At 43.3% G+C, this 70,427-nt stretch overlaps 3 protein-coding genes and 1 non-coding gene across 6 annotated transcripts; 3 read left to right on the forward strand and 1 right to left on the reverse strand.

The window, feature by feature from the left end:
* Window positions 1-374: 374 nt before the first annotated feature.
* Window positions 375-11,527, reverse strand: Parp2 (poly(ADP-ribose) polymerase 2). Its single transcript, XM_032918032.1, has 16 exons — window positions 11,417-11,527; window positions 9,210-9,347; window positions 8,852-8,922; window positions 7,737-7,787; window positions 5,840-5,936; window positions 5,388-5,463; window positions 4,715-4,817; window positions 3,853-4,003; window positions 3,507-3,645; window positions 2,672-2,735; window positions 2,457-2,591; window positions 2,104-2,231; window positions 1,857-1,956; window positions 1,221-1,319; window positions 872-996; window positions 375-642 (listed from the first exon to the last, which is right to left on the reverse strand). Exons 1-16 carry the CDS (start codon window positions 11,454-11,456, stop codon window positions 483-485), a joined length of 1,677 nt encoding a protein of 558 aa, XP_032773923.1. The 5' UTR covers window positions 11,457-11,527; the 3' UTR covers window positions 375-482.
* Window positions 11,528-17,324: 5,797 nt separating this feature from the next.
* Window positions 17,325-30,250, forward strand: Ccnb1ip1 (cyclin B1 interacting protein 1). The gene is made up of 6 exons (XM_032917850.1): window positions 17,325-17,498; window positions 19,984-20,056; window positions 21,118-21,257; window positions 26,012-26,328; window positions 27,880-28,213; window positions 29,480-30,250. Exons 3-6 carry the CDS (start codon window positions 21,239-21,241, stop codon window positions 29,677-29,679), a joined length of 870 nt encoding a protein of 289 aa, XP_032773741.1. The 5' UTR covers window positions 17,325-17,498; window positions 19,984-20,056; window positions 21,118-21,238; the 3' UTR covers window positions 29,680-30,250.
* On the forward strand, window positions 20,198-20,274 carry LOC116914157. The gene has a single exon (XR_004389707.1). It is a non-coding gene; the product is annotated as a small nucleolar RNA SNORD126 (small nucleolar RNA).
* A 4,080-nt stretch (window positions 30,251-34,330) lies between the features above and the next one.
* Ttc5 (tetratricopeptide repeat domain 5) lies at window positions 34,331-52,354 on the forward strand. Of its 3 annotated transcripts, XM_032917841.1 has the most exons (10): window positions 34,331-34,407; window positions 38,117-38,249; window positions 42,198-42,409; window positions 42,705-42,855; window positions 44,817-44,908; window positions 46,538-46,594; window positions 47,200-47,346; window positions 47,674-47,888; window positions 50,250-50,394; window positions 51,646-52,354. In XM_032917841.1, exons 1-10 carry the CDS (start codon window positions 34,357-34,359, stop codon window positions 51,763-51,765), a joined length of 1,323 nt encoding a protein of 440 aa, XP_032773732.1. In that variant the 5' UTR covers window positions 34,331-34,356; the 3' UTR covers window positions 51,766-52,354. The 3 variants fall into 3 exon arrangements, with proteins under 3 accessions (XP_032773732.1, XP_032773734.1, XP_032773733.1); XM_032917842.1 differs by lacking the exon at window positions 44,817-44,908 and having other exon boundaries at window positions 34,355-34,407; XM_032917843.1 differs by lacking the exons at window positions 46,538-46,594; window positions 47,200-47,346; window positions 47,674-47,888; window positions 50,250-50,394; window positions 51,646-52,354 and having other exon boundaries at window positions 44,749-44,829.
* The last annotated feature ends 18,073 nt before the right edge of the window (window positions 52,355-70,427 follow it).

A 70,427-nucleotide genomic window follows, 5' to 3' on the forward strand; every position in this document is an offset into this window, starting at 1 on the left:
CTAAGACAGCCGGGTATCTACAGTGAGATCCTGTCTTAAAAGACAAAATGAGGGGCCAGTGTAGTGACTTAGTTAATAAATGCACTGGCTGCACACAGATACTTCAGACACACACACACATTCTTAAAAATAAATCTTAAAAAAAGCAGAGTGTGGCTGCACTGCCTGTAATCCAGCATTGGAGGGCAAAGGACTGAAGGGCTGGGACTTGCTAAGCATCAGCCTTTCTCCAGATTCAGAGCCCTGTATCAAGGAGAGTGTGCAGAGTGTTAGTGCACACACCCAACACCTTCCGCTGGCCTCCATGTGTGCACACAGGCGTGCACAACACAAAGAATGAGTGCTTGGAGAAGTAAAACCCAAAGAAGCCATAGTTAAGATTTATACGATTTTATTACACAAAATATCAAAAAGTTTAAGAACAAAGTATTGCTTGGTTTTTGTTTGAAGATTAGATTCTCTCTGGCTTGTTTGATCAACATTCACCACAGCTGCAGAAAATTAAATTGAATCTTTAGAAGGTATCGCATATGGACCTGGTTGGGGCTATACACAATAAACTCATTGTAGTTGAGGGTGTACCCCTCTGGATTGAGAATTCCTGTGTCACTTGCTGGTCCTAAGGGCACTGTACTCCCATTCCTGCCAAGTAGAAGAAAATATGTCAAATCAGCATTTTGTCCAGAGTTGAAATAGACAGTAGATTGATTCTTAACAATTAGAAGTAGTCTTCGGGGCTGGGGATTTAGCTCAGCGGTGGCGCTTACCTAGGAAGCGCCAAGGCCCTGGGTTCGGTCCCCAGCTCCGAAAAAAAAAAAAAAAGAGCGGGGGAAGAAGTAGTCTTCCAGTAGCCTCAGGTCAGAGTACTTACAGGGTGATGAAGTGGGCGGGGCTGGGAGCCATCTTTCCCATCCCCTTGGTGCTATGCTTGCCCTGAAGCAATCCTTCTGCCTTAGGATTGGCCTCCAGCAGTTCATTACACTGACCCAGAGCCACCTGCAGAGCAAGAGATCCCAGAATGCCTGCTGTACCCGGTCAAGAACAGGTGCTTCTGAAGCCACCCAGAGCATTCTGATTTGTAGTTTACTCCTTTACTTTAGCAGAAGAGTCTAATGCAATGGGAACCCCATTCCATGTGAATTTCTTGAACCCAAAGTCAAATTTTCTCAGTGAAAAATCTGACAGTAAATTAGAGATCGTAGCTGTGCCCTTTGCCTTACCTCTGACAGAAGAAGCAATCCTGTATTGTTCAGGCGAGAAGCAAAGCAGTAATTGGCACTCTTGGAAGACATGTCGGCAAAGTAGATTCCTTTCCCAAACTGAAATATATCAACAGAACTGGAGATCAGCTGTCTAATCCACTCTGTGAGAAGGTCCTGGCATGGGGGACACTTTTAAGCCCTGTACTCAGAAGGCAGAAGCAGGCAGATCTCTGAGTCTGAGTGCAGCCTGGTCTACACAGCACGTTGCGGACTACACAGCGAAACCCTGTCTCAAACCAAAACCAAAAAACCAACCAACCAACCAACCAACCAACCAACCAAAATTCTATGAGGAGGAAGACAGCATTGAATATGAGGCTCTGTTCTCATAAACACAACATACTCCCTCCCCCACTGTCCTTTCCCTATCAGTTCAAGAGACAACAAAAACAGCTAGACTTTTGCCTTTGGGGAGAAAAGACATATCTTTTTTAGAATTTAAAGAAAGAGGGACACAGCAAAACTACTATGTGGTTTTTAGTGAGAGGTTTTAACTCTTTCCAAGAAGTACCACCTAATCCTGGGTAGGAGACCAAAGTTATTATTGTCCATTTTCGTCTCCCTTTGGGCTCCTAGCCTTCAATCTCTACTTACCATATAACCTGTGATGGGAGCCTCAGGTGGGGCGACTCTAAGTCCGTGGCTCAGGATCCCCACCCAGTTACTCAGCCTGGAACCATGCCAGAGCAGCATCCTAAGAAAGAGCCATTAGTTTTCTCTTCTGCAAACATCAATCTCAAATACAAGACAAACCAACACAGAGCTGCCTCTGCCACCCTCCAAACTGCTTCACTGCCTTTCAGCCAAGGAAATGCCTACTCAGCCCAGAGCTGACTCAGACCTGTTAGGAAGGTCCTTTCTGAAGGCCTCTTTCTCCCCTTCCTTCTCTACTTCGAAAACTTCCAGCAAGGTCATAGTATAGTCCTTATGTGTAGGAGCATGGGTAGACTGTAGGTACTGGGAAATCACCTATGGAAAAGAATTACGAATAGCAAATGTGCACTCCGTAAGAGACTGGACTGAGCTGAAGGACGCAGGGCTTCTGAAGCTGGCAGAACTTTCTGTCCCCAACCAAACAAGCCTCACAATGAGTTAGAAAGGGCTCTACATTCCCAAGTTGCTGGTAAATACAGGGATGGGAAGGACAGGTTTGACTGGAGTAAGACTGTGAAGATAAATGACTGTTTTTATTACTTTGAACTCATGACTTTCATGGTCCAGAGGACGCAAAGCACATCGTAGGTTTCTATAGTGTTGGTCCAGTGGGTGTTCTAGGCCTTGGCGCTCTGACTTCACCAGCTTAAGGGCAATTTCAATGTCTCCCAATGCCTAAGAAAATGAAATAAAGAATCAGTGTGAAGGAACTCAGGAGAAGAGACTGGGAACTTCCAAATGCATTCACAGCTCACCTCCAGCAGTTTTACTTTGTCTGACAGTTCTTTCTCTGTCCGGATTACAGGAGGGATGGAGAGTCTAAGGACAGATACCATCACAATGAGCAGTCTGATTTGTGGATACAAGATGCATGACTGAAAAACAGGTCCTTGGAAAGCTGATATTTGTCTTCTTACTAAAGAGAAAAGAGCTGGTCCTGGTGGTGTACACCTTTAATCCCAGACTCAGGAGGAGGGGTAGGAAGATGTGAGTTGAGTTCCAGGACAGCCAGGACTACATAGAGACACTTTTGTCTCAAAACAAACAAGTAAACAAATAAAGAAACAAAGGGTTTCCTATTTGAAAGAGAGAGACCTGTGAAGACTTCAAAGCCCAAGTATATAAACCAGTCATTTGGATTCAGAAAGGTGTTATTTGTGAGATTACAGCCTTCTTAAAGAACAGAAGGGGTAGGATTTGCAAGGTGTTTTCTCAGTGGTTAGATATAGACTTTCCATGTTTTTGCATTTTAAGCGTTTCATTTTTTATTTTGTGTGGTCGGGGTCCATTCTCTCTTGAGTTGGTAGCATTCACTTGGTCAGGAATACAGTTCTAATAAGTTGGGAAATTATGCCCCATATTTCTTTTGTTTTGTCCTTGAGATAAGAGTCAAGGCTGGCCTTAAACTCACTAGGTAGCTTTTCCCTGCCTCCTGAGTGCTGGCGTCCCTTATTCTAAGCTAGCTACAAATCATACTGGATCCAGTTCTATTTAGGACAAATAAAAAATTAAGAGAACCATAGCCTCTGTGGCCGCTTACGGCACAAAAGGTGAGTAGAAGAGCAAAGTAAAGAGACAGCACGACCTTACCCAAAGTCATGAGGGATCCGGGTGTAGAATTCATTGCATGCCTCAACAAGCGCTCGCCCATGCTGGCCAGCGCGGAGACAATCCTCAATCTTCTTGAGAGACTGGTAGCCTGCCTTGATCTGCGCCACTGTCAGTTTTCCTGGAGGCCCAGTCAGAGATCAGACTCCAGAGTAGGGTCCCATCCTCGTATAGTGTATATCCCTGCCCAATAACAAGTCAATTCCTCGCAACCCCCTTCTCGATCCCGTTTCCCTCACTCAGGACTTTCAGTAAACTGCAACTAGCGATGAGATTGCTCACTGCAGAGACAGGACAATGAGGGGCTGGGGCAGAGTCTGAGTCCTACCGAGTGGGGCCCTCTTGGTGTCATACTTCATCTCAATCATCATCTCTTCCATGGTCTGCACGTTACAGATCAACGTTAGCAGCTCCTGGACTCGGAGATCCAGCTGTGACTCTGGCTTCGAAGTTTCCTCTTGTTTTGTTTTATTTTCATCCTGTAGCAAAATAAACACCACTTCTAACAACTGTAGGGAGCAGTTCCACTGTTATCCTCTGTGCTCGAATGCTGCTATGTTTCTATTAGGAATCTAGTTAGAGTAGCCAATGTGATTTCCACCCTGATTTGTTAGTGCTCCCTCACAGTGAAGCACTCAAAGGGAGAACAAAAGGCCCTTTCAACAATGTCTTTAAGTTATGTAAACACAGCTCTTACACCCCAGATCTTCTGATCATATTAATACAAGTTTCTTAATTTTCAGATCTATGAGTTTTTAGGAAACTTCTCAGCATCCTGGAAACCCATTTGTGAAAATTATTTTTCTTTCTTTTTGTGATTCTTAGTTTTGAACCCAGGGCCTTGTGCATGCTGGGCAAACATTCTACTTCAGATCCTGCACTTCAAGTCCTTCACAGTGATAAAGCTAGTTTAAATAGCTTCTCAGTTTGGTCATTTATTGATCTTCTCTGGGTCTATAACACTGAACTTCTAGAAGCAGGCATTGGATTTCAAAAGAATTCTAGTACATAACAGAGAAGACCAGAAAGGCATATTCTAGTCCTTTGTGATCAAAGATGAGAGAGAGTTATCTCAGAGGTGGGAAGCAGCAGTGACTCCTACTATCCCAGCCTCTTTTGGTCTTGGCCTGATCTCCAGTGCCTGGCTAGAACTCCCCGACTCAGAGACTCCTTCTGCAGAGCCAGCGTACCTGCGTGCTGGCAGCATAGTCCATCTGCAACATGTCGTATTTTCCAGGTACTTTCTCAAAGTTCTCACGATCCTCCCAATTGTTTTTAGTTTTGTCAAGGAATCTGTGGAGCCCAAGGTAGTGGGAAAATCATATGAATCAAGGTTCATTGTCAGAGGGAGGCATACAGAAATTCCCCAACGTAGTTTCTCAATAATTTGTGTCTCCTCACAGCTCAGGCCCACCTCAGTGTTTGGTAGTGTGAACTGTAAATCAGGACACTGAATGGACAGAAATACCAGAACAAAGGAGTCATGCAGAACTGGGAGAAAAGAAAAGTTTCCCAGGCTTCCCAAAAGCCCGGAGACAGAATGTATAGAAGAACAGGTAGATAAGCAATACTTCTAGACAGGAGACATGCTTCTAGATTCGAGAAAGTCTGTTCTCAAAATCAACCCCACAAGTTTAATGCTGGTGTCTCTAATTTCTTAGATTTGCTTGCTATGTTTAAAAAATATTCTTCTGGTCAACTTCCAGGTTGATTTAATCACTGGCTGAAGGTACAACTTCATGCTTTAATCACAGGGAGTCAGAATAGCGATGAATGAGCATCTATGCCAAATCATCCTTGCAGGAAACATTGCAACAGGAGAGAGCCAAGAAGGGCATGTTTTTAAACTCAGTTAGCACTTACTTTTTCTGAAATATTTCTTTTGCTTTGTTGAGGTCACCAGAACAAGCCACCAAGCTGTGCTGCCCTGTTTTCCCAACTGCAAAGTAAATGCCATACATAGGATGGTTCCTTGCCCTAGACCCCGAGTGTAGCTCTCCAGTAGTAACAAGTCATCTCTCTACGGTCTCTGCTTATTGTCTGACTAATAGGCAGGGAGAGAGGAGGGAAAGGTGAAGGGGCTTAGGCAAGCCATCACACTGATACAAGTTACCGCTAAGTGTCACAGCCTATAAGCAGCTGTCAGTCCAGTACAGGGGTCTTCTCAATCTCACCAAGCTTCCCAATGTAGATGCCTGCCACTCCCCAACCTCAAAAGCCCATCTGGATTCCTGAGCCATTCGGAGACCTAAACCTGCTCACTGCATTGCCTCTGGGGTTCTGAATGACAACTCAATCCATCATGGAGCTTTTACCTCGGCCCCACCTCATCCACACACTGAAGTTCTTCTGGGCATCATCTTCTAACAGCTGGATAAGGTAGTACTTGTTGTTGTTGAACTGGAGATTGGTCTGTGACAAGTGGGAGAACAGTAACATAAAAGGAGTTAGTTCTACAACTGGAGGTCACAGTACCCGCAGTATTTCTTTTGTTATAGCTGTCCAGTAATTGCCACAGTGAAAAGCACAGCATGAAGAAACAAACAGATCTTGAGAGAATAAGGATAGAAACAGGAACTTAACATTTCACTCTTGGAAATTAAAGTGGATCTTGGAAGCTTCCTGAAACCCACTACCCAACCTCCTACATTAATGGAATCCCCTCGATGGCTCCCTCCATAGACATTTTTTGCTCTACATTGTTAAGACAGGGTCTCTCATGAACCTGGAGCTCACAGGCAAGCCCATGTGTCCTCTTGTCTCTGTCTCCTTGTTGCTAGGACTCAAATATAAGCCACTGTATTCAGCTTGTTACTTAGGTGCTGGGGATCCAAACTCAGGTCCTCAGGTATATACTGCAAGAGTTAGTGACTCAGGCAGCTCTGGCCTGGCTTATGATAGTTTAGGTATAAGTAACACAAAGGAATACTAGTGAGCTGTAAAATGACATATATTAGATTGAAGCAAGTGGCTGGGAGAAAACCCAGTCAGGAAAGTACATGCTAAACAATCATTAGACCTTGAGTTCAATCCCCAAAACCCACGTGAAAACTTGAGCATGGCAATGCACATTTGGAATCCCAGCTCTGAGTTGGCAGACACGGGTAAGCATACATTTGTACTCACAAGCACAAAAGTAGATACATTCAAATATGAGTCATATCCAGGAAATAAATTAACAAAGAAAATATCTATTCAAAACAATGAGCGTGTGCGAGAGAAAGATGAAGACACACACAGACAGAGAGACAGAGACGACTAGGGGCTGGAGAGATGGTTCAGTGGTTTAAAATACTGGCTGTTCTTCCAGAGGACCTGGGTCTAATTCCCCGCACCCACATGTCAGCTCACAAATGTCTGTAACTCCAGTTCTAGGGAATCTGACACCCTCACACAGACACACTTGTAGGCAAAACACCAACACATAAAATAAAAATGAATCACTGATAAAAGATTGGTTAGGGATCTAGCTCTGTGTAGAGCCTTGTTTGACAAGTACAAGGCACTGGGTTTGGTCTCTCGAACTGGGAGAAAAAAAAGAAACAGAAAATTGTGGTGCACACACTTATAACTCTAACTCTTAGGAGGCTGAGGCCAGCCTGGTCTACAGTGACTGCCAGGCTGGTAAGGGCAGCACGGCAACACACACATGCAAAGATCAGGGTTGGTGGGCTCCACACATGTGCTGGGGTGTGTGTGCCTCCTCCCACCAGGCATACACAACAATAATAGCTTTTAAATAAAAAAAAACAAAACAAAACAGTAACTATACATGTTTAAAATGCCAGTATGAACTGGGTTAGATAGCTGTGTCCCTACAGGATCCTAGTCCTATAGATATGGAAGCGGGAGGACTGCAAGTTCAAGGCCTGTCTGGGCTACACAGACAGAACCCCACAAAACAAAACAACATAAAATTTTTACCATGGGCAAAAAGTAAATCATAATATAATTGAAAGTCAATGTCAATTTTGGGAAAATGGGAGCCATTTATATTATGAGGAACCTCTAATAACCTGGGCAAGCCAAGGGCTCAGTGGGTAAAGGCACTCCCTGCCAAGTCCACCAATACTGGGAATAAGGGCGTGTACCACTATACCCGGCTGAGAACTAACTCAAATTGTCCTTTGTTCTCCACACAAATAAACTAAATAAATGTGATTTTTAAAATGAAAAAGAAATTCCCACAATTCGAATGACCCGTCCTCTTACTTGATTTAACATGACGTCATAGACATCATCTCCTTCACAATACACATGAGCCTGGGAAGAGAGAAGACAGGTAGCATCAATGCACTCAGTCTTAGGGAAACAGTGAGAGCCCCCCCAATGCTTTAAGGTTTATTTTCCAGCACATCCGATGTGTTTTCCATGAAGGAAAATGGAAATGGATGTTCTATACAGACTATCATTGTTATAATTAAAACATAGTAACTTCTAATTACAGAGACCTAAAAGAGTCTACCTCAGAGTAAACCTGCTTTCTAAGTAGGCTTGTTTCTAGATCCTTCTAACCGTTTCCCCTCCATCAGTAACTCATGCCATTCCATGGTAGTTTATCATCAAAATCACACTCTCAACTGGACGATGGTGGCTCACACTTTCAGTTCTAGCTGTTGGGGATCTGCAGAGGCAGGTGGATCTCTGAGTTTGAGACCAGCCTGATCTACAGGGTGAGTTCCAGGACAGGTAGGGTTACACAGAGAAACCCTGTCTCAAAACCAAACCAAACCAAACCAAACCAAACCCAAACAAAAGGACCACACTGTCATCTCTTAACAATGATAACATTTCCTGGGTGAAAAAGGAAACACACAGTGGAAAGCTGATGGCAGACCCGGTAGCGATTAAGTTACTTTTCTGTGAATTTCTTCACATTTTTAAAAACTAAATCTATCCATTCTTTATTTTACGTGTGAGTGTTTTGCTTGAGTGTGTCTATGTATGCATGTATGTATATCATGCATGCATGTATGTATGTATGTATGTATACCATGTATGTATGTATGTAAGCACTTGCATGACTTGTCAGAAGAGTGCATCATATCTCCTAGAAATGGAGTCACAAATGGTTGTAAGTTGCCATGTGGGTGCTGAGAATCAAACCCAGGTCCTTTTGAAGAACAATAAATGCTCTTAACTACTGGGCCATTTCTCCAGGCTCAATATTCTGCTAAATTGAAACTCATCACCCCTACTTCTCAACTCTGGAGGAAAGTAATCACTGGCAATATTTTAGGAAGCATTTTTAGATGAGTGCCAATGATAGTCATAGGGGAATCGGAATAAAACAAAAGAACTCTGCTTTCCGTTCCCGATGCTTTTACCTTTCCGACCTTGGATGTGCACTCTGGGTCTACAGGAGCTCGGCCCTTTACGAGCAGGGTCTTCACAGAGTCTGTGGGAACACAAATATGCACTGCCATTACCGATGTGGGGATCAAGAGAGCGGTTCCAGCTAGAAAGTGGTCATAATTAACTTCGCCCTTCTCCAGCAGCTTCTTCTGCCTGCCTATCCTAATCCATTCAAACCTAAGAAAATAAAGATTCAGCAAAGTAGATTGGTGCTGCAGAATGCCCAAGGGATAGAGAAATTAATTATGTCCTCAAAGAGGGAAGGAACAAACATCATCCCAATTCTTCCGGAGACTCGAGAGTTGTCCCACGTCCTCCCTGGTCCATTACCTTGCTTGCCTTTTGTCCTGTCTGTGTCCTTCCCTCCAGCCGCAGGCCCCTTTTTCTGGCACGTGCGCACTTTCTTGCCAGGAGGAGAGTCATCTGTTGCTCTGTTGCCATTATCAACTTTCTTGGCTTCATTTAGCACTGATGGCAGGAATAGTATAAAAGAATTACTACACTATGAATATGATGTAACTTGGACAACACTGAAGCAAAATAAAAGCACAGGAAAACTAGAGGGATGTGAAAAGGAAAGGCAGTCCCTCCTATCCCAGAGTCTGGTTGAAGCCTCTCTGCAGTGGAGAAGCAAGAATTCCAGCCCAACTAACGTGCTAGGAAGGCTGCTAACACAGATCTTCCGATATTTTCATGTTAAAATGACAATAAATTGGCTGACAGCCTGAAGGACTATTACAATGGGCTTGGGTTCATTTCTCTTCCATTTTATGGGAGTCTTATACAGAGCACAAACATAGTTTATAGTGCTGATAACCTAACTTCCTGCATCCCTTATCATGTGGACTTGGACGCTGGAATTCTGTCAGATCCACCTCAGGAACTATGATCTCATTTAAATTATTTAACAACTCTTTGAAGAGCCAAAGATCGCAAAATTGTACATACATGTCTATTATAAAGACAGTGAAGGGTGATGCTTCTCTGAGAAGCCCACCTTCATGTTCTGTGGCATCTCTCTTCCCAGGCATTTTTCTTTTAACCCTTGTGCTTAAAACGTATGTCGATATCTCCTTTAATAAACAAACTCCCAACTCTGGTCCATCTTGCGTACTCCTGAAAGTTCTTTCTACTTTAAAGCCAAGAATACTAGGTTTGCCTGAGTAGAGGTCTCTGGAAAACTTAGGTTTCTGTCAAGAGGCAGCAGAGTTGTCTCCTCCCTTGACTTCTAACAAACTTAAAAACCAAAACAAGCGCAAAAAACTCAAAAGGTTATTATTTCATTTTATGTGTATGGGTGTTTTGTCTGTATATATGTATGTGCACCATGTGCATGCTTGGTATATCTGGAGGTCTGGTAGGGTGGTTATGACCTGCCATGTAGATTTTTGGACTCAAACCTAGGCCCTCTACAAGGGCAACAAGTGGCTTTTAGCACTGAGCTAACTCTCCAGCACCCCCCTCCCCGCAAGAAAAAATGTCAGGGCCTCTCTATACAGCCCTGGCTGTCCTGGAACTCACACAGCTCCTCCTGCCTCTGCCTCACCTGTGCTAGCATTAAAGGTGTTAGGCCAACATGTCCATCAGGCTCATAAATTCCTTTAAAGAAAGAATTTAAAGTGGCTAGAGAGGTGGGTCAGTGATGAAGAAGCTCCCCCACTCTTCCAGAGGATCTGGATTTGAGTTCCATCTCTCACATGATAGATCACAACTGTCAGTAACTTTAGTTCCAGGGTGGGTGGTGGGTGGGGTGGGGGGTGTCCAACACTTCCAGGCACATACTTGGTGCACATATATACATGCAGATAAAACACACATACAGATGAAATAATTTTTAAAGAAATAATTTAAGATGTTGGTTTGAACACATACAAATAACTTGCACACAACTCACTGAGCAATACTGCCTAAATTGTTATCCTGACAGGTTTATTAATAATAGGATAAAATAAGTTCATTACATGGGTCTCATAGTCTTTAATACTTTCCTTCAAACTAGACCACTTCATCATGATTATCAGCAAAGTTTTCGAAGGTCTGGACCGACCAGCTTACAACCTGGGTTGCTTCTTGGAGCTTCAGAACCTGGAAGTTCATTGTACTTCAGTTGACCGAGATATAGAATCGAGACCACAGACATCGTATACAGTCCATAGACAACAATTCTAAGATTCGAATTTTACTTTCTGAGATCGGATCTATCTTAAAAGGTTGACGTAAGTAGTAAGCTCTTTACTTACGTAAGAGTTTATCCGTTCGCAATGCTAGGGTCAATAACGAAGACTTTTGAAAAACTGAATGACATAAGGCTATTTACAATACTTGGCATAAATTTACAGTTACGGGTCCTCTACCTAGAGAGGTGGGTCAGTGATGAAGAAGCTCCCCCAGTCTTCCAGGGGATCTGGATTTAAGTTCCATCTCTCACATGATAGATCACAACTGTGATCTATCTTTGTACTGAACTGTAATAAGAAAAAGCGAGGGGCTCCCTGTGACTGTAGGCCGAGCACTCTGCCTGCGAACTGAGGTCTCACCTTGTCTTCCACAGCCAGATCTCCGCCGCCGCGGCGCCATAGCGCTTGAAGGACGACGTCATCATCCTTTGCCGGGATGCGCGGGCTTCTCGTTCGGAGCTGGAGCCTGGGCTAGAGCGCATGCAAATTACACGCTGTGCTTTGTGGGAAGTCACCGCAAGTGTTAAATTCACTCTCTTTTGGAGTCTTATTATGGCGGCAGGTCTCCACCTTCCAAGTGGGCGGGGGAAGCTCATCAGCGGGGCCACGCGCTGAGTGCTCGTCACTCCATCGGCCCCTGGGAAGGTCTGAGACTGGGGCCTCCCGCGGCCCTAACCGGGCCCTCCCCGAGTGGGGAGGTGAGTTCCCAGAGAGCAGGGCTCCACGCGTGGGCAGACTGGGCAGGAGAAGCCCCCGGGTGGGCGGATGCCTCCCTCGCCGGGGCTTGGAACAGACTCACGGCCAGCAGCTCGAGTTCAATGGCTGAGGTGAGGCACCTCGCGGGCCTCATAACCCAATTCAGACTACTCTCCCCCGCCTTTTTGGTTCCGGACGACTGTGTAGAGCAAATCTGGATTAAACTATAAAAATTCTAGAAGGGAGTTTGACAACATTTAGCGAAATGATATGCACCCTCCCCCATCGCTGGATTACTGAGCTGTACTTTAACCATTTGTCTAGCAAAAATAAATGTAGCTCATACCTCCGTGTAGCTTGTTATTGGAAAATATGTTTATCACAAAAGCAAAACGAACCTGTTGCTGTAAGAAGTACTCAGGAAAATAGCATGTAATATCATAGGAAATCATAACAAAGGAGCAGGCTAGGAATTCCTCACGAAGTAAATGAGCAGAGTTGAGCTACATCCAAGGACACGGAGCAAAGAGAAGCAATTAAGATAGGGGTGGAATAGAGCTCATACCAAGCTCGGCTTTCCTTACAAAGGCCAGGAGCTGTGACTTAACTGGTGTGTAGACGCCTCAGGTTGATGAATGACCAAACTCAAAAATAAAAACATTGTTTACAATTTCCTGTCCTAGTCTCCTCCAGATCTCCATCCAATTAACTCCGTGCCTTCTTGAAAAGAGGCAAATAAATAAATAAATAAGAAAAAATAAAAAGCACAAATGTGCATACACAGAAACACAAACTCAGTAGAAGAAAAAAGTCGGGTGTGGTGGCACACACCTTTAATCCCAGTGCTTGGGAGTCGGACCTCTGAGCTCAAGGCTAGCCTGGTCTGTAGGGTGAATTTGGGACATCCAGGGCTAGAGAAAAAGCCTTGTGAAAAAAAAACAAAAGAATAAAAATTAAAGAAAAAAACACAAGAGACGTATACGCTCACTCGAATGTGGAGGGCGGCGCACACGGTGTACACACACATACGCACACACCCCATATCAGTAGTGTGCAGAGTACCTTCCAGTACCATGAGAATTAGTTAGTTAGCAGGGATGAAAGCTCTAGATAGGTACTAGCTCAACCCCTCCATATTCAGCGAGGTATGTCAGTATCAGTTTTTTAGCAATACAACCTTACCATCAGTTTGCAAACAATGCTTTGGCAGTAGCCTGGGGGTTTCCATGCAGCCTCTTTGGCCAACAACTCACAAAGATGTAACCAGTTCCTGGCACTGCAGGCTTCTCTTGGGGCTGACAGATGTCTAGTTGAGGCTTTCCTTTCATACATGTATGTGTGCTTTAAGAAGCTTCTACAGTAGTAGGTTTCCATGTGACCTGTACTTATTTGTTCCTTCCTGTGTCCCACCCCATCACCTCTCTTCTCCACCCCCTCCCCATTTAATCCTCCAGCTCCAGCCTCCCCTTGTTTCTCCATAGTTATATATTCTATTTCCCTTCACTTGGAGATCCTCCCTCCTCCCTCCTCCCTCCTCCCTCTTCCCTCCTCCCCCCTCTCTCTCCTCCCCCCCTCCCTCCTCCCTCCTCCCTGACTCTATACCTAGCCTCTGTGGTTACATTGGATTGCAGCAGGCCTATGGAAGGATTAAAAGCTAACATCTACATATCAGAGAAGACATATTTGCCTTTTTAGGTCAGGGTTACCTTACTTAGGATGAATTTTCTCCCTAATGCCATCCATTTTCTGTGATTTTCAGAATTTCTTCGTCCTCTTCTTGTTCTTTCTTTCCTCCTTCTGTTCTTCCTCCTCTTCCTCCTTCTCTTCTTGTCTCCTCCTCCTCTTGTCCTCTCTTCTTCTTCACAGGGTTTCTCTGTGTAGCTCTGTTTTTTCCTGGGACTCACTCTGTAAACACGGCCTTGAATGCAGGGATTAATCCACCTCCCTCTTCCTTCCCAGTGCCAGGATTAAAGGTGTGTACCACCATTCCTGATCCCTAATTTCTTTTTATTTATATCTTTTTAACAGATAAGTAGTATTTCATTGTATGGAATACCATTGTATGGTACCATACTTTTTCCCCTTATCCATTATCTCTTGATGGACTTCTAAGGCTATTTCTAATCCCTGGCTATTATGAACAGCGGCAATGAACATGGATGAACAAGTGTCTTTGTAATAGGATGAAGCTCTTGGATATGCCCAAGAGCGGTACATAACTGGAACTTGGGGTGGATCTGTTCTTGGTTTCCTGAAGAAATGCCACACTGATTTCCACAGTGGCTGTGCAAGTTTTCACTTTCCCAGTAATAGATTTGTGCTTTCCTTTTCCTACATCTTTGCCAGCATGAGCTGGCATTTGTTCTGTTGATCTTGGTCCTCTCATGTGGGTAAGATGGAGTAGTTTTGATTGGCATTTCCCTGATGCTGACCCTTGCTTTGGTGATCTTTAACTGTTCATGCCTGTGCTCCATCCTCTGAGATTTCTTTGTTTAGATCTGTACCCCATTTTTAAAATGGACTATTCATTTTCTTGATGTGTACTTTAAATTTTAAATGTATTTTAGATATTAAACCTCTATTGGATATGTACTTGGTAAAGATCTTTTCTCGTTCTATTGAGTGCTTCTTTGAATGAGGTGTCCAGTTGCTATACAGATAGCACATAAAGCTTACATACATCAAGGGAAAGCCTAACTTCAAGGGCAACCTGTTAATCCTACCCTTGTCGTGTTGTGCTGCAATAATTTTAAATTGGGGGGATGGAGGCTTAGATGTGTACAGTATCCTCATTCTATTTTGAAGGATAAGCATTAAACCACCCATTAATAAGTGTATTGTTAGCTTGAAGATTGCCCTGGATACGATTTCTAACTTGGATTCTTATGGACTGTTTATAATTGGACCTATTACCTTGCATAAATTAGCCATGCTGAGGTTGCAAAAGGGCGAGAGGTTCCTCAGGATGGAAATTGTCTGGAATAGGACAAGGGCATGCCCAAACCGCTTCAGTTATCTGTGTTTCCTTGTGTTGTGATCCAGAAAGAGATTTCATGTAGGAATCAGTCTTAAAATAAAAGTTGGGTCTCGAGCAGTCCCTCAGCACAGTTTAAGATCGGGAGGAGGAGGAGGAGAGTCCTTGAACTCAGCCAATCAGGTTCGGAAGCTCATTACTTAGGTAGCTTCCCGTCATTCAACGTTCTCTATCTCTTGCTTCTGGTGGTCTGGTAAGTGCGCAGTTAATTTCGATCTCTGGTTTTAAAGTTCGTATCTCTGGTTTTTAATTTCTCGTTCTTTTGAGGAGTCTAGCCAGGGGGAGAGGATTTTACTTCAGGTTAGCGCTGGAGTTTGTGAGTTGAGAAGAGCTACATTTCTGCTTTGGCAGGTTAGGGGAGTGCAGGCAGGTGGATTACCTGGTTTGTTTCCACGTGGGCCTCGGCAGTCCTGGGTTTGTCAGTTTTTCCGAGGCCAGGTGACCCAGAAACAGTACGTTCTACCTCGTGCACAGAGTTCCTGAATCTGGGGAAAACCTCGGCATCGTTTTTTTTTTTTCTAATTGGGAAAGGCACCGTTACTACCCGGCGCTAATCTGGGGCGATCCTGGGAGCGTGAGTTCAGCCTCTGTTTTTAGTTCTCTGGTGGATGTTGTGGGAACACGATCTTGGCGCATTTGTGAACCTTTTGTGAATAGTGTTTGTTGTAGTATTTTGCTCAGACCGTGTGTTGAGACTAGATAGTAAACTCTGAGGACAGGTGAGTTAACAAACCCTAGGAGGGCTAACGGTGGCATCTATGTCCTAAAATACTTAAGACACTTTGAGAAAGACCAGTTATCTTAGCTTTGTGCAAGCCGATATTCAAATTGTGGCGCCTGGGTCTGCTCTGGTGTTCCGCTCGGAGGATAGTGTGAGCCATTTCGGGCTTCCTTTGTGAAGAGCGAACAAAATACACCCTAGTTGGTATATAGTAAATGCTAAGTACTTTGCAAAAGCAAGCTGTAAATTTATAATGTCTCACGTTGTGGATTTTTTTTCCTAATAAAAAGTTTTCTTCTAATGACCTTATGTGTGGCGCTCACAAGACTTCTGGTTTTTTTTTTTTTTTTTTTGGTTGGTTGGTTTTTTTAATCCTTGATACTAGTTTGAATGTAAAGTTTGTTTTGTTTTTGTTGAGACATGGTTTCTCTGTAGCTATGGCTGTCCTGGAACTCTTCGTAGACCAGGTTGGAACTCAGATCTGCTCTCCTCTGCCTCCTGCGTGCTGGGATTAAAGGCATGGGTCACCACCGTTAGGCTGGATATTCTTTTTTTTTTTTTTTTTTCCGGGGCGGGGGACCGAACCCAGGGCCATGCGCTCGCTAAGCAAGCGCTCTACCGCTGAGCTAAATCCCCAACCCCGTTGGATATTCTTTTCTAACTATTTTTAACTAAGTCTGTACATGTTGGTGGTATATACATACAGTATGCAGGTGTCTTAACCATCAGTAGCTTTAGCTCCAGGAGATCCAATGTCACACTGGCACACATACATGCAGGCAAAACCGTTTGTTAACAAATAGATATAAGTAGCATAGTGTAAGTTCTACAAAACAGTAGATAAGTGCATTCACCACATCTTCCTCCACATAAAGACTAAGAGGTAATGGTTACTTACCAAAGCACTACCCATTAGACTATGCAGTTTGTATTTGTCAACTAGATCTTTTTTCAAAGCTTTACTTTTTTTTTTCTTTTTTTCGGGGCTGGGGATTGAACCCAGGACCTTGCGCTTTCTAGGCAAGCGCTCTACCACTGAGCCAAATCCCCAACCCCCTCAAAGGTTTATTTATTGTGTATTCAGCATTCAGCCTGAATATATGTCTACCTGCCAGAAGAGGGCATCGGATCCCATTACAGAAGGTTGTGAGCCACCATGTGGTTGCTGGGAATTGAACTCAGGACCTCTGGAAGGACAGGCAGTGCTCTTAACCCCTGAGCCATCTCTCCAGCCTCTCAGTTAAGTCTTAATAAAGCTGGGGAAGAATAATAAGTTTATTTATTTATTTTTTTTTTTTTGTTCTTTTTTTTTTTTCGGAGCTGGGGCCCGAACCCAGGGCCTTGCGCTTCCTAGGTAAGCGCTCTACCGCTGAGCTAAATCCCCAGCCCATAAGTTTATTTTCTTCACCACTAAGCAGTTACCTTGCCATTCTCTAAGCCTTGCTTGCATATTTTAAAGCAAAAACCATGTACTTAAAAAACGGATGTGATGGGTAGGAAGCAGACGATGAGCCCTAAGGAGGGAGACATTGAAACGGGCAATAGCAAGTGAAAAGCAGGCAAAGTTTTACTGCCTCTTGCATCCCAATTGCAAGGTATGTTTTCCTTGCTGTCTTGAGCCACAGCTTTCAAGCACTCCTCATTCATAGTAGCCAGTCAAGGGCCTGGATGGGTGAGCCAGTGCGAGCCTCGTGGTTGGTCAAGTAGCTCCCACTGCTTTCTGTCCCAGCTGATGGTGAGTTCGAAATAGAATTTGGTGTTTGTACCACTTGGTGACACCTGTACCTCATCACCTCCATGTTTCTTTTCTCCTCTAGTTTCAGGTTGAAGATGAAACGTATCCAGGAAAGAGCTGGGACTGTAGCACTCAGCTCAGTGGCTGAGTCCAGCCCAGCACAGGCCCAGAGGCCCTGTAAAACCCCCAGAATATCTCTAAAGTGGGCTTGGATATTCTCAAGAAGGTTTAAAGGCTGATGGCACTGTAAATGCAGGTACTCACTTTGACCTAGGTTTTCTGCATTACATACATGCTGGGCCCTACGACTTCCCCATGGTACTGAGGGATGGGACACTGGCTGAGCTGCGACTCTGTTTTAGCTTTGTAAAAAAATTTTGAGATAGAATCTAAGTCATCTAAGCTTTTAATTTGCTTTTGTTTTTGTTTTTGTTTTATGTATCCCCTGGCTAGTTTCAAGTTTGTTGTGTAGACCATGCTGGCCTACAGCTTGATCTGTCTGCCCCTGCCTCCTGACTGCTGGGATTAAAGGCATGGCCACCACACCCAGCAGTCTTTGATGGCATATTTACAAAATTCTTTGTGTGTGTGTGTGTGTGTGTGGTGGGGGGCAGAGAAAGACATTGTGGAAATGAAGTATTTAGGTTTTATGAGTGCTTGTCCCTTTCAAACAAGGTAAAAAGCACTTGGATCAAAGCTTTGAGGCAGTCAAACTGTAGACATTTGTGCTGTGTGTTCTCCAGTGTTCACATGTTTCCTATCTATGTGATGAGAGGCGTGGAGTAGCCTTTTGCGCATATTGCATGTCTCTGACTTACAGAACCAGTGTCCCTCGTTTTCACTTAGCCTAAAGCAAACCATTTTCCATAGCTATTTCACACTGACGTGAACAGGATGACGTTTAGGTAGAATTGTTATATCTTAGAGAACTGATCAGAGGCAGAGGTTCCTATGTAAATATGAAATTTTTACTTATTGCCCCCTTTCCCCCTGGGTTATATGTATAACCCAGCTTGGCGTTTTTCCTGACCCTCCCACTTTTACCTCCCATGTACCATGGGATCATAGGTATTTGCCACCACCCCTGGCTACATTGTAGTATTAATTTTAAAGGTAGCAATTCCTTTTATTTTTCTATCAACTTAGTCACATTAGTCTTGGTCCTGATTTCCAGTGGAGTTTTCTGCAGTGATTTAAGTGTTCTCAAGTGTTGGCATTACAGAATTGACAGGGAACTTAGTCCTAATTAAATAGTCTTAATCTAATTATCTAGTTTTAATTCCCTAAGGACCAGCATGGAAGCTCACAACCTTCTGTAGCTGGCTCTAGTTCCAGTGCATTTGCTGCCCCCATCTGGTTCATGTATGCACTGCAGACATGGTGTGCAGACAAGGCAAAACGCCTATGCAGATAAAGTTAAACAAGTTCTGTGTCTGCCGAGTGGCCTACTCATCAGTGCCATTACCATTGGCTCCCAGAGCTCACTTTAGTTCTAAAATTAGGCAAGGTATGGAATGAGAATATATGTATATCCCTACATAACTGAGTATAATATTTTTCTCAGCAGACTAATCTTGGTTTGGCGTGTTTGGTCCCTATCATCAGAGTGTCTTCTCTCCTAAGCGCTTCTTTCTGTGGATGGAGTGAGTGCTTACTACCATCCCACTCCCCCTTCAGAAAAGGGCAGGTCTCCCAGGGATGTCAACCCATCATGGCATATAAAGTTACAATAAGACTGGGTACCTCTCATTAAGGTAGACAGGAGGAGAGGGGTCCCAAAAGCAGGCAAAGGTCAGAGACACCCCTCCCCCGAACCCCCCGCTCCCATCCCACAAGAATACCAAGCTACACAAGATATGTGCAAAGGGTCTAGGTCAGTCCTGTGTAGCCTGCCTGATGCCGCTTTAGTCTGTGAGCCCCTGTGAGTTCAAATTAGCTGATTCTGTGGGTTTTCTTGTCACAAGAAAGCTCTTAGGACAGAGGAAGTAAAAGTCTCCTTACACTGCCATCTTGTGGCCAACAGGGGCTCCAAGTGATTTTCCTGTGTCTGGGGAAGGTTTTCTTATGACAGATAAATTTAATTAGTATTCGCTCAAGAGAAATTAAAATATATTTGAAAACTATTTTGGATTACTGTTCTACTTACTAAAACAAGCTTATGACTTGTTTTTTTTTCCCCATACCGTTTTTGCTTTGCCATAGCAGAGTATTGGACTCCCTGGCCTTCCCTGAGTTGCCTTAGGGCAGAGCGTAGGTCCTCCAGAAGAACAAGTTGCTCCTGTGAGCTCTCTAGTCCCATCTTAATTCCCAAAATTGTGAGTTTGTGTAGAGGTCCTCCTCCAATTTGATGTTGGCTTGGGATTTTGTTTATTAATGTTTCGCCGGGCCTTTTGCAGCCCAAGTTAAGTGACCTTAAACTTGGTGTGTGACCAAAGTTTGATTTCAATTTTCCATTCTCCTGCCTCAGCCTGCTGGGAGGACAGGTGTGTACCACAGCTGGCTTTAAGTTTATATTGAGGCTGGGATTTAGCTCAGTGGTAGAGCGCTTTACCTAGGAAGCGCAAGGCCCTGGGTTGGTCCCCAGCTCCGAAAAAAAAACCAAAAAAAAAAAAAAAAAAAAAAAAAAAAAAAAATATATTGAATAGCAACTCAATTTGAAATCATTCCTTTTGACTTGATATAGAGAGCATGTTCACCGTGGTTTATGTAATAATATATAAACTTTGTGTGTTCTTTAACAGATGAGATGGTAGCCCATTTGCTCTGGTATTTCCATTTGGATTCCTAGGTTAAGCTGGATGCATTTGTTAACAGGTAAATTTAAGTCATCTTTACCATGAAAGATGGGGGACGTGATAGGATGTAGTGTTACCAGACGCTGACTTCACAGTTGTAAAGTCCTTTGAAAGTCTCCTGGCTGAAGCATAGCGTGTGTCGTGTGCCCTTCCTGCCTTGAGTTTGCTATGATGAGATGCATGTGAAGTCCGTGTTTCAGCTGATCACACTGATTACACACATGTGCTGAGCAGACTAGGGTTAGGGCAAACACGAAATTGAACTCGCGTGCTAAAAGTTTCCTGATTTGGCTTTAGCCCTTCCCTCCCAAGGACTTCATTATTTAAAGAATTTGATAGAATCAACATTTTGTGTTTTGATCTTTGTGCTAATAGGAGATGAATCTAGTTGGCCTTTAATATCTTGAGCACGACAGAAAACGTACCATAGTTGATACAATTCTCTCTAAGTTAATTAGTTTGACAGTTTAAAATTTCTAGTCTATGTACATTGGTAGGTATTCTGCCTGTGTACCAAGTACATACAGTGCCCACTGAGGTTAAAAGAGGATATTGGATTCCCTCTGACTAGAGCCAGAGTCAGTGGCTCAACTGTGAGCCTCTATGTCAGTGCTGAGAATTGAACTTGGGTATTTTGGAGGGACAGCCAGTGCTCCCCCATCTTTAAGTTTGACAGTTTTTTTTTTAAAGATTTTATTTATTCATTTTATATATGACAAGTACACTGTCACTGTCTTCAGACACACCAGAAGAGGGCATTGGATCTCGTTACAGATGGTTGTGAGCCACCATGTGGTTGCTGGGATTTGAACTCATGACCTCTGGAAGAGCAGTCAGTGCTCTTAATCGCTGAGCCATCTCTCCAGCCCAAGTTTTGACAGTTTTAAACTCATCACTTTTCAGTCTTTATGACTACTTGGCTTACCATTATTCTGTTCTATGAGTTTTTATTTATTAAATGGGTTTGCTTGCCAAACAGGTTATGAACCATACATAATTCCTTCACACTTTTTATACATGTTTGTAGAAGAAATCTGGAAGCACACACAGCTTATGAACAGCTTCCTCTCCTCCTTCCAGAAATGAGGGGTAAAACACAAGAAGTACAAATGTTCAAGTCAGGAGAGAACACCAGGTTGACGACAGCAATCACATTTCCTGTCTGGACCTTCATGCTGTAAACTGGTTGTATGAAAAAAGAATGATTGCATTGTTTAATGGTAAGTCTTGAGATTCAGAGATGTTTGACATATGCAAGAATTATGTTTTGTAGTTTGTGGCCAGGTGCTTGAATTTTAGTGTTTAAAAAGCCAGAGATCTTGGGAGGTGGTGTAGTATAGTGGTTATATGCAGTATACATAGTAGGCTTCTAGTTAGAGTGGCTTGTGTATCACTTCACAAGTTATAACCTTGGCACGTTTTCTACTCATTTTGTCTTAGATGGGAATGACAGTATAAGACTTGAAGGGTAATTATTCTATACTACCTAGAAACTCTGATCTCGGGGCTAGAGAGGTGGTGGTGAAGAGTGGTTGGCTTTTCCATGGAGACTCACAACCTTCTGTAGTCAGCTCTAGTGTCAGGGGTTTTGCTCCTGTCATCTGGTTCAACGCATGCACTGCAGACATGGTGTGCAGACATAGGCAAAACACTTATGTATGTTAAGTTCTGGGTCTGCCAAGTGGCCTACTCATCAGGGCCATTACCATTGGCTCCCAGAGTTTAGTTCTAAAATTAGGCATGGTATGGAATGAGAATATACTGCAGATGCCCATATAACTGAGCATATATCATTTTTTCAGCAGACTAATCTTGGTTTGGCACTAACCAAGATTTCATAAGGCAATGGTCTTTTCTGTTTCATGGGCTTGATCCCTGTCAGTCTTAGCTTCTAAAAGCTTCCCTATGTTGGAAGTAGACTGTCACTGTTGAGCCTAGCTAAGATTTTATCCGTCATAAAAAACTGGCTTGTCGCCTCAGGAAGTATGCATAGATATAGAGAACTTTTTCATTATGCTAGTATTTCACAGTGGTTGACCTTGGGAGTTATTGGAACATTCATGTTTCTGTTTTAAATGATTTGTTGATTAATAAAATTTTAAAAATTTAATATGTGTTTTGAGTGTTTTTGCTCGAGTCTTAACCATTTATTCATTTGGTGCTTGAGAGCAGAAGGGGGTGTCAAGAGTCCCTAGAACTGGAGTGACAGGCAGTTTTGAGATGCTGTGTGGGTGTTGGAAATCAAACCCAGGTCTTCTGAAAAAAAAAAAAAAAAAGGTCAATAGCCCTAACCATTGAGCCATCCCAAGTAATGAATTTCTCCCCCCACCCCCCCAGAGGCATGGTTTCTCTGTTAACAGTCCCAGTTATCCTTGAACTCACTGTATACAAGGCTAGCCTGGAACTCCCACATCTGCCTGCTTCTGCCTCCTGAGTGCTGGGATTAAAGGGGTGTGCCGCCGTCACTGGGCTCAATTAATCAATAAATTTCAGTGTGAGGGTGGAGTGTACTCGAAGGTGAGAGCTGACTCCCCAGAATAGTGTCACAGAATTAACTTGCAAGTCGGGTGAACAGGAACACAGTAAACCCTGACGGTTCCACGTGTTGCTGTCCATAGCAGCGCGCTTGCATTTCATGTCTGAAATTTATGGGGCAACAACTCCAGGTTATTTGGGAATTTTTGGCCTGTCAGGAAGTTTAGTACTAACACAATAAATTAGTAGTACATAATAATAAGCTAGTATGCTTTAGTGCATGCCTAATGGAGGGATGAAGCCAAGGAACATGTATTACTTGGATATACATGCCAAGGATGGGTTTTACAAGAGTAGCTTGGAAGTTCAGTTCACAAAAATTTGCTGTATTTATGTTCTTTGACACTTAGTGAGGTTGTACTGTGTTTGTATTCTTTGTGTCTGGGACAGTTAACCAGAAAAAACTCAAGTTATGGTTTACTCATGAACCTACTTAAAGTTAAGGTAGAAGTAAAGCACCTGACCTCAAGTCCATATTAAATATCATGTACTCTGCTGTTTCAAAACCAGCCTGCCTAAGGAAAACAACTTCTCCAGTCCCTAACCTTAGCTACAGAATCCCACCATGAAGCATGTAATCAGCATTTTCTTCTTCTTTTTTTTTCCCGGAGCTGGGGACCAAACCCAGGGCCTTGTGCTTGCTAGGCAAGCGCTCTACCGCTGAGCTAAATTGAGGGTTCTCAAGGTCATTGTTACACACCAGTGTAGGAGACATGAAGCCTGGGAGAAAAGGGAAAGAGGTTTTATATTGGGAAACATGGTGACCTTTGTGTGGCTGTTAATTCATTCACAAGTTCGTGTCCTTTGAAGGTGGCTGCAAGAAAGTGGCATTAGTTTGCATCCTAGCTACCTTCTTCTAATCCTCTTCTCAGCTTAATTTTAACAGTGGAAAAACCACTGTTGCTACAGGTAAGCTCAGAAGGGCAGAGTTACAGCAGTGTTTAAGAGCTGGAGAGATGGCTCAGCAGTTAAGAGCACTGACTGCTGCCCTTCCAGAGGTCCTGAGTTCAATTCCCAGCACCCACTTGGTGGTTCATAACAGTTTATAATAGTTTCATGGATCTATGCCCTCTTCTGATGTGCAGATTTACACACAGACAACATATACATAAATCTTAAGTTTGTCACTTTACTAGCAAAGATGCCTCAAAGTTAGACTCCTGGGATTGGAGGGATTCCTCAGCAGTGGGACACCCATGTGGAAACACAAACATGTAACTTTTTGGGAAAGGGTCTCACTGTATGTCCTGGCCTAGCCTGGAACTCCATCAGCTTTTTTTTTTTTTTTTTTTTTTTTTTTTATTTTTTTTGAGTACACTTTATGTTTTCAGACACACCAGAAGAGGGCATCGGATCCCATTACAGATGGTTGTGAGTCACCATGTGGTAGCTGGGAATTGAACTCAGGATCTCTGGAAGAGCAGAACCCAGAGCTGGGGTTAAAGAAATCGCGCCATTATGTGCCTGGCTAAAGATAAGTCTTAAAGAAAAAAAAGTATGGCACTTGATTTTTTTCTTTTCTTGTTTTTCTTTTTCTTTTTTTTTTTTTTTTTTAATACCAGGTCTCTATTAGCCTTAGCTGTCCTAGAACTCTGTAGCTCTCGACTCACGCTCACGGAAATCGCTTGCCTAAGCAGGGACTGAAGGTGCTGCCGCCGCCGCCACCACCACCTATAACTTCCTTTCAAGCGCCTTGTGAATAACTAGTGCAGACAGGCTTAAAGGAAGTTATTTCATTAACTGTAGATTGACCAGTAAAAACAGGCATCCGATTACCTCAGCAGTGAGTGCCTAGTGCTGCCCAGCAGCTCGCCTCGTGCTACCCATCAGGCCTTGCGGGCACCACGCATGCGCTCTGACAGCTCAGCCACGCGAATCCTGTCTTCAGTGGAAGGCCGACACCTTTTAGCTTGTCTTGCTACAGGTATTTGCTTTTCTGTGAGGTGGGGGAAGGCAGGAGATTAAGAGAAAACTGTGGGTCATGTTCTGAAAATCTGGGCCTGCCGTCATCTTGTGTGACCTCCCCGGCTGCCTTGTGGCAATGTGGAGGCTGCACTTTCACCTCAGCTAGGAAGGGCGCTTTACCCTGCTGGAGGTAAAGTAAAATTGGCCTCTTCTCATGTGAATTGTATCAGGAAACGCAGCAAGGGTGTCTGTAAATCTGAGGACAGGGTTTCATTGTAGCCCATAGTTGCCTCAGATTCGAGAAACTTCTCAGGCTGTCGGTGTGACATTTGAGATGAAGGTGTCAGCGTATCCATTGCCCCCGTTACTCTAGTAACATTGGTTTGCTTTTGAGACAGCATCTTGGTGTAGCTGAGGCTGGCCTCGAAGCCTAGGGTGACCTGGAACAAAGTCTGTCTTCTGAGTGTTGGGATTAGAGGTGTGGCCCATTAATCACACTACTAAGGAGACCTTAGTACTAAGTATGTTGAATGTGCTTGCTTTGTCTTGGTATATAATTGATACACCACTTATACAATATATGACTTGTTAAAGCCGCTGCTTTCTACGGTGAACATTATTGAAAAATAACTTTAGACTAAGGAGAATTTGTGGAAACATTTTAAATCAAGCCATAGCAATGTTAATAGGTGTATTATTTAACTAAAAATATAAACAGGCGTTTTAATGTTGACTTTCCAAGCTTCATAACAGGTAAATTAGCCTCATATCTAATTTTATCAGGCAGCTAGTCTTTTCAAGTCAAGGCAGTTTGGTTAAGGGATATGAGAAATCAAGATGTATAAAATAACCTAAAATTACTACTTAGATTTTTTTTTTACTGAGAAGTTCCTGCAGCTATGTGCAGTCCCATGTTTACCAAGTAAGAGGTGTACTAGCCCTAACTGGCCTGAACTCACTGTGTAGAATGGCTTGACCTCGAGCTTTAAAAACTCTGTTTCTGCCTCTCAGGTACTCTATGACCTGGTACCACCATTCCTGGTCATTAGTAGAATGCTGTATGTTTTGATGTTCGAAAAATGCCACGAGGGACAGATTTTATTTTTGTTTCTTTGTGCTGTGTGATGTTTCTAAACATTTGCATGTGCATAATATTTTTGACATTGGTAAGAGTTGGAGGGTTGGAGAGATGACTCCGTGGTTAAGAGCACTGGCTGTTTTTCCAGAGGTCCTGAGTTCAATTCCCAGCAGCCACATGGTGGCTTACAACCATCTGTAATGGGATCAGATGCCCTCTTCTGGTATGTCTGAAGACAGTGACAGTGTACTCATATATAATAAATAACTCTTTTTTTTTTTTTTAAAGGAGTTGTAACTATCTATATATATGACTTTCTTCATGGCCTTGGAATGAGAAGGCATTGAGACTGTATATACGTTCATTAAAACAATGTCCAGTTTTTTTAAAATAGCACTTTATTAAAGTTTCATATTCATTATAATTTGGCTCACTAACCTTCTTGTTCCCTGTTAGGATTCTTTGGGACACTCGTCATGTCTTTGTGTGAAGACATGTTGCTGTGCAATTATCGGAAGTGTCGTATCAAGCTCTCTGGCTATGCTTGGGTCACGGCCTGCTCTCACATCTTCTGTGATCAGCATGGCAGTGGTGAGTTCAGTCATTCACCAGCAATCTGCCCTGCTTGCAACAGCACCCTTTCTGGAAAGCTAGACATTGTCCGGACAGAGCTCAGTCCGTCAGAGGAGTACAAAGCTATGGTATTGGCAGGGCTTCGGCCGGAGGTTGTTTTGGACATTAGCTCCCGAGCATTGGCCTTCTGGACGTACCAGGTTAGTGCCTAGGGGGTGGGGGGTGCCTCGGTGCGTAAAGTACTTGCGTAAGTGTGAGGGCGAGAGCTAGGCTCTCCTGTGAGGAAGACCTGATAGGCAACATCACCCTGCACAAGCACAAGCACAAGCACACATGCACACAGACAAACATACACTGAAGTGTCATTTGAAGCCTACGGAGGATCTATGTTTCTCTTGCGTGAGGTGCCAAACCCGGGGCCTTGTGCTTAAAAGGTAGTGCTTTCCCACCGACCTCAATCCCTAACTACCCTCTGAGGGATTTCCTAGAAAAAAAGCCCCTTCATTATTATACTTATATTTCATATAAATACATGAATGCGTAGAAAACTTTGTTTATATTAAGTATTTGTCATGTGCTAAGTAGACACTTGTTTTTATATTTTGTGGATAAACTCTGAAAAGTGATTATTAATTAAGTGATTATTAATGCTGGAAATTAATACATCAGCAGTTATTCCTTATCCAGCTAGTTCTCCAAGTAACCACATAGAGACCTTTTAATATTTCAAAGCTTAGGCCTTAGCTGAGTAGATTTAATTAACCCCACCACCTAATCCCACCCAGTCATGTGACAAGCTGCACCTTCCAGGCTCTTAGTCACATGTCTCCTCTCCAGTCTCCTGGTGAAAAGTTTCCTTTTTTTTTTTCTTCCCAGAGTTCCTTTCTCCCTCCTAGGAAGTCCTGCCTATCTCTCTCTACTGCCCAGTCACAGGCCTTTTATTGACCTTTTATTGACTTGGGGAGCAAGGTTTTCACAACAAAGGCTGGTGTATGTGAGATTTCATTCGTCTTAGGGCAGCCAGACGAATATCTATATATATCGAGGGGTATAGAACTTAGCGTTTTCTTACATAGTGGCACCAGACCAATCTCCAACAGCCAAGCTTGTGCTTCTGTTTTATTGTTATGCTCTATTCCAGCTACTTTATCTAGAGGGTTTTTTTTTTTTTTTTTTGTGGTGCTAAGAATCAGGCCCAGGGTTGTACGTATGCCAGCCATGCCAAACTGTTTTCTAAAGTGGTTGTACTACTTGGTTTGCCTTGTTCTAGTTACACGTTCTGCCCAACATGGGGTCACACATGTGTAAATTTTAGGAAGCAACAATATCTTGAGCTCTTATTATTTTACTCTGGGTCATTGGGAAAATTGGACATCATCTATGTGTCCTGTAAATATGAAATTTTTTTCTTGGTTTTTGTGCCACATGGCCCAGGTGGCCTTGAGTTTGATCCTCCTGCCTGTATTTCCTGTCTGCTGAGAATCATACATAAACTTTCACAGCTAACTTTTCTGCTCTCTTTAAAGCTTAACTTTCAGGCTGCGTGTCCCCCGTGGATAAGACATGCTTGCTTTGGTGGCCTGGTTTTCTGAGCAGCCCTTTTTCTGTAGCTCATTCATTATATGTTGTGACCGTTTTTAACCAGGTTATAAATATTGTGACAGTGATGCCCCTGTGTAAGCGTTCTTTCCACTTCTGCGTGGACGAGCGTTCGGAGTCTATGTTGTGCTGATTCTCATCTACTTGGGCAGGTGCACCAGGAACGTCTCTATCAAGAATACAATTTCAGCAAGGCTGAGAACCACTTAAAACAGATGGAGAAGATATACACGCAGCAAATACAGAGCAAGGACGTAGAATTGACCTCTATGAAAGGGGAGGTTACCTCCATGAAGAAAGTTCTGGAGGAATACAAGAAGAAGTTTAGTGATATCTCTGAGAAACTGATGGAGCGCAACCGCCAGTACCAAAAGCTCCAAGGCCTTTATGATAGCCTCAGGCTAAGGAATATCACTATCGCTAGCCAGGAGGGCTCCCTGGAACCAGCTATGATCCCACAGTCTGGAGTCTTTGGCTTCCCATCAGGTAAGAGGGAATCTCACGTTGTGCTGTGTTGTTCCCCACATTCAGAAGATTGAGAGTGATGGACAGGAGTAAGGTGAGCTGTGGAGTCCTTGTCTTACTCCGTACACCGTTGCTCTCAAGTGGAGTGCATACGTTTAAGTTATTTTTATTTTTTTGGTTTTTTTTTTTGTTTGTTTTTGTTTTTTTTTTTTGTTTTTTTTTTTTTTGACAGGATCTTTGCTTAATCCTGCCTGTCCTAGAATTCACTTTGTTGATTAGACTGGCCTCAAACTCACAGATCTGCCTGCCTCTTGAATTCTGGGACTTAAGGAGTGCACCACCATGCCTAGCTGGAATTATTTTCAGTTTGAACAGAGTTAATCTCTGCACAGTAACACGCTGAGCCACCTTGCTGTCTCGGACTGAGCAATTCTTATTTCTGCCTTTTGATCCATTCGCTTGTTTAATCTGTTATCACATAATTATCAAATATATTTTATATGCCAGGCTCTTGGTCATGATTCCAAGTAAGAAGGATGTAATAATTATTGTTGTCTATTCTCTTCAACATCTAGTATGACTCAGGGTCTTTGCTGATTGGTGGCTGAATGTTGGCTCATTCCCGGTGGCACAAGTGCAATAGCGTCCAGCAGTTTTTTTTTTTTTCCTTTTCTTTTTTTCCGGAGCTGGGGACTGAACCCAGGGCCTTGCGCTTGCTAGGCAAGCGCTCTACCGCTGAGCTAAATCCCCAACCTTAAGAATATTTTTAATGTGTGTGTCTATTGCCTGTGTGTGTGTATGTGTGTGTGTGTGTGTGTGTGTGTGTGTGTGTGTGTGTACACCACATGTGCATTGCCTATGGAGTACAGAAGAAGGTGTTGGATCCTGAAACTGGATAATCGTGAGCCACTATGTGTGTGCTAGGAACAAAACCTCAATCTGTTACAAGGGCACACTTCCCCACCGAGCCTCTCCTTTTCTTAGCCTGCTGTCTTTAGACAGATAGGGTCAGCTATTCTTCTTCCTGAAGTCTGTTAAAGCCAAGGAAGGTGTGGGAGAAATGGTCAGATGTTTACCTGTTTTGATTTTTCACAGAGGGAATAGTATATTCTGTGGTAGGGAAGGGTTGAGCAACATGGCCTTTGTCTAGGAGATGAGTTTAAGATAATCATGTTATCCATCGTATAGGAGTTGAATTTTGTTAATTTTTGTTCAGTGGTTGTTAGTTTTGTTCCTAAAGATCTTTTAGGAATTATTCTTACATTCTTCCCTAATTTTCTCCCCCAGGGAATAGCTCAAAGTTTTCTTTGGACCATACACCAGCTGGAAATCAAGGTGGTGGAGATGAAGATGTTCAGTTCAGACCATTTTTTGTGTGTTCTCCCACAGCACCTGAACCCGTTAACAACTTCTTTAGTTTTGCGTCTCAAAGCCATGAAGCAGAGCAGCAAGTCTGCAGCAGGGCCTTTAAAGCAAAAAGAATTTAGCTCATTTTTTATTTCAAGACTGTTTTCCTGCATCCCTGGGTTCTCTTCACATGTCGACCTTAGAAGAAGTTGGCTTGCAGTCGGTTTGTGGCTTCCTGTTTGGTTTCTTCACTGTTTGCTTGGGGCACGGGCATTTCATGAATGTCAGTCTCTAGTTTGCCATTGCTCACACAGTCACACTGCTGCACAGATCGTGTTTCAGACCAAGCTGTGTTTATGCTTATGTAGCCACCAGTGTTGTATTTACATGGCGCTTTGGATTCCAGTGTGTGTATGTTGAGTGTGTGCATTGATTCTTCTCTGCTAGTATATTTCTGTAAAAATTATGGTCTTGGAAAATGATGGCCAAAATAATGGTCTTAGAAAATGGTGGCTTGCAATTAACATGTACTTTACAGTCATGTATTTTCTTTTGAGTTACTTTGTTTTGGAGGTGTGCTTATGCCAGTGGATGGAAGTACAATTTGATGCATATGTATTCTGTTTATCTTTAAAAATAATTTATACTGATAAAGTTATTTGTTGATTTCATTGGTATTTGTTTTAAAATAAAACTGCTTTACCTTTTAAACAGTTGTTGATGTGTTTATTTGGGAATGCATATATTTTTATTTTTAACTATGTGTGTCCCTGGGTATGTGCACAAAAAATTAAAGACTTGAGTCTCTACTGTTCTAATCACCTAATTAAAATGCTGAATAAAGGCTGTCTTTATTTAACTGCACAGCAAATACAGTAATGACCCGAGTAGTGGCGATGCACTCAGGAGGCCAAGGCTCGCAGCCCTCCAAGTTCGAGGCCAGTCTGGTCTACAGAGTGAGTTACAGGACAGCCAGGGCTACGCAGAGAAACACTCTCTCAATAAACTAAACAAACCAAAAAGGACCAAGGAGCTTCTTTCTTAATCTTTTATGCAAATCTTGTAGGGGAGAAAATTGTTTTTTTTCTGGCCTTGCTGACAGAACATCGTTAAGGCTGTGAATTCAGGTGAGCCTGGAGTTGCACTGGAAGTCCAAAGTGTAGTCAGACTGATTACAGGGTTTTCTTGGGTCAGTCAATTCTGAGCAGGTTGAATATGAAGTAAAGGTAGAGTGGTTCCTAGTTACAAATGACCTCAAAGTACATTAACTTGGTTACAGATAAGGCGAACATTAGATTTGTGAAGGGCAACTTTAAACATAAACAGAACTTCTCAAGCCATTCCTATTCTTGTGTTACTGACTCTAAGAATGATTTCAAACAGTTTTTATTTTAAATTGGGTTCTATTTCTGACTTATAAAGTAATTGTGCCTAATTAGTGCATTCAATTACTGTCTCATTAGAGGACAAACTATCTGGATTCCCCTCCCCTCCACGTACACTAGCGTGAGACTGAGTTAACTTTTCTAGGCTTCGTCTTTGTGGAGACTTACTGTTTTTGACTGACTTGAGCTTACTACATAGATGGTCAGTGGATCTCACCAGATAAGGAAATTTGGTGACAGTCTGTTTCCAGAGATTGGGAGATGGGGCAAGTAGCTATAGGTCTTAAAGGTGGCATCAAAGGTGGCCTTGGCAAAGCTGCCCATGGTAGCAAGTGCAGTCTTGTCTGATGGGTAGGAGTCATCAATACCGGCCAGCCATCAGCAGCAGCTTCTTGGGCACAGGATCAGAAAAAATGCCAGTGCTTCTGGGGACAAGGATAAGCTGCAGCAACACAGAGCCACAGTGACCTGTCATCTTGCATGGTACAGTGTGGGGCTTACCAACAGTTTCCCTAGTAGCCGTTCTGCATAGGGATACTAATAGTTTGGTGGAGATGATTGCCCCTCGATGGCAGTGCCTGCCTCCTTGAAGCACCTAACACCAAGACCAATAAGTGAAAATACATATTTTATAGCTAATAAAATACAGTTTACAGATTATAGTATAAAATATGAAATTTTTTCTATTAGATTTTTCAGTTTTGTTGGAAAAACAGAGGAAATGGGTATCTTGAACAGTTTGAAATGTAATCAGGGTAAAATGGAAACAATCTAATTTATAAACTGTCAGGAACATTATGCTTCTTCAAAAAGTTGCTCAAGTTTTTAATTTGCATGGCAGGCTTTTCATTTTCTGTGATTTCTTTTTATTTTATGTGCATTAGTGTTTTGCTTGCATGCATGTATCAGATACCTTAGAACTAGAGTTATACACAGTTGTGGCCTGCCATGTGGGTGCTGGGAACTGAATCTGGATCCTTTGTAAGGGTAGCTAGTGCTCTTAACTACTGCGTCATCTTGACTGCCCCATTGTGGGCTCTTTTAAAGGTAAGAAAAAAAGCACAGAGGGAAATTGTAGACTTAGGTTTTTTTAAAATCTACTTTAATGAGGGTTCTTAAATGCTTTAACCTCCCTTCTAGCCTTCTACTCACCAGAGGCTATGTAAAAGAAAGGTTATAAGAACTGGGGGGAAGTGGACCTATTTAGAAATAGTTCTTTGGGCCATTCTAATCTCTTGTTAACATGTCAGCAGTCTCCTAGCAAACCACCACACACCAATCAGCAGATACAGTTCAGTCCACCGGGCGGACATCATCACACATGAGTTAGTGGCAGTAGCTGGATCCAGAATAAACTGTGAGGCTCGTGCCAGGTCGGTGCAAGTCTGTAGAAATGGCAAGAAGCCACCAGAATATCATAAGTTCTTGTGGCGAGTTACTCTATTGAGATCAATGACAAGCAAAGATCAGCAATGAGGTGCAAGGCCAACCAGTGCCAGTGTCATCAACGGAGACTATTGAGGGGCAAGGGGACAAACACAAGCCTCTTCCCACTGTCTGTGGAGTCAGATTTAATATTCTTTCTAGACATCACACACCCTCTCATGTGTCTGCCCCAGCAAAGCATTATGACCTGAGTCTCCAGAAATTTCCACTTCAGGAAATGGTCCCCCCTCCCCCCTTTTTTTCCTCTGCTGCTCAGTCTGTTAGCATTTCTTCTAGTTACCCGTCAACATCCAGGCATGCCTGACTCACTGTAAAAGGGGCTGCATGTCCCCTCTTCCCTCTCTGTCCCTTCTCTCCCTATCCCCCTCCCCACCTCTCTCTCCAGGTGCTCATTGTCGGCCTCTATTATTCCCTCAGCTCCTCTCCCCATGCCCTAAATAAACCCTATTCTCTATTGTACCTGTCCTGTGGCTGGTACCTCAGGGAGAAGGGAAGCCTGGGCCCGTGGAGGCACCCCTTTCCCCTGCACCAGCCTCTAGTAAACATATTCCTGGCTTCTTTCTTTTTTATAGAACGCAGCACAGTCTTCGGAAGCAGTTGGAGGTGTCTAATATCTCTTTGCAGAGATTGATTTTTTAGCAAATGATTTTTTAAAAGGTTTAAGGTTGTGTTTGGATGTGGCGATGCATGTCTGTAATCTCAGTGTGTACAGGGCAGAGGCGGGAGGAACTCCTTGGGTTCGAGGTCACCCTGATCTACAGAGTTCCAGACAATCGAGGTTACATAGGGAGACCCTGTCTTAGAAATTAAAAAACATCAGGTGTGATAATGAATGTCTATAAGCCAAGCACTTGGAAGTGGTTCAGGAAGATCGGGAATTCAAGGTCACTTTTGGCTACATAATAAGTTCCAGGCCAGCTTGGGATACACGAGAGTCCGTCTCAAACAGAAGATTTAAAATTTTTATTTTTGAATAAGCAATTCATGCTCAAGGTAAAAAATGGAAAAACACACTGATAATAATTTTCTAAGGTCACCCGCCATTCTCAATCCTCCTTGTTTCTTTCTTCAGAGACTTTCTTATGGACACAATAAGCATGAGAACATTATTAAAAATGCTAAAAACTACACGTGCAGAAATCTTCAGTTATATATTCAGTCAAGTTTCATTGTGCATTCCCCTCCAAATTCCGTCCAACACCGATACTTTCATAGTCGGTCTTCCTATTTAAAAGTGGTATTAACGGGCTTGGGAATTTAGCTCAGTGCTAGGCAAAAAGCGCAAGGCCCTGGGTTAGGTCCCAGCTCCGAAAAAAAAAAAAAAAAAAAAAAAAAAGAGTGGTATTAACAAGGCCAGGAATATATAAAACAAAAAATAAATGTAATTAATCTAAGAACATTTTGATTCCGGAATTTGGGAACGGAATTATGAATAAAACTACGAAAATTATTTATGAAACCCAAAGTGGGACTGGAGAGATGGCTCAGCGGTTTAAGAGCACTGACTGCTCTTCCAGAGGTCCTGAGTTCAATTCCCAGCAACCACATGGTGGCTCACAACCATCTGTAATGGGATCTGATGTCCTCTTCTGGTGTGTTTATAGACAGCGTATTCACATACATTAAATAAATAGATCTTTTTTTAAAAAAAAAGAAAAGAAACCGAAAGTGACCACAAACTCAGCAGGTGCTTGTTATCCCAGTTGAGAGGCTGAGACAAAATTCAAGCCTGGACTACATAACCCCGTTGAGGCCAATCTGATATACGTGGTGAGATTCTGTCTCAGTAAATAGAAGCAAAACAAAACCCAAAAGCAGCCCTAGGGTTGCTTTGAGACACCAAGTTTTGGATTAAGTTGGTTGTATCCATGTCTCTGAGGCGCAGGTGGGCCTCCGGCGCCCTAGAGGTCGCTGCGGTTTCATCGTAGCCATGGCTGAGTCTCTGTGGTTGGAAAGTTGGGGGAGGAGAAGCTGAGAGCGGCTGGAATGATGGCTGATGAGGAGGAGGAAGCGAAGCAGGTCTTGCAGAAATTGCAGGTGAGGGTGTGAGTTAAAATCTTTGGCTCGTTGCTCCGAGAGGAGGGAGTGCAATGGTCAGGGCCGGGGCGGCGCGGGGCGGCGGTTCAGCCGGTGCTGCGGACTGCTCGGCGGGCGCCCGGAGGGATTTCTGCCCACCGGGTTCCTCCGTAACAAGTAGCTTTGTACATGGTGTGGCAGGTGGCTCCTTAGCGGAGTTGTTTGTTCTCCACAGCAGCAGCCATTTCTTTAGCATCTTTCTGCTTTGAATTTGGCAACAGTCAGTAATAGGCTGCAGAGCAGATGCCCTGGGTGTTGGTTTTAGGATTTAGCGTGTTAATCTCTTAATCCCACCCACTCCCCAGGTGACTGTTGTAGAAAGGCGGAAAGGAGTTTCCTGCAAGTATATGTTTGTCTTCATTTTGTCTTAATGATTCTTTAAGTCTCAGAAAGTCAGTTTGTGGCCCTGGAATTTAAACTAGAACTATGCTCATATACTTCTATCAATTTTGTTTGTTGTTTTGAGACAGGGTCTCCTGGGTTTCCAGGCCACGCTGGCCTCGAACTCACACAGATCCACTTGCCTCTGCATTCCAAGTGGTGAGATTTAAAGGTCTGAGCCACCACCCTGGACCATTTCTTAACAAAACTTAAAGCATTAATCAGGTTTCTCTGTTCCTTGTGGGAGTTAAAAGAACACTCAGAACATGGACTTTGATTAATTTTACTCCTTTTGTGATTGGCAGAAACCAGATTTTTAAATCCTGTTGGCAGCGAGACTTAGGTACACTATATACATTTGTATGTATGTGTGGGGGAAAAACACAAAACGTTACACAGAATAATTTTTGTCCTTGGGGCTATTTGGAGGGGTTACGAATCACTTCCTGTTCTCACATTCTACTCATATTGCTGTTACCGCCAAGAAAACTGTTCAGCAAAATCAAAACGACTAAAACACCAAAAATAAAACTTTCTTTTAAATTTGCCGCCATGCTCCTTGCGTGACAAAAAGAAACTGGATGTGACTTTTGCTTAGAACTATCTCTTTTTTTTAAAAGCATAAGTCCTAAGTATTATGCCTACTTAGATTTTTATTACCTGTCTGTAACACTTTTGATGTTTTCCATTATGGGTTTTTTTTTTGGACTTTTTAAAAAAAATTACGGTTCTGTAGGCTGTGTTGATTTTTTTTTTTTTTAAATTCTAGAACAGAGTTGTACATGCTGACTTTGTGTTTGTGCTCAAATCTGTCTCTACAGGGCCTGTTTTTCCTGGGAAACATACACATAAAGTTAAAAAACACTTCTAAATAAGGTGTTCGTTTATTATTTTTATCAGGGTAGAGATTTAATTATGCATATGAATTTGTCGATAACAGGTACTACCATTAGTTAATGTAGCTACTTTATTCAATGTGAGTCTGTCATGACCCAGCCCCTGTTCTAATGCTCAAGGATAGCCCTAATCAACTCGCAGTTCTTTCCATCGTGGAACTTACATTGGTGATTCCAGAAAGTAATGAATGAATATGCCGTATAATTTAAAATGATAGGCATTTTATTTTTAAAAAGTGATTAATTATAGCGGAGGGGAAGAAGGTGTTAATTAGATTTAGGCCAGTGGTCCTCAACCTTCTTAATGCTGTGACCCTTTAATACAGTTCCTCATATCGTGGTGACCCCCAACCATAAAATTATTGTTGCTACTTCATACCTGTAATTTTGCTACTGTTATGAATCGTAATGCAAATATTCGGTATGCAGGATCTCTGATATGTGACCCCTGTGAAAAGGGTCAATCCCCAGAGGGGTCCCCACGCACAGGTTGGGAACTGCTGTTCTAGATAGTGTGCTGGTTAGTTTTTTAAATCAACTTGACACAAACTGGAACCTCATTTGACCTGTAGGCCAGTCTGTGGGCATTTTGAAACTTTTTTTATTAATGATTGATGTGTGAGGGCTCAGCCTACTTTGGGCAGATGGTCCTGGGATGTTTAAGAAAGCAGGCTGGGTTGGGGATTTAGCTCAGTGGTAGAGCGCTTGCCTAGCGACGCCAAGGCCCTGGGTTCGGTCCCCAGCTCGAAAAAAAAAAAAAAAAAAAAAAAGAAGAAAGCAGGCTGATGGGGGCTGGAGAGATGGCTAATCGGTAAAGAGCACTGGCTGCTCTTCTAGAGGACCCAGGTTCAATTCCCAGCACTGCATGGCAGTACGCTAGCTCCAGGTGATCCAACACCCTTACACAGACATACACACAGGGAAAACATAGAGGCTGACCATTAGCCTGGAAAGCTGATGTAAGCATCAGTAAGCATCTCTCCTCCATGGGTCTGTTTCATTTCCTGCCTCCAGCCTCCTGCCTTGCAAGCTGTGACTCCCGCTGACTGACTGATAAGCTGGAGGCTTTCCTTTCCTCCCCAATTTCTTTCTTTTTTTGTTTTTTTTCCATCCATCACAGAAGTGAAAGCAAAATAGGATAATAGGGCGAGTCTTTCTGAGAAGTTAAGCCTCTGTGGATTTGACCATGAGGACATAGAAGCATTTAACATTTACTTGATAAAAAAAAATGCAAGAGGATCAGAGGATGCCCCAAGCAAACGACAAAAACCTCTAAAATTCTCCCAAAATACCAAGGTCACCAAGTTCAAGTTGGTTGGTTTGTTGTGGAAAACAAGGCCTTCCTTACAGGTTTGTCTGAAAGACTTATGTGTATGATATCTGTGAGATAACGGAGCTTAAAAGTCTTATTTTTCTTTAATCAGTCCTCTGCATCTTAGTTACTGTTCTGTTGCCGTGAAGAGACTTCATGACCACAGTAACTCTTAGAAAAAGAAAGCATTTAATTTACGGTTTCATAGGTTTAGTCCATTATCAACATGGTGGGCAGCATGGCGGCACTCAGGCAGACATGGTTCTGGGGAAGTATTTGAGAGCTCTACATCCAGTTCTGCAGGCAGCAGGAAGGGACAGACTCAAAGCCCACTCACAGTGACACACGTCCTCCAACCAGGCCACGCCTCCTAATCCTTTCAAGTAACGCCACTCCCAGGTGACCACGTATTCAAATCTCTGAGCCTATGGGGGCCATCCTTTTTCAAACCACACCCCCTTTGTTGTTTTGAGATGAGTCTCTCCATGTAACCCCGACTGTAAAGGAGTGCATGCCCATGACTGCTCATGTGCGTGCGTGCGTGCGTGTACGTGTGTATTGGGTGAATGCCAGGTCAGAGGACGACTTGCAGGAGTAACCTTTCTCCTTCGTGTGGCTTACGGAGCTCAAGATCGTCAGGCTTGGCAGTAGGCCAGCACTCATAGGGCTATCTCCCCTACCCAGAAGTCCAGCTTTAAGGCCAAACTGCAAAGTTTAATTCTTTGGTGGCCAGAATAAGATAGTCTTGTTGACTTTGGCTTATTTTTGGTCTCAAGGTGTCTCTCTCCCATCTGTGGTGTGAGCAGTGCTTGGTCCTATGGGAGCCCCGCCTGAGCTGGAGAGGTCCGTTTATGTGTAGTGTTGAGGGACCTTTGTGGGACAGCTTGGGACCCTGAGATCCTGCGATCCTGGCCCTTCCTCCTCTGATCTGCAGCATTTGATAGGACTGGGGACCCTCATGTTGCTCTGTGCCTCACGTGAGAGAAGAGAACCAGTGTGGTGAGGCCAGGGCTTGGCAGTTAATGTAAAACCTTGTCAGGTGCCCTCTACTTAATGATATTGTTCTTGTCCTGTTCTCTAGGAACTGGTGGATCGGCTCTACTGTTTTCGAGACAGTTACTTTGAGACACACAGTGTGGAAGATGCAGGACGGAAGCAGCAGGATGTGCAGGACGAGATGGAGAAGACCCTGCGGCAGATGGAGGAAGTACTTGGTATGAGCACCAAGGAGCATTCACCTCTCTGCCCTTCACTGAAGTGTGGTCGTGCTGTACTCTTTCTCTGAGGGCTATATGGTATCCTGTATGTGTCTGCTGTAGGTTAGAACAGTATTGCTATGCCCCTGGGTGGGATAGCAGCACTCTCTCACTCCGGAAGTTTTCTGTAAGTACATTGTACACTGTCACTGTCTTCAGACACACCAGAAGAGGGCATCAGATCCCATCACAGATGGTTGTGAGCCAGCATGTGGTTGCTGGGAATTGAACTCAGAACCTCCAAAAGAGCAGTCAGTGCGCTTAACCCCAGCAATAATCTTACTATTCTTAATTTCTAACTGATTTTTCTGCTTCTTTCCTCCTTTCTTTCTTCCTTCCTTCCTTTCTTCCTTCCTTCCTTCCTTCCTTCCTTCCTTCCTTCCTCCCTTCTTCCTTTCCTCTTCCTCCTCCTCTTCTTCCTCTTCTTCCTCTTCTTCCTCTTCTTCCTCTTCTTCCTCTTCTTCCTCTTCTTCCTCTTCTTCTTCCTCCTCCTCTTCTTCTTCCTTCTCCTCCTCCTCCACCTCCTCTTCTTCCTCCTCCTCCTCCTCCTTTTTCTTCTTCTCTCTCTCTCCTCTCTCTCTCTCTCTCTCTCTCTCTCTCTCTCTCTCTCTCTCTCTCTCTCTCTCTTTGTGACAGGGTCTAGCTATATTGCCCTGGTTGTCCTAGGATTTGAATGTAGATCAAGCTGGCCTTGAAATGAATGTGCACCAGGCTGCCCATGAAATCATCTTGAAATCTAGTGCCTCTGCCTCCCAGTGTTAGGATTACAGGTTTCTTCCGCCACACCTGGATGGTCAGGTGTTCTTGAAGATTCTAATTATGGAGTTCAAAGAATTACTGAAATCTAATTCTTTGACCTGATACACAGTCGCCACCATCTCTTTCCTAAGCCCTGCTCTAAAGTCTTGTTTGCTGAGGGCTTTGCATCACTGCTTCTGTTTCTCTAGGAAATTTTCTACCTTTGTTTAAATTGCTATCTGATCTTCATCTAACTTTGGTAGGCCCTGGGTATAAATTTTTAAAGTATGTCCTTATGATTCTCTGGATTTCCTTGGTATCTGTTGTGATGTCTCCCTCTTTATCTATAATTTTATTAATGAATCCTCTCTTCCTGTCTTTTAGTTAACTTGGCTACTGGTTTATCAATCTTACTGATCTTTTCCCCCAAAGACCTAGCTCATTGTTTCATTGATTCTTTAAAGTGATTTGTTGTTTGTTTCTGTCAGCCCTGAGTTTCCCTGTGTGTAGTCCTGGCTGCCCTGAAACTCACTTTGTAGACCAGGTTGGTCTTGAACTCCCAGAGATCTGCCTGCCTTTACTCCTGAGTGCTGGGAGTAATGACTGTTAAGTTTCTAATACGAGATCTTCCAATTTTTTTATATCTATAGGCATTTAGTACTGTGAACTGCCTTCACTGTGTCTTCTAAGTTTTAGTATGTTGGGTTTTCATTTTCACTCAATTGTTAAAAGTTTTAAATTTTCTTATTTTCTCTCTTGACCCATTTTTCATTCAGTAGTAAGCTCTCCAGTATCCATGAGTTTGCATATTTTCTGTTGCGTTTATTGTGGTAGCAGGTGCTATGTCAGCTTTCTTATGTCTAGTAGACTTGCTTTGTGTCCAAGTACATGATCAGTTTTGGAGAAGTGAGGTATATTCATGCTTTTGTGTTTGGGTGGAATGTTCTGTAATTATCTGCTAGGTCCATTTGACTTATGACATTATTTAACTCCAGCCTTTCCCTGTTTATAGTTTTTGTCTGGATGTTGGCAAGAGTAGGGTATTGAATTTACCCATTTTTACTGTGTGTGGGTCACATGTAATTTTAGCTGTAGTAATCTTTCTTTTATGAACTCTGGTACCCTTATGTTTGGTACATACATTTTTAGGATTGCAATATCCTCTTGGTGGAGTTTTCTTTCAAAGAGTTTATAGTATATTCCCCTGTCTCTTCTGATTAGTTTGGTTTGAAGTCTACTTTTTGTCACATATTAAAATGGTTGCGCCTGCTTGCTTTTGGGATCCATTTGCTTGGAATATCCTTTTTCTTTTTATCCTGAGGGGATGTCTGTCCTTGACGGTAAGGTGTGTTTCTGGAATACAAGAGAAAGATGCATCCGGTTTTCTGATCTAATCTGTTAGTTTGTGTCTTTTTTATTAGGGGTTTGAGGCCGTCGCTATTGAGAGTCATCAGTTAGCAATGTTTTTGATTTCTGTTATTTTGTTGTTATGATATGGGTTTTCCCGTATCTTTTGATTTGCTTTTCTAGGATTATTTATTCCTTGTGTGTTCTTGGGTGTTATAATCCTGCAGACTGAAGTTTTTCTTCTAGTGCTTTCAGTAGAAATAGATTGGTAGATAGATATGTCTTATATTTGGTTTTATTGTGGAGTGTCTGTCACTCTATCTGTTGTGATTGTAGTTTTCCTGGGTATAGTAGTCTAGACTGGCATCTCTGGTCTTTTAAAGTTAATAGAACATCTTTCTAGGTCCTTCAGGCTTTTAGAGACTCTAATGCGAAGTCAGTTTCTTTCTACTGGGCCTGCCTTTGTATATATTACTTGGTCTTTTTTCCCTTGTGGGTTTTGCTCTTTTTATTCTGTACATTTAGTGTTTTGATTAATATGTGATATGGGGAATTTCTTTTCTGGTTCAGTTTATTTGGTGTTTCTGCATATTTCTTGTACATTGATAGATACTTCCTTTAGGTTGGGGAAATTTTCTTGTATAATTTTGTTGAAAATAGTTTTTGTGCCTATGATACGGGTTTCTTCTCCCTCTGTTCCTATTATTTATAGATTTGTTCTTTTCATAGTGTTTCAGATTTGTGCCTGGGTCTTTTTTATATTTAATATTTTCTCTGATTGAAGTATCCATTTCTTCTGCCTTGGCTTTAATGCTTGAGATTCTTTGTCTTATATTCTGTTGGTGAGACTTACCTCTGAGATTTTTGTTTAACTTCCTAAATTTTTTATTTCAGGGGGAGGTTTTTTTTTTTTGGTGATTTTGTTGTTGTTGTTATTGTTATTTAATTCCATTGTGCTTGGCAGAGGTTTATCATCATCTCCTACCTAAGGGCCTCGGACATATTCATAATTGCTATTTTGAAGTCCTTACCTTGTATTTCAGCTGTTTCTCAGAGGATACTGTTACATTGTTACTGGGTTTTGCTGAGGACATAGTGTCTTGGCTGTTAATGTTTATGTTTTTAAGCTAGTATCTAGGTATCTGGGGTAAGGATGATCTAGGCGTTCATTTCTAGCTCTCGTCTTTGTTTTTGTTGTTCTCTCTGGATCTTAGGAAAGTGTGGTTGCCAAGGTTTGCCTGGTAGAAAGTGCTTCTCCAGGTCAGTGGGTATCAGAGAATGATAAAGGTGGGCTGGAAGAAGAGTCTGTAAAATCTGAGGTGAGAGCTAGGCAGACAGGCCCACACTGAGGGTCGGGTCCCCAGGGAGTTGGAAATACTATAGGAGAGCGAGCTCCTGTAAGTAGGTCGTAGTAAGAGTAAGTCAGAGTATCCCTGCAATGACGGGGGTGAAATGGTGAACCCTGGGGCTGTACAGAGAGGCGGGTTCTCCAGTGGAAGGAGTCAGAGTGGGAGCAGGAACATTTGCAAGCAGATGACTCCCGGGCTGAGTCTGAGACAGGAGCAATAATAAAGGAAGATACTGAAAACCTCCTACCTGAGTCCCAGCCAGGGGTGGCCCTGGGGGTCCCAGGGTACAAAGCATTTCTAGGTGACTGACACAAAGGAATGGGGATGAGCTGGAAGGGAAGGCCAAGAAGATCCACAGGAAGGAGCAAAGCCGTGTCTGTACTATGGTTAGGTGGCGTTTCCAGCCACTGGTTTATGGAGGGAGAAAAATCCCCTGGTCTTTCACTGCCTGATCTTTGCCCCTTTTCCCTAGGTTCTGTCCAGGTTGAGGCACAGGCTCTAATGCTCAAGGGGAAGGCACTGAATGTGACTCCTGATTACAGCCCGGAGGCCGAGGTGCTGCTCTCAAAGGCCGTGAAGCTGGAGCCTGAGCTGGTGGAAGCCTGGAACCAGTTGGGTGAGGTGTACTGGAAGAAAGGAGATGTTGCGGCTGCCCACACCTGCTTCTCAGGAGCCCTCACCCACGTGAGCTGCCCATTCCCTCATGTAGTTGGGAAGTCATGGATTCCGTTGCTTCTTTGAATTTATGCCAGATCTGAATTGAGTCTGAATGAGGAAGTGTCAGAAGGGAGGAGGGGTGGGGAGCAGGCCTGCATGGGGGCTGGATGGCCTCAGGTTTGGCCTAGGTGAGAAGAAAATAGCATTCGGGGTTATCCACGGCATTGAGGAGGCCGTTGGTGCAAGCATGAGAACACTGAGGTCAGTGTGGATCTGCAAGGTAGAATCATGAAGGTTGAGTGCGTGTCCTTTCCGTTGGCAGTGCAAGAACAAGGTCTCTCTGCAGAACTTGTCCATGGTGCTCCGCCAGTTGCAGACCGACTCCGGAGATGAACATTCTCGCCACGTCATGGATAGTGTCCGACAGGCCAAGTTGGCCGTGCAGATGGACGTCCTTGATGGCCGCTCCTGGTGTGAGTGTTATGAGAAGACGTCCCGGTTTGTACACTAGTGGCTCTCAGCTGCGACGACCGACTAGAGTCGTCTGGAGTCCAGCTGTGGTGTCTGACTCTGAGGCCATCTTTGTTTAAAACAAGCCCTAAGCTTGTTTTGAAAAAATAAGAATTGTGTGTGGCGGATGCATTTGTGATTGCCCATGCACACGTGGATGCCAGAAGCCATTGTTAAATCCCTAGGCGGATGTTGGCTTACTACATGGTTGCTGAGACGCAGAACCCGGTCCGTGTGATTCTGTAGCAAGCACTCTTAACCACTGAGGTGTCTCTTCTGCACCTCTAAACTTATTTTGATGAACTGCTATTTTTGGAACTCTTGGATCTCTTGATTTGAGAGAGCAAACTTTTGTTTCCCTGTAAGCAACGCAGAGTTCCCTCCTTTGCCCTCTGCTGCCGTGATAAACATCACGTCCAGAAGCAACTTGGGAGGAAAAAGGATTTATTTCAGCTTACCATCCTGGGAAGGGAAGTCGGGGCAGGAACTCAGGGCAGGAACTGGAGACAGGACATGAAGCAAAGGCCGTGGAGAAATACTGCTTACTAGTTTGCTTTCCATGCTCATGGTTAGCCTGCTTTCCCTGCTTTCTTATAAAACTCAGGAGCACCTGTCCAGGTGTGGCACTGTCCACAGGAGGTTGGATCCTCCCACATCAATCAGGAAAATGCCCCTCAGACATGCCTGTAGTCTAGTTTGGTGAGGCATCTTTTTTAAGATATTTTATTTATGAGTACACTGTCGCTGTCTTCAGACACACCAGAAGAGGGCATCAGATCCATCACAGATGGTTGTGAGCCACCATGTGGTTGCTGGGAATTGAACTCAGGACCTGTGGAAGAGCAGTCGGTGCTCTTAACCACTGAGCCATCTCTCCAACCCTGGTGGAGGCATCTTATCAATTCAATTTTTTTCTATTCTCAGACAACTCCAGCTTGTGTTAAGACCTCTCCCCAAAACAAAACAAAACAAAACAAAAAGGACCCCTGCCCAAACTAAATCTGACAGGTTTTTGGCAAATCTGTTCATCTTTCTTCTTGGGCGTCCATGGATATCTCTTTATCTCAGTAGAATGTTAACTGATCAATACAGAGTGATACCTGCTTTGAATAAGAAGTGGGGTCTTTCAGAAGTAGACTTCTGAAACCCAGCACCCGGGAGGTAGAAGCAGGTGGGTCTTCGTTAGTTTGAGGCCAACCAGGGCTACATTGGTGAGACCCCGTCACAGGAAAAAGTAAAAAGGCTGGAGAGATGGCTCAGTGGTTAAGAGCACTGGTTGCTCTTCCAAAGGATCCAGGTTCAATTCCCAGCATCCACATCGCAACTCACAACTGTCTGTAGCCCCAGTTACAGGGATCTGATGCCAGCTTCTGATCTTTACAGGCACTGCATAGTGTAGTGCCTTGGCGTACATGCAGACAATACACTCATTCACGTAAAATAAAAATAAATCCTTTTTTTTAATATATAAAGAAACTTGGAAATACAAGACTTGCATAATCCTGGGCCCATTTGTTTTTTGTTTTTGTTTATCCAGTATCAGAGCTTATAAGATCCCCACGTCTCCCTGAGGATGTTTAGGCCGTTAATGGTTGTTGGGGGTGGGAGAGTCATCTTGTCCAATGTTGTGACCACTGGTAAGGTGTCCATCTGTGCCTTTCTCAGCAACCCTAATGGATTCAAATGAACGCAGCTCATTGGGAAGAGGGGATCAGTGGACATGGACGGGGGACAAGAAGGGGACAATGGAGGCTATAAATATCACCAAAATGCAGTTTGTGCGTGTACGGAAATGTCGTAGTGAAACTCATGACTATATACAATAATGTATGTTAATAAAAACTTTAAACATACAGACTTCCGAGAGCTGCTGGTCGTATCTTGGACTGGGCTCTGAGATGGCCCACTGCTGTTGCTCTTGCAGATATCCTGGGGAATGCATATCTTTCTCTTTATTTCAATACTGGCCAGAACCCTAAGATCTCCCAGCAAGCCCTCAGTGCCTATGCTCAAGCAGTAAGTACTGGTGATCACCCAGGGTGGAAGTAGAGGCAGCAGCGAAGTCAGGAGCCTTTGTCCTTCCTGCGTTCCTTTAGTGAACAGTGCTGGCAGACATACATGGCGTCTCACATGTCGACGGAGCTGACTTGTAGGATATTAGGGACGGTTTCTTACAGGCGTGCGTCATGAGGCCACGGAGCCAGTCTTAACACGATCTCTTTATATCGCGGCAAAAAAAATACTTAGTAAAATGATACTTGTATAACTAAAGAAAACGAAAGCTCTGGCAATTAAGTAGTTACACCAAATTATGTATTTATTTATTTATTTTATGAGCAGGGTCTCACTATGAAGCCCATTACACGACACGGCCCTGGCTGTCCCATGGTTAGGTGTCAGTGCACTGTTTCCAGGAACTCACGTGTTCTAAGCCATGTTAATGACATTTGCTTGGGCTCCTCGAGGCTCCGAGCGAGTGCCCGTCTGTCTGTTGTGGGAGAGCGCTCAGTGGCTTTCTGGGTGATGTTTATATCTCTCTGCTTTCAAATTTCTTTGACATAGCGGCCCGCTTTTAAACTTACTGCTGCTCACTGTGCCTGCTGGCAGAACAAGGAAGCAATTACTGTGTATTTACTCTTGTGGTTCATTCCCAGAGGGCAGAGGAATTGAATTTTACCCCAAATTACGTATGCGTTTGTTTTATATACAGGGTCTCACTGTGAAGCACAGACTGGCCTCAAACCTGAGGCCTCCCATCTATGCCTTCTGAGAGTTGGTATTATAGACGTGGTTGGTTTTTTCTCCAGCTTTTACATTTTGTGAATGTTCACATTTTAAAGACTGTGTCTTCTTCTGCCACATAGTTTATGAACTCTTTTTTTTTTTAAAGATTAATTTATTATGTATACAGCTTTCCGCCTGCATGTACACGTGCAGGCCAGAAGAGGGCATCCGATCTCATTCCAGATGGTTGTGAGCCACCATGTGGTTGCTGGGACTTAAACTCAGGACCTCTGGAAGAGCAGTCAGTGCTCTTAACCACTGAGCCATCTCTCCAGCCCAGTTTGTTAACTCTTAACTTCCTCTTCTGTGTGTAGAAAAATAGTCTTTGAACCAGTTCGTTAAACTGTTGCTTCTGCTTCTGTGGTGCCCAGGCAACGAACGTAGTTAAAACTTATCAGACTGCAGTTTCTACCTACACGTTTCTCTGCGGTGTCTTCTAGCTTCCGCCCGTCTGTTTTAGAGTCAGAATGTGACTTGATACAGAACTTTGCCTATACCCAGAGCCATGCTTATGGTAGAGGAGCTCTGCCAAATCGTCCTTTCTGCCTTGGGCTTTCCTTGTCTGTACCATTCACGACTGAAGTAAAAGGAAGCCATCAGAGTGCTTTCATCTGGTTTTGTAATGCTGCGTGGGTTAGTTACAACTCTGTTCTACAGTTCAGCCCCTGTAATCGGGTTTATATCTCCAAGGCTTCTGAGGCAGAGCTGTGTACACTTAGTAACCAACCAGCGCTTGAGTGCAGATAACATTTCTGACAAGGAAGAACCTTAGGTTTTCCTAGGGAGATGAAATTGGGGGCCATGTCGGGCTTAGGCATCCTTAAAGTTGACATTATTGGTGATCTTTTTACCCCATTACAGGAGAAGGTCGACAGGAAAGCATCCAGCAACCCTGACCTTCATCTCAACAGGGCGACGGTAAGACCCACAGGTCGCGGTCCTCTGACGGTAAAATGAAAAAGACACAGAGAGGCTGGAGAGATGGCTTAGGGGCTCGAAGCTGCTCTGGCAGAGAACCTGTGTTTGGTTCCTGGCACCCAAGTGGCTGTCACTGGAGCCCTAGGGGACCTGGCACCCTCTTCTGACCTCTGAGGGCACTGCACGCACCTGGTGCCCATACATGCACACAGACAAAGCACTTGTGAAGCAAAAATGTCTTCTAAAGAAAAATGACATATCAGCCTCTGAGGGTAACTGAGCTGTGTGGGGGCAGAGTTGGACAACGACCACGGAAGGAAAGCCTGGGCGTTCTTAGGAAGAGCGAGTTTAGTTTGAGCCCAGGCTAGAGGAGTCACGTGAGGGGGTGGAGAGGACATAGAAAGTGGGGACATGGCTTAGACAACTTCTGAAATGTGAAGCATAAGTAGAATAACATGTAGCTTAACTGTGGTCTCTCCATGATGCATTGTCTTCACCTTGACCCAGGAGGAAGCCACAGTTTCCTTTAGACTCGTAGTCCACTGTAGGTAGCATTTCCTCTGTGTAGTTCGTCTGTGCTTATAATCTGGGTTACTTTTCTACAGTTACATAAATATGAAGAGAGTTATGGGGAGGCCCTAGAGGGCTTCTCTCAGGCTGCCACGCTGGACCCTGCATGGCCAGAGCCCCAACAACGAGAACAGCAGCTCCTGGAATTCCTCAGTAGGCTGACCAGCCTCCTGGAGAGCAAGGTAAAGATGTAAGGGCTGAGCTGTCAGTCAGATACAGGGCTGTCAGTCAGATACAGGGCTGTCAGTCAGATACAGGGCTGTCAATCAGATACAGGGCTGTCAGTCAGATACAGGGCTGTCAATCAGATACAGGGCTGTCAGTCAGATAAAGGGCTGTCAGATACAGGGCTGTCAGTCAGATACAGGGCTGTCAGATACAGGGCTGTCTGTCAGTCAGATACAGGGCTGTCAGTCAGATACAGAAGTAATAGGTTTAGGTGGTACTGGGCATTGGGTGGAGAGAGAGTATCCCAGTTTCCAGCAGATCTATTTCTCCTTCCTTTGCAGGGGAAGACAAAACCCAAGAAGCTTCAGAGCATGCTGGGAAGCTTGCGCCCGGCCCATCTGGGCCCTTGTGGCGACGGGCGCTATCAGTCAGCCACCGGGCAGAAGGTGACCCTGCAGCTCAAGCCACTGAGTACGCTGCAGCCCGGTGTGAACAGCGGCACCGTGGTCCTGGGAAAGGTGGTGTTCAGCCTGACCACGGAGGAGAAGGTCCCCTTGTAAGTCTCACTTTCCCTGCCCCCTGAATGAACCACTCTCACCTCCTGGCCGTTTCCTGGCCTTCTTGTAATTTATGGACTTTTACTATATGGGATCTGCTCCCTGTGCAAGCCTTGTGTAGGAGAGACCTAACAATCCTTTTCCGTTTTGTCCTATTTATTATTTTACATACGTGTGTGACAGTACACAGTCACAGTCTTCATCTGGGGGTCCCAGAACGACCAGTGGGCTTCGTCTCGTCTAGCATGTGTGCCCCAGGATCAAACTTAGGTGTATGGGCTCGGCAGCAAGTGCTGGACCCCACGAGCCATTTTGCTGGCCTCTAACAGTCTTCTGAGAGAGCCACTTAGAGGTTCTGTCATTGTCTATTGTTTTCCCAAGTTTGGTGATTTGTGAGTTCTGTTTTTCTTTAAAAGATTTATTTATTTATTTACACTGTTGCTGTCTTCAGACACACCAGAAGAGGGCATCAGATCCCATTACAGATGGTTGTGAGCCACCATGTGGTTGCTGGGATTTGAACTCAGGACCTCTGGAAGAGCAGTCAGTGCTCTTAACCGCTGAGCCACCTCTCCAGCCCCACTTTGTGAATTCTTAAATTTATATCTGAAGTTGACAGGACAGTTAAGAGATGTGTATGAGTGTCTGTCTATATGGCTGTATGTGTGCTGAGTGTGAAGTTAAGAACCAGAGTTACGGGTGGTTATGAGCCACCATGCTGGGAACTGAACCTGCGTCCTCTGCAGGATCAGTAAGTGCTCTTAGTCGATGAGTCATCTCTCCAGCCCCCCTGACAGGTCATTTTTAAAGTAAGGCAGAGAAGCTTTGAAGTTCTTTATCTTTGAGTGGTCAGGATCACAGAGTTGAAGACAAATTTAGATTCTGTTTCTAGATAGTTCTGGAAGGTGAACTTTGGGTTAGAGTAGTAGAGGCTTGGTTGGGACCTAATCTGGGTGACTTGCTTTTGTTCTCTGCCCGCCTGCCCGCCTGCTGCTTTCTTCCCTCCCTCCCTCCCTCCCTCCCTCCCTCCTTCCTTCCTTCCTTCCTTCTGTACAGACAACTTCCTTTTTGACTTATTCCTTAGTTTGGTCTGTGTGGCAGAATCAAACCAGCTCTGTATTCTCACACCTGGTTTTTCAGACAGGGCACTTTTTGAGCAGAGGGATTGTATTTTGCCATTCATTTATTTGGGTTTTGGCCTATGCGTTAGAGCGAGGAAAAACATGTAAAGGACCCACATAAAGCATGCCCACAGTCCAGCAAAGGATGTAGTCTGTACACCTAAAGTAAAATGTGAAGACATTTGTAACTCATTTTCTGTGTAAGCGTGGGCATACACATGCCACGGAGCATGCGTGAAAGTCCAAGACAAATTGGTGGAGTTGGTTCTCCCTTCCACAGTGTGAATCCTGGGGTCGAACTCATGCTGTCAGCCTTAGTGGCAAGTGCTTTTACCCACTAAACCACCTCCCCAGCCAGAATGTGTTTAAATCTTGAAAATCAGGCTTTAGTGAGTACTATACCTGCTTGGTCCTTCGCTCACTAGTTGGTCCTGGTTTTTTTGAGCTAGCCTGCACCCTGCTGTGACCCCTGCTGCCTTCTAGGTTCTGAGCCACAGGCTTGTAATCTGTGTGAAGTGGACCACCACTGTCTCCATACTCTGGCCACATAACTGTACAGCACCCTTACTTACCTTTCTTCTTCCTTTTGAAGACTGTATAGCCCTGGCTAGCCCGGAGCTTGCTATGTAGAGCAGGCTGGCCTTGAACTTACGTATCTACCTGCCTCTGCCTTTCAAGTGCTGGCTATGCAATTCTTTGCTGGGACTCTTTTCTTTCATGATTAAAACAAAACAAAAAACAAAGCATTTTTTACTGCGTGGACCCAAAATCATGCATGTACACATGCCATGGCATGCTTGTGGAGGTTAGAGGACCACTTTTTGGAGTTGGTATTTGGGTGATAGATTTTCCCTTATGACACAACGTGCATGTCTATTTATACTGGAAAGAGGAGCTCAGGACAGACTAAAATAACCAATGACCAATTTGTTGAACTGAAAACTGCAGCCCTGGCCCTCTATGAAGCTGCATGTATTCAGAACATCCCTTTCTTTTTGATGTCTGATAGTCCAGGGATAAGGGCCCAGCTGATAGTCTGGGGATTGGGGCCCAGCTGTAATATTTTGTATATACAGTACAGTGGATACAGTATATGGATAATAATGGTACTTGTAGATTGCTATATAAGTGACCAAGAATGCATGTTATTTTGCTATATGTTCAAACCACCATAATTTTTCCCTGCTCACAAACCTTTAATTTTTTTCTCTCCTTCTTTAACCGACTTTAACCCGGAAGCACATTTGGCTTGGTAGATTCAGACGGTCCCTGCTATGCCGTGATGGTGTATAATGTGGTGCAGAGCTGGGGAGTGCTCATTGGGGACTCTGTAGCCATTCCTGAGCCCAACCTGAGGCATCACCAAATTCAGCACAAGGGAAAGGTGAGTAACCACTAGGAGCTTTGTGACTCAGTCTCTGAGGGTGGCACCAAACCTCGCTCTAAAACACAAGTAAAAGTAATGATTGTGTGCGTGATTGTGTGTGTGCACTGTATGCACATTTGTGTGATATGTGTGTACTCTGTATATACTGTATATACATTTGTGTGACATGTGTGATATGTGTGTGCTCTTGTGTGTATGCACTGTGTGCACATTTGTGTGATATGGTGTGTGTACTGTATATACATTTGTATGACATGTGTGTGCTCTTGTGTGTATGCACTGTATATGCATTTGTGTGACGTGTGTACTCTCATGTGTATGTACTTGTCATAGGGACAGTAGAAATATTGCTATATTAAAATGCCATGACCAAAAGCAACTCGAGGAAGAAAAGATTTCTTTCATCTCACACTTCTGCATCACACTCCTTCAGCACAGGAAATCAGGCTAGGAATGGAGTTAGGACTGGAGTTTCAGGCATAGGCAGCTGTGCTGGGTTTTTACATGGATGCTAGGGATTGGTCCTCATGTTGGAGAGCAGGCACCCTGAGCCCCTAAGCTGTCCTTGGCACTGCCTAGCAGTTAAGACTTAGGTTTGATTCCCATTACCCACGTGTTACCTCACCACCATCTGCAATTCCACTTTCAGGGGATTTGACCTCCATGGGTACTGGTACGCACGTGTACATACACGTATGTACATAAAACACTATATACATAATAAAATAAGTAAATCTATAAAACCAAAGCATTATGAGAGGAGGTACTTAGCCGTATTCATACGTTTAGGTTGGGGCAGCAACCTATTCTGCACTGAACGGATCTGGTTACCTATCTGTTGTGTACCTGAGGATTGGTATATTTAAAACAAAAAAATATTGTGTGATTTTGTGTGTGTGTGTGTGTGTTTGTGTGTGTAATTTTATTTGTATTTGGTGTTTAATTTCAGGCTTTACAAACAGACTGTTTCTAAAACCTCTGGAGGAGGGCAGATGCTCTGAGAGCTAGTGGCACCCTTTTCTCAGGAGCACAAAGAATTTGCTTTCTTGAGTGAGGGAACAGTCTTATTCTTGTACTTGTTTTGGTGGTGCCCTGTCTGTCTCAGAAACTCTTTGTTCAGTTGTATCCGTACGTATGTACATGTAAGATGTAAGGCGGGGAGGGTAGGTGGAATGAGTAAGTTTATTTGTTGGAGTTTCTGTCTGACCAAGATCTGGAATAAATTGGTCTCTCTGTCTTCTTTTCTAGGACTATTCCTTCTCCAGCGTTCGCGTGGAAACGCCTCTTCTGCTGGTGGTGAATGGAAAGCCACAGAACTCCAGCAGCCAAGCCTCTGCCACAGTGGCTTCAAGGCCACAGTGTGAATGATCTTGAGGAGGCAGTGATGGCACAGCATAGATAAGCTACCGTGGGTGTTGTAAATGGGGATTTCTCTTCCCCGGCCCTGTAACATAGTTGAGTCTCTTTCCTTTGCCCTGCTGTATTCCAGCCCTCTTCAGAGCCATTGGGACCCTTGTTTATTTCCCCCACCTCTTCAAGTGCCGACTTGAGGGAAGAACAAAGCACTAGAGAACTGTTGGGAGGGACCATGCCATGGGAGACTCAGGACCTGAGATGTTTACCAGTCCACGAGATCCCTGATCACCCTTCCGAGTCTAATATGTATATACATATCGCTTTACTATTTATTGTTGACGGAGCTCAACTTTCTAATGGCTTCATTTTTGAGCAGTTTTTAAATCTTTTTTTAATTTTTAGGTTTAAGTTCTGATGGGTGTGGTGACACACCTTTAAAAGGTAGATCTCTATGAGTTCGAGGCCAGCCTGATCCTCTACAGTGAGTTCCAGGCGACCCAGAACTACATAGCAAGATTGTCTTTAAAAATAAAAAAAGTTCTTTCTCTTTTTTTAGGGCTGGAACAAAATTAAATTTGTTTGGAGAAGAATTTACCCTATAGTTCTGTCTTTTTATTGTCTCCTGTTACAGGAATTCTTGGTGTTAAGTTCTGTAAAGTCTTTTGGAGTAGCACTGCCTTTTTGGGTATTATACGAAATAGTTTATCTGGAATTACAGGTAGTTGAGAGTTGTTGGTCTTGGGAACTGAACTCAGATCTTCTGCATGAGCAGTATGTAGGTGTGCATGCATGTACATATGTACATATGTATGTATGTATGTATGTATGTATGTGTGTGTATGTATGTATGTGTGTACACATGCATGTATGTGGTGTATATACAATTAACATGAGTAGTTTGTATGCTGAACCAGCTATCCAGGCCTAGAATGTTTGTTTCTCATGTTGTGTGTGTGTACTTTGTGTGCAAATGCAGGTGTGTGTTCCCAGATGTCTGAGTGAGGAGGCCAGAGCAGGGCTTGGGGTGTCTTTGTCCTCCGCCTTGCTGCCCTGAGGCAGGTCTCTCACTGAGCCAGGAGCTCGCTGTTCTGGGTAGGCCGTCTGGCCAGCAAGCTCCCGAGGGCCACCTCTTCCCACCCTTTCGTGCTGCAGCTTCAGTCGAGTGCCGGGTTTCTTCTCCCGTGGAGGCTGGAGATTTAAATCAGGTCCTCATGCTTGAGAGCAGCACCCTGAGCCACCTAGCCGTCTCCTTGGTACTGCTGTGGTTTTATTTTTCATATTTTTAAGTTAAAAGAAAAACATTTTTTTTGAGACAGGTTACATAGCCTTTCACAGCCTAGAACTCATTATGTAGACCAGGCTGGCCTTTGAACTTTGCCTTTGCCTTCTGGGCCACATCACCGCGGTTAGAGGTGTGGATCGCTATGCCTGGTATTGCTGGGGCTTTAAAACAAGAAATTCTATGATAATGTTGGTGTTGGTAGCATGGACCATTTCTTTTCTATTAAATGTGGTCTTAATATAGGGCCATTTTAGTATTTTTGTATGTATGTATGTATGTATGTATGTATGTGTGTGTCTGTGTGTATGCATATGGATGTGATTGTGCATGTATGTATGTATGCATGCATGTGAATATGCATTATGTATGTAAGTGTGCCTCCATGTATGTATGTGTGTGGTCGGGCTGGGGGCTCTCCATGGCGATCTCTGGCCTGGCTAGTTGTGTGGGTTCAGGTGAAGGAGAGAACTCCGGCCTCCGGCCGGCCGCCGGCTGCTGTTCCTTTCAGCCGCTCCTTTGTGCCCTGCTGCTTCAGTTGCTCAGGAGACTGACTAGCCAGTGAGGGGTGAGGGGAGCTTCTGGCAGTGATTTCAGGAGAGCAGATCTCTTCCCCAAGTGGCGGTGTTACAGCTCTTATGACAGCTCTCAGACAATGGGATAATTCATGCACACCTTTAATCCTTCTGAACATGATTTTTTTTTTAAAGATTTTATTTATTCATTTATTATATATGAGTACACTGTCGCTGTCTTCAGACACACCAGAAGAGGGCATCAGATCTCATTACAGATGGTTGTGAGCCACCATGTGATTGCTGGGAATCGAACTCAGGACCTCTGGAAGAGCAGTCGGGTGCTCTTAACCACTGAGCCATCTCTCCAGCCCCTGACCAGGATTCTTAAATACAGTTTCAGGATGGGTCAGTGTCTGACAGCAGGTACTTCCTATTGGTTTGGCTTGAGAGCTTGGGAAAACCTCATCTACATATTCGGGGGCGTGGTCCTGCTTCTATGACTGATCTGTCTTGAGCCTACATGAGGTTTCATCCTCTTCTGTGGAGGAGAGGCTTGGGGTGTTGCCCTACTTGACTGATCTGTCTACAGGGGGCTGTGAGGGGCTGTAGCTACGTGAGAGGGCCCTGATCACCTGGGAGACTGGGAATACACCTGCTGTTCCCAGGGATTCTACCTGTCTCGACTAGGAATCTCAGGATACCTTTCACATCCCACCACCCTACATGTATGTGAATGTGCATGTATGACGTATGCATGTGAGTGTGCGTGCATGCATGCATGTTAGTATGCATCTATGTATGTATAAATATGTTTGTATGTGAATGTGCAAGTGTGCATGCATATATGTGAATGTGCATGTTTGATGTATGTGAGTGTGCATGCATGTGAATGTGCATATATGTATGTTTGTATGTGAGTATGTTTGTATGTGGTATATGTGCACATGTATGCAGAAGCTACGGGAAGATGTCAGCTGTCCTGTTGGTGTATCACCCTTCACCTTGTTTCTTCACTACACCTGGATGGAGCCTGGTGGCCTTGAGGAAGCACAAATGAGACTCTTGTCTCTAACCTCACAACACGAGAGTCACCTGAGCATGTGGCCATGCTGGCTTTTTATGTGGGTGCTGGGGATTTGAACACAGGTTTTCATGCTTAAGATGCAAGCACTTTTAACCCACTGAGCCATCCGATCCCTCCAGCCTGTAACCCTCTTCTGGGACAGCAGAAGAGTGGTTAGGCCTAGTCTCAGCTCCAGAGTCAGAGTGCCTGGGGTCAAATTCAGCTCACATGCCAGGGTAACATTACCATCCCAGGTAATGTCTTCTTTCTGTGTGTCTTGGATAATGTGTTGAGCATGTGAGGGCTAATTTAATGTCACAGTAGACCTACAAGGTAAGTAGCATTCTACTTTATGGATGTGGACATGAAGTCAAAGATTCTCCTTCATCAGGCGGTGGCCCGGCTTCTCTTTGTCTTGTAAAGACTTGAATAAAAGACTAAGATCTTATCTAGTTTATTTGTATTCTTTTCTTAAATTAGCATACAAGTAGTGTGTCTCCATCATGACAATTTTATTCTTTCCACTGGGCCTTCCCTTCCAGGCCACTCCATCCCCTTCCCCTCTGGTCCTTCCTGTCCTCCTTTGGGCCCCCTTCTTCATAGCACCATTTCTACTTTTATGTCACATTGTTGTTTTTTGAAATTTACTTCACGTAATTATGTGTGTATGTGTGCATCTAAGTGTGGGCATGTGTCTGTGAGTGCAGGTGCCTGTGAAGGCCAGTGGTGGTGGATGCCCTGGGGACCGGTGTTACAGGTGGCTGTAATTGGTCTGGTGTGGATATTGGGAGCCAAACTGGTGTTTTCTACAATTGCACTCTCGCCCTCTGCAAGAGCAGCACGTGCTTCTGTCCACCACACCGTCTCTCCAGCTCCCATATCTAGGAGTTCTAGGTGTGGTGTGTTCTAGGTCTCTCTTACTCATTCGTATGCCTCTCTTTTTCTCAGTTCTTTTCTAGTATTGATACCTACACTCATACCGCCTCCGTCTATATACATAGCATAGAATACAGAGTCTTCGTGGGAAGAATGGCACCCGGTGTTCAGCATTCTCTCTGAAAGTCCGAGAAAACAAGACTGCTGTAAGAATGGACTGCTTGGCTGTCTCCCCACCCCTGGAGATAGGACTCCCTGTCTCCCAGCCTCTGGGATGGGGAGGGCCTAATTTGATAAGTGCCGGTTAAACCCCAGTGAGTTTTATGTGGTCCAGCTGTCTTCCTGCTTTCTTCTCGACTCCTGAGAATCCTTTTCTCTGTGTGCTCCCTCATTTCCGTGAGGCTCCACACTGCTGGGCAAGCTGGGGGCTCACAATGCTCGAGTCATGCTGCAATAGCACACGACTTACCCGACATATATCTTTGCTACTTTTAACTGTGTACTGTATCTTTAATACAAGAAGACCCCAGAGGCTGGGTCTGTAGCAGTGGCTGGGCACTCAAGTGAATGTAAAGGCCTGGGTTCAACCCCTCATCAACTGCAAAAATCCCGAAAGCGTTTGAAACAGTTAAGGGTTCAGATCCTGGCCTTGCTGCTTATGATGCGTACAAGCAGACAGCATGCATTATCTTCACCATTGTTAAGAAACGAGCAGGACTGGAGAGGCGGCGCACTGGTGAAGAGCGTGCACTGCTCTTGCAGAAGACCTGAGTTTGGGTCTTAACGTTAGTTCGCAACTGCCTGCAACCCCAGCTCCAGGACATCCGACTCCCTCTTCTGGCTGCCACAATGGGCATGCACATGCTCACACATCAATACAAACTTTTTAAAAATTGGAGGAGGTTTCAGCTAAAGGGGAAAGGCTTATGGTATAGTCAGACAAGGAATGCAGAGTCACCGAGCTAAGCTAAACCTGTACTAAGAACGGAAAGGAAGCACATGAGGTGTTCAGGGAAAACATCGGTGTATCCGATGGCAGACTTGGTATTGAGGTGACTTCCCAGTCTTAGGTGACAGTATGTGACGAGAGCTGTTAACATGACAGATGCCCACAGTGGTCACTGGAGATTTTGACATCTCCACTTTCTTGGAGTTCCAATGATTTATTTTGATGGCTCCTTTGGGTTGCTAGCCATTGGAGGGATTCATGTTTGATTTCATAGTTCCCGGGTGACAGAAGTCCTCAATAAACTTCCATGGATCTAGTAACACCTCTCATTACATTCTAGGGTTTTCTTTATGGCTGTCCTAGCTGGTTTTTGTCAGTTTGACATGAACTTAGATGTATCAGTGGAGAAAATGACTCCACAGATTGATTGCCTACAGGCAAGTCGGTGGGACACTTTCTTTCTTTCTTTTTTTTTTTTTCCTTTTCTTTTTTTCAGAGCTGGGGACAGAACCCAGGCCTTGTGCTTGCTACTACCACTGAGCTAAATCCCCAACCCCGACACTTTCTTTCTTTTTCTTTTCTTTTCTCCATCTTTATTAAATTGGGTATTTCTTATTTACATTTCAATTATTATTCCCTTTCCTGGTTTCCAGGCCAACATCCCCCTAACCCCTTCCCCTCCCCTTCTCTATGGGTGTTCCCCTCCCCATCCTCTCCCCATTACCACCCTCCCCCCAACAATCACATTCACTGGGGGTTCAGTCTTGGCAGGACCAAGGGCTTCCCCTTCCACTGGTGCTCTTACTAGGCTATTCATTGCTACCTATGAGGTTGGAGCCCAGGGTCAGTCCCTGTATAGTCGTTAGGTAGTGGCTTAGTCCCTGGAAGCTCTGGTTGGTTGGCATTGTTGTTCATATGGGGTCTTCAAGCTCTTCCAGTCCTTTCTCTGATTCCTTCAACGGGTGTCCTGTTCTCAGTTCAGTGGTTTGCTGCTGGCATTCGCCTATGTATTTGCCATATTCTGGCTGGGAACACTTTTCTTGATTAATCATCGATGTGAGAGGGCCCAGCTCACTTGTGGTCCACAGTGGTATAAGAAAGCAGAATGAGCAAGTTAGGATCCATGTCTTCTGCCTCAGTTCCTGCCTCCAGGAACCCTGAGTTTCTACCCTGACTTCCTTCAATGATGGAGTTGACCTGAGTGTAAACTGAAGTAAACCCTTGTCTCTGCACATTGCTTTTGGTTATGATGCTCATCACAGCAATAGAAAACGAGAGCATGGCTAATCGGCAGGTAACCATTTCAACCTTAATTGTCATACATGTATTAATTTGGAACAGGAGGTGGAAGCTTGCCAAAATATGGGCTACTTCTGGGCCCCCAGTCCCCATTGCCTTTTCTTTCTGCTCAGGGAGTTGATCCTGATGCAACTGTGTGAGTCACTGTCCCTCAGTGCTGCAGGATCTGGTGCACTTTTAATTGGGAGTTACTATAATCACGTTCCTCTCGTCACCCTCACAGCCTTCTCTAATTAGTTCTCAGGGGTCTCCCACTCCTGTGGTAAGCGAGCACGGTTGCTGCAGGGAGCTCTGGACGGGTGCCTGGGGAACCCCGAATAATTCTGATACAACTCGGCTTCTTTAAGTTTCTTTTCTAATTTGTTAAAACAATGTTGTCTTTGGATTGAGCCTGAGAGAAGAGGATTCCTTTGGGCATTGTTTCAAAGCTGGTTTGGATGCTGCCAAGTGCTTCTAGGCATTGCCAACTACTGTGTTCTGAATAAATAGTTTTGTTCCTGTTAGCAGAGAGGGGAGAAAGTGTCCGGTCGAGGTGCTCACAGCGAGCCTGTTGGGTGATGGGAGAAAGGAATAGGTGAAAAGGGAAACACTGAGCCTTGGCATTGTGGTTCATAGACTGCTCCTGCTTGCACAGACTTTGTGAGAAACTTGTCTTAGAGTGAATATGAGTTTTGCAGCTTTGGCCAATTGGGTTATAGCAAAATATTTTTAAAATAAACTTTATGTTTTAGAGCAGGTTTAGAGTCACAGCAACATTGACTCAAAGTATAGCATTCCGTGTGTCTACTTTTCTGCTGAATTCCCAGCTTCTCCTATTGGCACCTCACACCAGAGTCTAATAATACTGATGTCTCTTGATCGCTTCAAGTCTGCGATTTATACTCTGAATATTTTATGGGTTTTGTAAATGTATACTGAAAGATGCTTATGATTATATTGTCATGTGACAGTTTCACTGTTTAAAATCTTTTGGGTTCCACCTACTTAGCTGTTTTTTTGATCATTTTATATTCTCATAGAATATAAAGTTGCAGTTATAGAGTATGCGATGTTTGCAGGTTGATTTCTTGAATTATATTTAAAGGAACCCACAAATTTCTATTATGATTTTAAAACCACAGTAGAAAACACATATCTCATTGGCATATCTAGCCACACCTTACCTCTTTTTTTGATAACTGATTATACTACGTGAAATTAATTGCCTGGGTACCAAGCTCACCTTTGAGAAAGGAATGATAGAAGCTTGATTTTCAGTGTCTTTTAAAAATTGTTGGTTCATTTCATGTGTATTGATATTTTGCCTGCATGTATGTCTGTGTACCATGTGTGTGCCTGGGGCCCATCTCAGTCAGAAGAGGATGTCAGATCTCCTGGAACTGGAGTTGCAATCAACCTGTGGTACTGTGGGTACTGGGATGTGAACCAAGATCCCTGCAAGCACAGCCAGAGCACTCTCAGCTGCTGAGCTATCTTTCCAACCCAGTCTTTAGTAACAGAAGAGAAAGCATCTTGGGGACCAAGTTGGCCTCAGACCTGCTTTGTAGCAGATGACCTTGAACTTCTGATCCCCCTTCTCTCGATTCCTGAGTGTGGGACACAGGCACATGCCACCACACCCAGTTTTAATGGTCGTAGAGACTGCACCTGGGGCTCTGTGTATGGTAGGCAAGCACTCCATCCCATCTCCTTCAGTGCTGTTGACTACCGTTCTTTACCGTGATTCCAGTCAAAGTCCAGAATGAAAAGCACTTACTTGGAGGTTGGATTGCAGTGTGCTTACTGGATATCAAGGTAGATGTTAGAGTGTACATACTTACAAGTTTTGGTCTTGTCAGACAAGAAAGATGTAGAAATTTCAGTCAACATATAGTTTCATCAATGTTCACAAGAACAACATTCAACATGTGGGTCATGATCCCTTTCAGGGTCAAACAACCCTTTCACATGGGTTATCTAAGACCATCAGAAAATATAGATATTTGCCTTACAATTTATAATAGTAGCAAAATTACAGTTATAAGGCAGCAACAAAAATAATTTTATAGTTGGGGGTCACTACAACATGAGGGACTGTATTAAAAATCCCAGCATTAGGAAGGTTGAAAAGCATTGTTTTACTTCAAAACTTCTGTAAGGCAAAGGACACTATTAGGACAAAATGACAACCAACAGATTGGGAAAAGATCTTTACCAATCCTACATGTTAGAGGGCTAATACCCAAAATATACAAAGAACTCAAGAAGGTAGACTCCAGAGAGCCAAATAACCCTATTAAAAATGGGGTACAGAGCTAAACAAAATATTCTCTCCTCCATTGTTGGTAGGATTGCAAACTGATACAACCACTCTGGAAATCAGTCTGGAGGTTCCTCAGAAAATTGGACATATCACCACCTGAGGACCCAGCTATACCTCTCTTGTGCATATACACAAAAGATGTTCCAACATACAACAAAGACACATGCACTACTATGTTCATAGCAGCCTTAGTTATAATAGCCAGAAGTTGGAAAGAATCCAGATGCCCTTCAACAGAGGAATGGATACAGAAAATGTGGCACATCTACACAATGGAGTACTACTCAGCTATCAAAAACAATGACTTCATGAAATTCATAGGCAAATGGAATGAACTAGAAAATATCATCCTGAGTGAGGTAACCCAATCATAGAAAAACACACATGGTATGCACTCATTGATAAGTGGATATTAGATCAAAAGCTGGAACTACCCAAGATGCAATTCACAGACCACAGGAAGCTCAAGAAGAAGGATGACCAAAATGCGGATGCTCCCACTCCTTCTTAAAAGGGGAAAAATATCCATGGGGGGGGATATGGAAGCAAAGTTTAGAGCAGCGACTGAAGGAACGGCCATTCAGAGCCTGCCCCATGTGACCCATATATATACAGCCACCAAAAACTAGATAAGATTGATGAAGCTAAAAAATGCATGCGGAAAGGGACTGGATATAGATCTCTCCTGAGAGACACATCCAGAGCATGTCCAATACAGAGGTCAATGCTAGCAGCAAACCACCGAACTGAGAATAGGACCCCCTTGGGGGGAATTAGAGGAAGGATTGAAAGAGTTGAAGGATCTTGCAACCCCATAAGAACAACAATGCCAATCAACCAGAGCTTCCAGGGACTAAGCCACTAATGAAAGACTATACATGGACTGACCCAAGGCTCCAACTGCATATGTAGCAGAGAATAGCCTTTTTGTGGCAAAAGTGGAAGGGGAAGTCCTTGGTCCTGCCAAGGTTGGACCCCCAGTGCAGGGGGGATGGATGGGGGGGGGAAATACTAGTATGGGGGAGGGGGAGGGGATGGAGGTTTATGGACAGGAAACCGGGAAATGAAATAACATTTGAAATGTAAGTAAAGAAATATATCTAATAAAAAATAAAAAAGAGAAGCATTGTTTTAGATGAAGCAAACACATGTATATATTTTCATTACTTATAATTGTGATCTGTGAATTGTTATAAGTACCTCAAGAGACTTTAGTCTCTTTTAAATAGGAAATGTATTCCTATTGTAGCATAATACCACCTTGCAGTATAAATAAACATAATTTGTGAATATTTTATGTGTTTTGCAAATGTATACTGAAAGATGTTTATGATTATAGTGTCATGTGACATAATTTTGCTGTCACTATGATCACCATAATCATTAATGGCTATTCTTTTCTACCTTGGTGACTTTAAATTTAGAAGATCATGTTTTTACATATTTTATGTTTGTATTGCTAGAAATTTACTAGAGAAGGTAAAGAAAAACTACTGCATGACCATGTGTATCTTTGCTTAGATCAAAATGGCTATAGATGGGGTCCTACCAGAATTCCATCAAACGGTTATAGATTTGGGGTGTTAGAACTTTGGAGCGTGTTCCCACTGGATGAAGAGAACAGGTTCTTCAGGACATGTGGAATCCCAGGGAGGATATTAGCCTGCCAAGATTCTAGTTCTACCTAATTTTGCCTCTCTTTATATAATTTCTTTGGAGGTGGCAGGGCACTGGTCATTTCCTTTTGCCATACCAGATAGTAGGGAAAGATTGTTGTACTTTTTTGTCTCCTTGGCTGACGCATAGCTGACATGTTGCTAAGCAAAATAGAGTCCTTGTTTTTCTGAGACTCATTTGTGTGTGTGTGTGTGTGTGTGTGTGTGTGTGTGTGCGCGCGCGCACGTGTGCATGTGTGTATTTTTAACTCTTTCAGTATTTATGAGAATTTTAAGACCAGTTAAATGCCTATCCATCTTAATATCTTAATATTAAGATGGATTTTATTCTGAGAGAATAGAATTTGGGTAGTTCAATCTTTTTTGGATAGCACCCGAGTACATGAACATTTTTAAAAAATCTTACGTGTAGCTCTTAGTTTTTTTTTTTTTTTTTCTTTTTTTTTTCCGGAGCTGGGGACCGAACCCAGGGCCTTGCGCTCGCTAGGCAAGCACTCTACCACTGAGCTAAATCCCCAACCCTGCTCTTAGTTTTGTTATTGACAGAGATAATGTTACATTTGGTCTTATGAAGGAATTTTAATATTACATTAATATTCAGTCAAATTTTGAAATACAAAACATTTCAAACATGGTTAGGAGTTTATTCAAGCATACACTAGTGTGGCTGTGCCAGTCTTAGCAATTATTTATCAGGATTCAAATAATAAGTTTGTTAATTATTTGAATATTAGCTCCTGGTTAAACATTAGCAAGTAGTTTTCAATCTTGTGTTTTAGAAACTGTTTTTGGTTTTGAGGTCTAGGATCTTCTATTTTTAAATGAGATTACATAGTAAGAAACATGCCATTTTAAATAGCTTTTTTTATTTTGCAATACTTTTACATTTATATTAAATCATCAAAGACAATTCATTTTAGGCATACTGAAAAAGAGAATTGTATATGTAGTTAAAAATAAATCACTCTAAAATGATTCTATCTATCTATCTATCTATCTATCTATCTATCTATCTATCTATCATCTCCTTTTCACATACAGGCACACATTTTAAAGTGTTATAGTACTCTATAATTTTGATGATGGTCACAAGTATTGTGACACATAAGGACAATTTACATACAGGTAACATTCATGAACATGGATGACAGCTACAACACATAAACAAAAATAAAAATATGTTAAAACAACATGGTCACATTTAACTATTGAGGAGGGAAGGGTAATGTGAGATATATCTGGGCAGATGGTGGACCTTTGGGAAGAATTTTACTGTGGAAAGGAGTTGTGGGTGAATTTGGTCAGTTTAACTCACACAGGACAGAAGAGAATGTTAGAAATCCCTGGAATGGGAATTATGGACAGTTGGGAGCTGTTATTTGGGTTCTGGAACTGGACCTAAGGCCTGTGGGAGAGCAACTTAACCACTTTAACCACTAAGCCATCTCTCTATCCCCTAAAAATATACTTTTTTTTGGTTTTGTTTTTTTGAGACAGTATTTTTCCGTGTAGCCTTGGCTGTCCTAAAACTCACTTTGTAGACCAGGCTGGCCTTTAATTCAGAGATCTGCCTGCTTCTGCCTTTCAAGTGCTGGGATTAAAGGAAAGATATAATATGAGAGAGAGAAAGAGCGAGTGAGCGAGAGAGAGAGAGAGAGAGAGAGAGAGAGAGAGAGAGAGAGAGAATACTTTTAAAATTTTACATTGAGATAAAGAAAGTACTGAGGTGGTTATTCCCCATGTATTGCATTTGAATGCTGAATGTGCTGCTTCTGGGATATAATTTACTCCCTGTCTCTTCTTTTGGGGAGGGGAGAGAGTGACTGAGGATCTGGAGGATCAATCTTTATAGTCACATCCCCTGAAAAGCCGTGTACTGTTTCACCTGACCCAGGAACCCGGTGTAGTTGAGTCTAGGTATTTCCGTCTGCAGTACCAGTGGCGTTTATCAAATACTAAGTATGTCTCTGTCGGAGAGCACAAACGAAAACGAAACCAAAGCAAAAGGACAGAGGTAAATGGTAAGCCTTCCTTAGCAAGATGGAAAGCCAAGTGATAAGCAACTCACCACAGGGCAAGATGGATCCACATGAGACCCTGAGAATGTTAGTGCTGATTGACAGGGATGTTCTTCTGCATCATTGTCTTTGGCAACTGGAGGAGCTCCCAGTTGGGAGACTTCAATTTAGGCCAAGACAGAAATCATGACTTCGATTCTATGATAAAACTACAGTAGTAGGTGCTCATGATGGCCTATGGTCTTACAAGCAATAGTTTTGACAAGGATTGTAGTAGGAAGGATGAGTACCATCCTGTGGAGGAAGCCTCAGTTAAGCAGTGGTTGGTCACATCTTAACATTCATACCACTATTGTACTGGTGGGTGCATCTTGTTTGGTCAGTATTGCAGCATGGAGGATTCTACTGGATAATAATGGCTGTGCTGGCTGATTTCTTCATCAGCTCGACATAGGCTAGGGTCACTTGGGAAGAGAGAACATCAATTGAGAAAATGCCCCTGGCCAGACTCGCCTGTGGATAATTCTGTGGGACATTTTCTTAATTAGTTTTGATGTGGCCCAGTCCACTGTGGTATTGCTACCCCTGTGTGGGTGGCTCTGGGGTTATATATGAAAGCAGACATACAAGCCATGGGGAACGAACCAGGAAGCAGCATTCGGTGGCCTCTTTTTCAGTTCCTGCCTTGAGTTTCTGCCCTAACTTCCCTTCATGGTGGACAATAAGCTGTATGTTGAAATAAACTCTCAAATTCTTTTGGTCACAGTATGATAGAAATCATAACTAAGACAGATATTGGTACTATTGTTATGACGGACCTGATCATGCGTTTTGGGGCAGCATTTGAACTTTGGGCTGGAAAAGCCAAAGAGTACTCAGATCTCAGTGGGCTGTTCTGTGGGAGCTTGAAAGATAAGCGCATTGAGAGAAATGTAGAATATGGAGGTCTGGCTTGTGACATTTCAGAGGGAAGCAAAGATTCTACTGGGGCCGTTCATGTGGTGTTTGTGTTAGAATCCATGGTGTCTGGTCAGCTAGAGCTGAAGAGTTAACTGTGATTAAGAAGAGACCAGAATCATTAAAGTAAAATCTTTGCTTTGCTGAGACAATTAATGCTGCTTAGTGGGAGCTGAGAAATTAGCACTGATAAAGAAGAGGCCTGCATCTGGCATATCCCTTTAAATACCAGCACTTGGCAGGCAGAGGTAGGTGGATCTCTGAGTTCCAGGCTAGCCTGGTCTACAAAGCAAGTTTCAGGTAGGCCAGGGCTACCCTGATAGGATGTGTGTGTGTGTGTGTGTGTGTGTGTGTGTGTGTGTGTGTGTGTGTGTGTATGGGGAATCAAAGTAACCAATGAACAAAACAAATCAAAACAAACAAACAAAAAAGAGGCAAGTATCCTCGAAGAAGATCCTCCTCTGGGAAGTGTTCCCTCAGGTTCAGTATGTGGTCTAGAGGTAGCCAAGGCTATACCTCTTACTGGCAGTTCAATGGTGCTGGTTTAAAGCCATGAAATGGTCATGAAGGGCTCTGAAGGCATGGCATTATACAAGGTCTGGAGACGCTGTTGACGAAGGTGCAACCTTAGCAGCAGTGAAGATCCCAGAATTGAGATCCTGGAGAGACGCCGAGGCTTGGCACCATGTAGCAGGGCCAGAGTCTCTGCAGAGGGCCTAGGAGTGGCTACTGATGAAGGTCAGGCCAGATGTAGCAGAGACCCCAGAATTGTGGAGATGCTAGTACTATGGGTAACCACCAAGGACAGCAGTGAGTGTGGAGTGAAGCTGGCCTGAGTCTGTGGGACAAGCTGCATGTGCTTCAGATGGCAGAGCTAGGGACGTGGAACTAGTTGACAAGGTTACTTGGAGCCACCCAGGGGATCATGAGTCCAATCTTGTTAATAATACACAAACCTAGAAATTTAAAGCTATTATCCACTTCTGAGAAATGACTCAACATTTTTTTAGGCCTGGGCTATTTCACTTCATATAGATCTCTCTGATTTCCTTCTAAAATATTTATTTAAAAATTTATGTGTATGTGTGTGTGTGTGTGTGTGTGTGTGTATGCTTGTGTGTGCACATATACTCAGAGGTCAGAGGTGTTAGATATCTCTGCAGCTGGAGTTATTTCTGGTGTTGTGAGCCCTACAACATATATGCAGCGAACTGAACTCAGGGCCTCTTTAAGAGCAGTATAAAAATAGAAATAAAAGTAATGTAGTATCGGCACCAAACAGACGTGTAGACTAGTGGAACAAAAACAGAACATCCAAACATTAGTATATGTAACTATACAGTCTGATAGTTGGTTGACAAAGAAGCTGTAGTAGTTTGAATGAAAATGGGCCCCCCCTATAGGATCATATGGAGTGGCACATTAGGAGGTGTGGCCTTATTGGAGGAAGTGTGTCACAGGGGGTGGGCTTTGAGGTTTCAAATGCACAAGCCAGGCCCAGTCTCTGTCTCCCTGTCTCCCTGTCTCTGTGTTTCTGTGTTTCTGTGTCTGTGTCTGTGTCTGTGCTCTCTCTCTCTCTCTCTCTCTCTCTCTCTCTCTCTCTCTCTCTCTCTCTCTCTCTCTCTTCTGCCCTGATCTGGGTGAAGAACTCTCAGCCACCTCTCCAGTACCATGTCTGCCTACATGCTGTCATGCTCCTCACCAGGCTGACAATGAATTAAACCGAACCTGAAAGCCAGCCCCATTTAAATGGTTTCCTTTGTTGTCATAGTCATGGTGTCTCTTCATAACAATGGGACACTGACTAAGACAGAAGTAAAAAACATGTACTAGAGAAAAGGCAACTTCTTCAAAAAAAAAAAAATGGTGCCAGGAAACTGGGTATGTACATGTAGAGGAATGAAATCAGATTAATGCTTATCACCTTGCATAAAAACTAACTCCAAGTGGATCAAAGATCTAAACAGGAAACCTGAAACTCTGAAACTGCTAGAAGAAAGCATAGGCAGTCCCTGTACGATAAAGGTATGTGAAAGGATGTTCTAAGTAACGCTTCATTTCCCCAGGAACCGGGGCCAACAACTGCCAAGTAAGACCTCCCCAAACCAAAAAGCTTCTGCATAGCTGAGGAAACAAATAATTTAGTGGAGAAGGAGCCCACAGAATGGGAGAGAATCTTTGCCAGCTAGTCTATGACAGAGGATTAATATCCAAAATATATAATTAACTCAAAAAAGTCAAGTGATAAATGACCCATTAAAATGGGTTATGAATCTGAACAGTTTGTTCTAAAAAATGGCTAAGAGATATCTAAAAAAAATTATTCATCATTCTTAGCAACCAGGGAAATGCAAATCAAAACAATTTTGAGATTTTATCTTGCTCCAGTCAGAGTGGCAAAGGTCAACAAAACAAACAACCACGAATGCTAGTGAGGATGTGGGAATAGAAACCTTCATTTGCACAGTAAGTATTGACACTTCTCAAACATCTAAAAATAAATCTATTATATTACCCAGCTATTCCACTCTTTGTCAGACGCCTAAAGGACTCCAAATCCTACTCCACAGAGACCTGCTTAGCTGCTCTATTTGTAGTAGCCAGGAAATGAAACAACATAGATGTCTTCAACTGAAAAGTGGATAATGAAAATGTAGGAACATATACACAATGGAAGACTATTCAGCTGGAAGGACAAATGAAATCATGAAAGTTGCAGATAAATGGATAGAACTAGAAAATATTATACTGATTAAGGTAGCCTAAACCCAGAAATACTAGCACTGTATATTCTTTCTCATCTGTGTTTGCTATTTCCAAATCCTCAGATGTTAGTGTATAACCTTGAGTAGCCACAGAAACCAGGAAAGTGAACAGGGACCATGGTTCTGGGTGGGGGCATTAGAGAAGGGAATAGCAGGATAGAGGTGATATGAATAAAGAAATGGAAAAATGGGGGGAACTTTAATTGGCACTGAGGGACAGAGGTCCATATATGAGAGAAAAGGTATAAGGAAACACAACACTAGGATGTTGGGAAAAAAGTCACAAGGAATCACATTATTTTTATATTTACCTAAACTTATATATAGCTATGTATATGTATATATGACACACACACACACACACACACACACACACACACACACAGAGTCTAAATGAAGTTATATTTCTTGGGGTGATAGTACTCCCCTAAGAACCATAGACTATCTTAAAAACACCCAATAATATCACGCATGAATAATCTACCTTTGAGTGTTGGTCAGTGGAGTTCAAGTGACTCCCCAAACAATGCAGGATATTGATGTTTTTCTTGGTTGTCTCACAGAGTTTGAAGGCAGCTCCATATCGCTGAAGACAACACACTCTTCCAAGACTCAAATTGAGCTGAATCTAACCTACAAGCCTTCTTCTTGGGGACTAGCTTTCATAATACTTGAAGGTGCCATGTTAACTGCCAATAGAGAGAAGCATTCAATAGTCCTACCCAGATGTCACATCTATGAATGACAAGACTGATCAGGGTGGTATGGTCTCACTAAAGATGAAGTAGTGGCACTTATATCTATGTGGTAGCCAATAGTTCATTGGCCTCAAGTCCATTCAACAGGTGAGAAATCAGATGTGGTACTGAAAATCTAGTCAACTATCCACGGCCAGTGAGTTCATAGATCTCAGAGGACAGCCAGCTGATAATGCTAATTTCTAAACTAATATAATTCCTAAATGCATCCTAAATATGTATCCTTCTAAGTACAGATAACTGTACCTCTCATCCCTTAACAAATGGCTTCTTTTTGCAGCAGTCAGAGACCATTACAGAATGTCACATCTGTCAAAATGCAGAGAATAACTGACTCTGGGATCTACAGCCATAACTGATACATCTACAATACGATCCCAACATCCAAGGCTCAGGATACATTGCAAAAGAGGAAGCAGAAAGATATTTGGAGCCAGAGGACCAGGAAGTCTTCTGCAAGTTTGTGTTTTCTTTTTCTTTCTTTTTTTTTTTGGTTCTTTTTGTCGGAGCTGAGGACCAAACCCAGGGCCTTGCGCTTCCTAGGCAAGCGCTCTACCACTGAGCTAAATCCCCAACCCCAAGTTTGTGTTTTCTAAATATAATAGAGAAGCCATACCCTTGGAATCTGAAGACTATGGCTGCTTAAATAAGAACTGCATAATTATAAGACCAGTTGACAAGCCAATGTGGATGGGAGAATATTCCTAGGCCCCACCCCTAGATGAAGAACTAGAGGCAGTAAAGACTACTAAGATGGGGAGAAAATCTTCCTGAAAAAACGAGCACTCTGAATGGTTATTTAATCACCAGTGACCTGTCCTAAAAATCTGAGAAATCTTTTGAGGGTTGATCAGCAGAGTTCAAGTGACGCCCAAAACAACACAGGGTATTGATGCTTCTCTTGGTTGCCTCACTGAGACTCAGCAGGTTGTGTTTATAAATTTATCTACATACTTATATGTGCAAAACAATAATTAGAGAATAAGAGGCCATGAATTCGAAAGGGAATGGGTAGGGAGACGTGAGAGAGGTTGAAGGGAAGAGGAAGGAACAACAAAATTGCTTATAATTATAAACAATATATTTTAATTACACCTAAAAATAAAATAATTTCACACAACAACAACAACAACTCCCAAACAAATGACAAATGCTAGTGAGCATGCAAGGAGAGGAATATTCTTACTCAATGCTGTTGGAACTATAAACTAGTACACCATTACAGAAATCAGTGAGGGAGTTTCTCAAAAAATTAAAAGTAGCCCAGCTACAGGTATTTAGGCAAGGACTGCCTATCCTGTCACAGAGATCCTGCACATGCATGTTATTCACAATAGCAAAAGGGAAAAGAAAGCAACCAGTGTTGCAGACACACATTAAAAGATGAATGGGTTATAAAAATGCTGTGCATATGCCTAATAGAATGTTATTTGGCTGTAAATGAAATTTGGAAGGAAATGGATGAGTTTGGAAAGTATTGTTTTAAACTGGGTAGCCTTTAGTCAGAAAACAAAAAACAACACGTTCCCTCTCTTTTGCTTCCTAACTTTTAATGTTTATATGTGTATATTTGAGTGTGAGAGTGGATATAGGCTATGAAACTAGGTAAGAGACCAGGAGAGGAAGAAAAGAAGAATTGAGAAAGGAGAAGTGGGGCAGGGGGGAGGCAAAGAGAAATGAAAGAAGAAACGAGGCTGTTAGAAGCAGGAGGGGACAGGAAGTGAGGAGGGGGGGAGCAGAGTGACAGTGTCATGGCAAGAATGGCCACATCTTGGGGGTAAAAGAATTTACCAGGCCAAAATGAATATAAACGTTTTAATAAAGAATAGCCACTATAGACAGAAACTTAGAGAGCTAAATCTCAGAGAAGGAGGAAGGGACTTAACCCCCTGGGAAGGAATAGTGTCCTTTTATAGTAGATGAGCAACGTTATCTGACGGGTCCTGGGCCATTTGAGTGAGGGAAGTTATATTTTCAATAGGGCTAAGGAGAACAGATCAAGCCAGGTGTGATGTTGTATACCTTCAATTTAATCCCAGATCTCAGGAGAGAGAAACAGGTGGATCTCTTGAATGGGTGAGTTCAAGGCCAGCCTAGTCTACATAGTGTATTCTAAGACAACCAGAGCCACACGATAAGGCTCTATATCCAAAGTAGGAGGAGGGGGAGAGGAAGAGGAGGAGGCACCTCTTCAACCATCTTCAGGTAGTTTTG

The sequence above is a fragment of the Rattus rattus genome, chromosome 12 (genome assembly GCF_011064425.1).
Source record: "Rattus rattus isolate New Zealand chromosome 12, Rrattus_CSIRO_v1, whole genome shotgun sequence".
NCBI lineage: Eukaryota > Metazoa > Chordata > Mammalia > Rodentia > Muridae > Rattus > Rattus rattus.

Coding starts and splice junctions, on each gene's coding strand:
- Parp2 (XM_032918032.1), bottom strand. CDS start 11,456: ATGGCGCCGCGGCGGCGGAGATCTGGCTGTGGAAGACAAG. Junction 9,348..11,416: donor ATCTGGCTGTGGAAGACAAG/GTGAGACCTCAG, acceptor TCCTGCCATCAG/TGCTAAATGAAGCCAAGAAA. Junction 643..871: donor CCCGCCCACTTCATCACCCT/GTAAGTACTCTG, acceptor TCTACTTGGCAG/GAATGGGAGTACAGTGCCCT.
- Ttc5 (XM_032917841.1), top strand. CDS start 34,357: ATGATGGCTGATGAGGAGGAGGAAGCGAAGCAGGTCTTGCAGAAATTG. Junction 38,250..42,197: donor GCAGATGGAGGAAGTACTTG/GTATGAGCACCA, acceptor CCTTTTCCCTAG/GTTCTGTCCAGGTTGAGGCA. Junction 50,395..51,645: donor AAATTCAGCACAAGGGAAAG/GTGAGTAACCAC, acceptor CTTCTTTTCTAG/GACTATTCCTTCTCCAGCGT.
- Ccnb1ip1 (XM_032917850.1), top strand. Junction 26,329..27,879: donor TGGCCTTCTGGACGTACCAG/GTTAGTGCCTAG, acceptor CTACTTGGGCAG/GTGCACCAGGAACGTCTCTA. Junction 28,214..29,479: donor AGTCTTTGGCTTCCCATCAG/GTAAGAGGGAAT, acceptor TTTCTCCCCCAG/GGAATAGCTCAAAGTTTTCT.